Here is a 72,089-nt window from a genome sequence, read left to right as displayed (position 1 = left end):
GCCGCTCTGATCTTAACTAGGTCATCAAAAGTAGGGCTGAACGATTTTGGAAAATAATCTAATTGCGATTTTTTTTCTTAATATTGCGATTTTTTTTCCTAGTTTAATTTATCATGTGTTTTACAATATATACAAACAAATCAATTTGTTTCCTCGCCGTGTGGATTAGTTGCTAAAAGACCCACAGCATCTAAATTCGAAGCAGTAATGATTGCGTTCTGCCTACAATATATTTCAATCAAAATTGCAATTTTGACTTTTCTCCGCACTAACCACAAACAACAAAAATGGCCTCTAAATAAAGATGTCTGTAAACAAGGACTATTTTAAATATGAACTTTTAATGTTTCTATTGATCAGAATATTATTCAAGAGAACAGCTTTTAATTTAATTGGACATCAAACCTTGTTGAACATAAAGTCCAACCAACAAGCAAGTCTATGTATTAAACTGATTGAGTTCTACTTAATGCCATGTATGATTATACAAACTCTAAAACAAGTAATACAATTAGATTATCTCACTGCTGCAACTGTCTTCCCTTCCATGTGGAGGCAAACCCACTTCAAACATTTTACTGACACCTAATGGACGTGTCTAATTCCCTAACCGTTACGTAGTCAAAAATTGCAGACCTCTGTGATTTGGAAATTGCGTTTTTTTAAAATCACGATTATATTGAAAATGCAGTTAATTGTTCAGCCCTAATCAAAAGGTTTCAATTTAACTTCAAATGTAGAAAAACATTCATACAAATGTTATTATATAGAGGGGCTACTGTGGTGCCTGTTCAACAATAGTAAAACCCTCCAGTGAGCTGCATCTAAAATGTTGTTTTATTTTGTTGCTCTTACTTGTACTTACATAGATTTAAAATGCTAAATGCATTAAAAACATGTTTACGTTACATGAAGTTAAGGTGAGCTTTGACTCTTCTAGTTCAAAGAGCGGTACAGGTGACCCTTCGTATGACACAGTGCCGATGAAGCAGCTCTCAGCTTCTAAAAGGTTGATGACCCTTGATGCCGAGATTCGTAGATTAAACCACAATGAAACAAAAATAAGCCCGCTGTCCCCGCTTCCACAGAGCGTAAAGGGGGAAAAATGGCCCCTGTGTTGCTACTGAACAAGCCGGCAGCAGGCGGGGCCCCGCGGAGAATTCTGGGGCCAAGGCTCTTGCACAGGGACCCAGAGTGAAAGACTGTGGGATTTGAACCGGGAACTTGCAGCTGTCCTACGATGCAAGCGTCCTGCTCTAACCTCGAGGCCAACAATCCCCTTTGCTTATTTTGGCAATCTGAATAAAGCAGAAGTCTGGACCAAAGTCCTACAGAGACCAGAATAAGAGATGTTTTCCCATAATGCCCCTCAACAAAACAGCAGATCAGTCCAAACGCCCCACACCAGCTGGACAGCAGAGGGGGCTGGTGATGTGGGCTTGGTTTGCAGACGCGTTGCAGTCCTTCAGCTGACCACAAACTACTCAGTATGCTAAAATGTTCTTGAGTCCAAAGTGAGTCCATCTGTCCAGCGGCTGAAGCTCGGTCCAAACCGGGTCACGGGTAAAAAGTTCTTAAAATTTGTGTATTTGCTCTTGATCTGAGCAGGTAAATGAGATTATCTGCCAATGGAATAAGATTTTTGCACTTAAAATAGGAACAATTCATCTCCATCATCTTATTTCAAGTGCATTATATTTAATTATCTTATTGTAGGGGTCAAAATACTCATTCCATTGGCAAATAATCTTATTTACCTGCTCAAATCAATGATAAATACACTAACTTTAAGAACATTTTACTTATTTTTAGATCCGTTTTTGCAGTGTGTGCAACTAATTTGGCTTTTAATTAGTAAAAATCAAGTATTGCTTTTATAAACGCATGTTCTGCCAACGTCTAATAACATCACCTCAAAAACGAAAGCGTTGTCCTGACTTGGAATTAGTAGTTTAAGAAATACATACATACTGGGAGGCGGCAGGTTGCGTCACTATTTCTGATGTCAGAAGCCGAAAGGGGACAAACTTCCCAATCTGTCGTCTATATGAAGATGCGCTGTCTACAACCGTAGATCTTTCCATTTGCTGTTTTCTGTTGAAATGCAGGACAATCTATATTCTTTGCCCAGCGATAGGGAGGATAAAGTAACCGAGAAAAGAAAAAGTAGTAATAACCGGAAGAAATGAGAGTCTATATCAGCACAGCTATGATCACCAGGTGGAGATAATTCATCAGGGAGCGGGGATTTAATACGAATGCTGACGTTGCAGCTTTCTGCTGGACAGGTAAGTTAATTCAATATAACAGTGAAGTTTATCGTGCCGTTATGCTAGAAACAGGGCAGCATGGTCCAGCAGCTACTCTGTCCTCCCGGCAGAGACGGCTAGTTTGTTTGTCGCCCTCTCAGAGAGTTTAGGCCCGTTTACACTACACTTTTTTAACCGAGCCGAGACGACCGTTTACACACCACGCTATCCCGGTTCCTTGGTTGCTCCTCGCCTCCTAGTGATGATCTGCGGTACTGCTGCTCTCTGGGATTGAAGGCGGGACCGAACAAAACAAAACGGCAATACCCGTAACATTCAGGATGTTATGGTTAGACAGAGTCGGCTTTTGGGACGTGGGTAAAACAAACGAACGTCTAATAAGGATTTACAGACGCAGGAAACAACGACAGACACTGAGGTTTATCACGCTGCTAAGCAGAATCATCTCTGGAAACCGTGTGGCACGGTAAGGAAGCTAGTATTATTATGAATGTCTGAAATTTGTCTGAATGGAGTGTGAATCGGGACGTGCAGCCAGACACGGCGGAAAAAACGCAGACAGCTGACTAGGATGACGCGGTCTGCTCATGCGCTCTTTATCAGATAACCGGGCCAGAAAAAAAAAAACAGTCCGAGACCTACTCAGGAACTGGTCTCCAGTTACCGCGGTCCGGTTATGTTTAGCGCGGTTCAGTTCAGTCTGCTGACCATTTACACACAAGAGTTATCTTGGTTACGGTGACTCTAGAAAAAAACAAGCCCAAAGTTGCTCATGATAAACGGACTTGGCAACAGCGTCGAAAAGCATTTCACGTGATGACCGTAGCTATTAGCTATTAGCTGCTATTAGCAGCAGATAATACATGAATGACATGTTGACACTATCACATTTTCTTTTTTATGGGTTTTTTGTAGCACTAGTGGCAATTTTTTTTACAAAGCTGTCAGGAAAGGGGATCTGAGAGAGGGGAGAAGACATGCGGTAAAGGACCTCAGGCCAGAATCGAACCCGGGACTAATGCCTCCGTACACGGGTCGTGCTCACTACCCCTTCGCCATCGGAGCACGGCCACGTTGTCACAGTTTTGACTCTCCGCAGCTTCTGTAGAAGTCATTACGCGCTTAGCGGCGAGGTCGTTTGTCGTTCATTTAGTGCACCACCAGGTGGCGCCTCAGCGTGAAAACCTTACACACGAGCTTTAAATAATAGCGTGGAATCAGTTAGGTGGACTTATTTTGCCATGAGTGTTAGATTTGAATAATTTCAGGTTTTGATGGAGGCCAAAGCCACTTTATTGTGTTCTCATAAAACTGTGCAGCTTAAAGAAAGTGCGTCTTCATTATCAGACGACCTTAGAAAGGTCCTCCTGCTTGGTACTGACCTGAAGTGTGAACTCTTCCTTTGTAGAAGAATTCGGTCACCTTTTTCATGGCTTGTGGATTGTAGATTATGTTTAACGGACTTGTGTTCACTTCCAGCCTTCTCTCGAACTTGCACCTCACAGGGTTGCGCTCATAAATCATCTCGAACACAGGAGATGTCCACTCTGCATCGCATTCTGATAAGACAACCGATGCACAGGAGGCATTATATCTCTCAGAACTGGTTGTTTTAAAGGCAAGACGTTAAACTTTCAGACCAAAAAAAAAAAAACGGGCATAATGACGTATAAACTCTGAAAACAAGAATACTTACCAGTGGCAGTGCTGTGCTGACTCATGGACTGATTAAGGGCAACAACAACTTTGTCCTACAACAAGAGGAGATTGGTAGAACCACTGCGATCATCAACCCACATTTAAGGTGAAATTATACAAAAAGCTGGTCCTTTATGAGCTGCGGCTCGATGAAGGTGTGTTCCCTCCTCTACTCAGCCGGGGCTTACCATTTTGGGAGACACCAGGAATGGGAACATGGTGCCCTGCGTGGTCAGGTCTCTCAGGAACAGACTGCCCAGTTTAACAGAGAGTAAGGACGACTCCGAGCGAGGAAGAGATTCCACCATCACCTTCACTCCTGAGCGATGGTAAAGACAAGAAATGTATGTAAATTATCGAATGTTGTTTACAAATCTGCTCTGATGGAAAAACGGAGATAAACGTTTTTCAGTGAGCAGGCTGCCCATTTTTTCCCCATTATTAACCTTTCTTCTTTAACAAAAAAACCTTTTTTATGATTAATTTGGTGATAAAATATGTATTCACTAATATATGTTATTCTAGTTAAATCAATAGAAATAAAAGAAATATGAATAAGAAACAGCCAATGTGAATAAAATTTACTGTTAAAGAATCTGATGTTTCAGTGTGGGAAAAATAGTCTCCTCAGAATCAGATTATTTTTTAAGTCGTTGAATTTGTAACACTGAATTTTTATCCTGTACAATTATGCGAGTATGTGATTTTTCTTTACCTTAAATTCGCCAGCAAAAGTGCTGACCTGGTGATTCAAGCAAAATCAAGCAGCACAAGCCAATCAAATTACAGATTTTTTCAGACTATAACAACTCGCATTTGTTTAGAAATTTACATCACAAAATCAAAGACGAAACACTGACATTTAATCTGGCGAGGCAACTTATTAAATTTTACAATTGCATCCACAACTGGCTGAATAACGTGAAACATACCTGAGAGGTTGAATGGGGAAAATTAGCACAACAAGCTAGCAACTCCAACTAGCAAGCTAGGTTCTCACCAGCGCATTTCAGCGTAACGGCTGAAATTAGACCATAACCTTAACGGCAGTGTTGGGTAAGTTATTTTAAAAATGTAATCCGTTACAGTTACAAGTTACTTTGTTTAAAATGTAATTGTAGTGTAACTTTTTCGATTACTTTTAAAAAGTAATGTAACTAATTACTTTTGATTACTTTTTGATTACTTTAAGGTTTTAATGAGTATTGACCCATGTTCAACATTTATTTTTGAGAACTGAATGTGAACCTTAAAAAAAGCGGAATTGGGAATTTACACTTGCATGACTCTATTCCTGTATATCCATCAGTAGTTAAAGGACAAGAGTCAGCAAATGCAAATTCTGCCCTGTAAAACAATAACAGCACAATTGTTGCTGTATGATCTGAAGCCCCATTTGGAGCTTTTAAACAGGATTTTAAAAACTTTGATAATTTGCTGCTGTAATATTATAGATTTTTTTGAATAAAAAGGTAGCAGATGTGCATAATCAAAAATAACAGAAATACAATTATAGAGCATTCAGTATTGTAAGAAAGCCCACAGTTTCTGGATGAATACATTATTGTATGAGTTAAGTTCTGTTCCGTTTTCTGCCTTTTTGGTTGTAAAACTGAAATGTCCCATGCTCCTGAATCCACCATAGCTTTCCGACGCTCACGAACGCAACACTGTGAACGCTGAGCTGTGTAGACGCGCGTTAGATTTTCCGCTTAAGACAAAGTTTTGCAGTTTCACAACACACGTCGGCTCTCACGGTTTATTGTTGTGTGTGAATAACAAGAGGTGACTGTCAACAAGCTTGAAGGCTGTCATTTGTGATGCGCTGCTTGAGCTGAAATAAAACCGTGAAACGTCCACTCACTTGCTGTTCTTTCAGAAGGCTCCACCAGCACAGGATGGATCATCAGAGTGATAGAGAGGAGCCGTAGCGGGAAACGGCCATACAGGGCGCGAAGCAATAAAAATATCATTACATATTTCGCAAAGGTTTTTCTTTATATTTAAAAAAAAATGTAACTAAATTTGTAATTCTTAATATTTTCGGAAGTAACTGTAACTGAATTACAGTTACTCTTTTTTTGTAATTAAATTACGTAACGTCGTTACATGTAATCCGTTACTCCCCAACACTGCTTAACGGTGCTACATATTAAAACTAAAAGTACGACACGGATGTTTGAGAGCAACATAGAAAGGTCAGTAAAGCTCCCGAACACGCATCTAGCTTGTGTTAGCTTCACAGACAGCCCAGTGATGGGGTTCTGTCGCGGTCTTGGCTAACCTATCCGAGCTGCAACACACAAAGCTCTGCTACGTGAATGCAGGCTGAAATAACAAAACAACAAACATGTGTTCAGTCTTTGTGTTTATAAGTTAATGTTTTAATTAATTGTAGTACGGGAGCAACATATAGTCTTCACAAGCCTAGAGAGCCCTCTTCTGGCTATAGATGGAAATGTTTACTCCTTGTTCATGTTTGTTAACGAATTAAAATTTAACGTTATATTTGGTATATATGTCGCACCCGACTTTAAGTTGCAGCAGCAGCCAAACTATTTAAAGAAAGTGTGACTTATAGTCTGAAAAATACGGTAAATTGATTTGTTTTGAATTAACAGTTAGCCACAAACCAGCTAACCGTTAAGAGACTGGTGCCACAAATACACTGGTGTGTCACATGATCAAATGAGCGTGATTTGATTGGCTAACAGTGGCTTCACTCAATCTAGTGCTGATTGCTTTGGCTTGAGTCACCAGAATGTCAACACATTTGCAGGTGAATTTCTGCAGCTGATTTTTTTGCAGGTGACATTTTTGCTGGCAACTTTAGAGTAAAAAAAAAATCTCATATATAATTTCACCAGATAAGTCAAAAATTAAATGCCAAAAAATATTTCTGATTCTAATGAGACTATATTTCTTCCGTATTTCAAATTTTCTGTATACACCACGAAACTTTTAAAGAGATCTATTACATTTCCAAAGCACAAAACAATAAAAATGTTTTGTTTTTATTACAACCCTGTTTGCTTCTTATCGCAAACAAAATTCTTAACTCCTGCTTAATTGTTTCCAAACACAGTCAGTTTGTACAACCTTTACAAATCCTTTTACAACCAAGTAGAGTTACTACGGGAGTTCACCAGGGGCCAGTCCCTGGCCCACTACGGTTTATAATCGATCAACTCTCCCTAGGTTAAAAAAATTTGTTATTTACCATATTTTTTGGACTATAAGGCGTACTTAAAATCCTTAAATTTTCTCAAAAAACTATAATCTGGTGTGCCTTATGTATGATTACCTTATTGTTGTGCTTACTAAAATGTAGGTACGACTCTGGTTAGCAATGAAGCCGCTCCGCTCAATGGATCCTCGGGGCATTACGGTACACTGTGTCACTACCTGAAATAAAACTTTATCGCAGAGTCTCCGGTTTCCATCTTTGTACCTGAGAATTCCAGCTGGATGACTCCACTTTCGTGCATCGTGTTGGCCCTCCGTTCCTCGTGAAACAGAGTGACTCCACCCTTCTCCAATAGGAACTCCAGTCGGGCAAACATGTGATCTCGTCTGGTGAACGTGTTCAGAGTGTGGGAGTCCTCCAGTGGATCGAATAAGTCCTCTGTCTCTGCTGGAATGGCATTAGGAAATTAAAGATTTATTACAACGTAACATCAAGCAGGTCATTATTCGACAAGTACAACGCTGTCATTGAGGTCAAAAATTGGACAACAGATGAGCGCCGAAACCATTCTCCACCTAGAATATCCCAGGATGATGGACTTGGCAGGAGTTCCTCAGGTGTGTCCAGATCCTGTGTATTTCCATACCAGCCCCCCCAACCGGGGAACCAAGACTGCAGGTACTGAATCATTCTGGAGCTTCCACTTTTAGGAACTGATGTGTTAGGTGGACCAGGCTGAGGGCTGCTGCTTGGCTCTCGAATATTCTTCAAGAGGCCCAGAATGAAAAAGATAAAAACAACATTTAAAACTGGGAATAATGAGTCACATATAACACAGAAATGAGAAAACAGATTTCAGAGTGAACATCTTTACAGTTTCCTGGGATTTTGGCAGTGAATACCAGTTGGGCTATCTTGACTGTGTTTTTATCCTTAAATGCTTTTAAGTTGAAAGGGAAAGAATTTGAAACGGCCTCAATTATCTGTAATTGTTTTACTTGATGTATTTTTTTATGTACCTGTGATTTAATTTAATGTTTCTCTGTTCAATATGTAACTTTGCTGCCTCTTGACCAGGAATCCCTTTAAAAAGGGGGTTTTAAATCTCGTTGGGATTTTTTACTGGTTAAATAAAGGTTCAATAAAAAAATTTAAATATCTTTTTCTACCACATTTCTTACCTCTACTCAACTTTACATTAAAATGGTTGAATACAGGACTCTGAAAAGCCATCTTCTTGACCCTTTGCTTTGACCCTTTGTGAAAACGACCTCCGAGAGGAAAGTTTCAATGATTGCCGGCTGAAGAGCTTCCCAAAAAAAAGTAATCTTCCCCATGGACAGAATATCTGCATCATGATTTTTGTTTCACAAATAATGTTTTATTGATTTTATGTCTTCTTTTAATTTTCTAAAAAATGAATTATGGGTTGTAAATCAAAATCAATTAAATACTGAAAATGAGACCTTGCATCTCAATGAGAACACCTGTATAAATAAAGGTTAAATAAATAAATAAATGGATGAAATATATGACTCTGTTTTTTATTGATCTATAAATGAAGTTTGTTTTAAGGGAATTACTGAAACACAAACCTTTTGATGATATTCTAGTTCAGTCAGATGCACTAGCATATTTGCTAACCCGCTACGATCATCTTAACTTACCTCTGCGATCTCGTCCTCCTTTCGAAACCGGTCATGGACGACTTCTCTGAGAATCTGCAGCTCCTCCAGCGTCTGCTCCTCTTCAACCCGTTCTAGTTCAACCTGAATAACAAAATACATGAAAATACCTGATATACCTATATATAAACAGTTCACCATTGTTCAAGAAATCAATTAAAGGGATCCATGATTAGTTGAACATGTTGGCCCTAAATATGTTGTCATTTTCCTATTACCATACTTTTCAGACTATAAGATGCACTCAAAATCCTTAAATTGTCTCAAAAATGGATGTTGCACCTTATAATCTGGTGCTCCTTATATATCAGGGCAGTCAAAAGTAGCCGGTCAACGGCGGCAAATCGCCGTCTATAGCAGCTCCTGCCGCCGCCTACTTTTCCCCGATTATAGATCCCAAAAATCAGCTTAGCGTCTGTCTACACTGAGAGCAACATCAACGAGTGATTGGGTTCCTTGTTCCAACCGAGATGCTACTTTTTCGATCAAAACACAGACCGGTGTTATGCCGAAAAGTGCAATAAAACCGTGAGAGCCGACGTGAGTTTTGAAACTGCAAAGCTTTTTAAGCGGAAGATCAAACGTGCACAGCACCGCGTTCATAGACCAGTGTGATGCATTCACGAGCGTCAGAAAGCTATGGTGCATTCAGGAGCATGGGACATTTCAAACTTACAAGGAAAGAGGCATAAAACGGAATAGAACTTAACTCATACAATAATCTATTTATCCAGAAACAGCGTGGGCTTTCTTACAATACTGAATGCTCTATAATTGTATTTCTGATATTTTTTGATTATGCACATCTGTTAGCTTTTTATTCTGAAAAATCTATAATATTACATATAATAAAATATAATATTACAGCAACAAATTATCAAAGTTTTTCAGGGGCTGCATTTTGTGTTCGTCTCTAGAATCCTCGTCGATGATATGATATTGTGTGTGTGATGAGTGCAAGTGAAATTAAACTGAGATAAGAGATTTCGAAAAGAGCGATATGACTGAAATAAATTCAACATGTGATATGACTGAACTTTCGGGGCATGTTTTGGGATTCCCAGACAATTTCTCTGAAAAAATTATCCTTTTAAGTCTGTCCTCACAGCTTAGCTTCATTAAACCCCTAAAAAAAATAGCGTAAGGAAGTTTTTTAATGCCCAATTTAAAAGCCAGAGTAGAAAACGTAAAACATTTGTGGTGGTTTTGACCAACAATCATAGACCGATGTTAATAATCTGTAATCCTACCCATTTAGTGAGTCGTTTCGATGATAGAGTTTAGCTAATAGTGACATTTAAGGGATCAGTAATTATGCAAATTTGCTCCAGTTGAACAACAAATGTATTTGCTTTAAGGATTAAATTCTTTTTTAACTTCTGTTGGTAACTAAAAATGTTCCCATAACAACAGAAACATATATCTGTTATGTAAACTATGTGCCATTCCACGGCCGTGTGCTGTTCTTGTGTCTGGATGGTGACGTTATACCTCCTCGTCGGGACTCAGTAAAGCGCCTTTCAGCCTCTGGAAGTAGAGGCCAGTGTAGGTCTGCGCATCCCGGGCTCGCTGCAGTGCAAAGCCCCAGCTTCCTCGCCTGCGCTGCTCCCTGATGTCGCTCAGGTTAGCCTGAATGGCAAAGATCCACCATGTCCGGCAGCTGAAGGCAAAACAACAGGGGAAATGAAATCTTATTAAAAGGTTTTAAGAGCAGAAAGGAGAAAAACGAGAAGGGGAGCTAAAAGTGAGTAAAAACATTTTGAAAAGAGTGTATTTGCCCTTGATTGTAGCAGGTAAATAAGATTATCTGCCAATGGAATAAGATTGTTTGCACTTAAAATAGGAACAGCAAATCTTCATAATTTTATTTCAAGTGCAGTATATCTAATTATCTTATTTTAGGGGTCGAAGCACTGCCAGATAATCTTATTTACCTGCTCAAATCAAGACATATTACACTCCTTTCAAGACGATTTTACTCATGTTTGGTTCCTTTTTTTCACCCTACTTACTTCCCAGAAATTGGGACTTTGGGTCTCCATGTTCTGTACAGCATCCCTCTCTCTTTGCGGTCCACTTCTTTGAGGAAGGCCATTATCTGCTGGTACTGAACCTGTCAGAAGAGAAACACACAAAAGTAAAACCCCCGCCAAGAAAAAGCCCCGTCTATCCAAACAAACCAGGATCGCACGCACGCTTTCAAGCCTCTGACATCAGAAGAACCCAAACATTCAGGCAGCGGCCAATCTTTTAAAGAAACAAAGAGGACCGACCGTGTTTCTGCCAGACCTGTGAAAGACGTAAAGACATGGGCTCCAGCTGGACCTGGCCTTCGATCCGAGGGTTGTGTCGGGACCTCAGAGGCTCCCTGGAGGTGTTTCTTCTGAGCAGCACGGAGGCACGCACCGGCTCAAATATGTACTGGTGCTCGCGGCTCTGCATGCACCGAGTCATTGCATCCTGCAGGATCAGGAAGCGGTCAGACAGGCTTTCTGATCTGATTACACAGACACCTTTACACCTTTATGGCAGCATTTCAACAGAAACGACTCTGCTTTAATGTCTAAATTAGGAGGTGAGTTTGATCTGTGCTTTACAGAAAGAAACTCCTTTCATCCACATGAAGAAGCTCTGACCCAGTGGTCTCAAACTGCAGGCCTCGAGGGCCAGAGTCCTCCAACTTATAGCGTCTCTGCTTCAACACGCCAGACTCTAATACCAGCTCATTAGCTCTGGAGAGCAGGACTGGAGGCTAGTGAGGCACTGTAGCCATTTCATTCAGGTGTGTAGGGCAGGTTGTAGAGCACCAGCCCTCCAGGATCTGAGTTTGAGACCATTACTGTACTTTTTGGACCATAAGGCGCACTGGATTAAAAGGCGCATTAAATATTGTAAAATACACTGCCTACACTGCCTGTTTCTAACATAAGGCCAAAATAAACGTAACTTTTATATTAAATTAACTTACTAGGTTTATTATTGCTAGCTCATACTCCAGGCTGCCTTACATGAATACACTTCTAGTTTAGACATTACAGTCAGGCAGTCTTGTAGACAGTTCATGGGTCCTATCAGGTAGTGACACAGTGTACCGTAATGCTCCTAATATCCATTGATCGGAGCGGCTTTGTTGCTAACAAAAGTGGTACTTACACATTTTAACAGATTTATGAGCGCATTGTACCACATGAAATCAGTCAGTAATCACAGTGGTGATCATAGATAAGGCGCACCTTCAATTTTTGAGAAAATTTAAGGATTTAAAGTGCGCCGTATAGTCCGAAAAAGATGGTAGTCTGACATCTTTGCATCTGTGCTGTTTACTTTAGGTAAGAATCATTTACAAATGTGTCCCAGAAATATCAGGGCATTTACCCTGTTGCCGAACAGAGTGGGGCGGCACGGCGATCTTTGCACCACTTAAAGGAGCCGTAAATCAATAAAGCTCAATATGTAACCAACCTGAATCTGGCTTGCAGGCAGCTTTCCCAGCATTTCACACTCTGTATCCCAGTAAACGCTGAAGTCTTCAATCTCCAGCTGCTTTTGTCTGAACGGCTTCTGGACCTGAGAGACCAAAATCAAAGCCTTATTCAATCACGATTTAGCAGAATGAGCTTCATTTAAAACCAACAGTTAATCAAGAACTATATGCAAAATTAACAAAACAGAGTCTTTCTTCACCACATTTTTTTTGCCATTTTTTAACCCTTTTCAAACTTTTAAGGTTTAACATTAAAAAATCTAAAACTATATTCTGTTGATCAAAACTGATAATCAGTCCTACCTCTGGCAGTCTAGTTGCATGCTGCCACTGCACAACTGTGAAACCCTACTTTACCATTTATGCTGTGTATACTTTAATTAGAGACACATTGCATGTATAAAACAATCACCTAAATTACTACTGATGTTTATTTAAGTCTATTTTTAACTTTATTCTATTTTAGCAGGTCTTCTCTTCTACTTTTAGACATGTTTTCTTCTGGAACCTTGTCATCAAGCTGTATTCAGAAATTCATTTCTGATTCTGATTTTTATTTTTTATTTTTAAAGTTGTTCAGCGGTACGTTTTCATATATTTAATCCCTTATATAAGCAAAAGCCCTGAGAGAAAAGAAATGCTTTATCTAAAACCGTTTACGTGTGTTGAGAGCGAGCACCTACCGACTCTTTCTGAGGATTTTGAGCCGACACGCTGTTGATGCAAACTCCAAACGAAAATGGCTTCCCTGGGATTGAAAAGTCGTCCTCGAATCTAAGGTGCACATTTTGGATCTTCAGCTAAACACGAAAGGCAGAAAGAAAACAACAGAAATCACTGGTCAGGCTGCAGTTCTCGATTAAACGGTGTTGCTACTCCAGAGTACATGCACTCTGTAGTTTATCCCAGATGGTTTATAGCAAGCAGAACGGCTCACCTCAATGTTTTCAACGATCCTGGTGACGACTGAGGCGGTGACGGAGTACCAGTACGACTCTCCTCTCTGTTCACACTCGCTCTGCAGGAGCCACACATACATCCGTGTCAACAAACAGGAGCTAAAAGGACGGGTTTGCTCAAAAACAACAAAAGGAAAAGTCACAAAGAGCCACGGAGTCGGGCCGCGTTCTTTATAACGTAAACTGTTGGTTATGTTCCAGACATATTTGTCCCTGGAGTTAAATAACTTTAATCTGCTCTGTCAAACTGCAGTGCAGCTCCCTTATTTGTGATAAAATGAGAAAGCGTCCACGCGGCATAAGGACATCACGCATGCTGTAACATGCTTCACAGTGATGGATATGCTGCTATTGTCTGCAGTTGAAAAACCTGACTTCAAAACAATTACTCGCCACTCTTGATCCGCGATATGACGTTAAGGGATGCAAGTTTTTCTCCAACAGCGCTCCCTAAATTGTGCAACTAATGCAGGGAATCAGTGCAAAATGAGCTGCAGTCTGCGTCTTCCCACGTCACAACCTCGGACCTCAGCCCTGCGTCAGCCGCTCAATTATGAAACCTAAGAAGTAACTAATAGGTGTACTATTCCCACCTAAATAGGCTATTTTATTTATTTATTTTGTATATTTATTTTGGTCATTTTACTGGAGGCACTTTAGTTTATTCTTTGTCAGTATTTAATAACATAACTCAGGTCTCTTAAGTTATTTTTCTTTAAAAAAAAAAAATTCTGTTATGGTTCAAAAAGTTGGTTAAATAAAGATTTAATTGGAATTCTGTGATTGTGTTCTTTAATAAAATCAAATCATTTAGCAATATCATAAAATGTCCAGGCAGAGCTGCACATAAAATATGGTTTTAAATATTTTCAATAATTATCAATATCGATCAATTTGTATTTTTTTTTTAAATCAATAAGCTTTTTTTATATATCGTCCAGCCCTAGCTCAGGGTACAGACAGTGGACTCAACTACGGAAAACAAGTCCAGTTGCTTTGTTTTTTACCTTTTTTGGAATTTGTCATATACCTGTGAAGAAACCTCCATCTGGTGGGATATACATGTAACACAAGTGTTTTATTTTAGCTCATTTCATGACTGAGCCACTACAAATCGCATCACAGGATGAGAAAAAAGGAAGCTCATATCCTGTAAGCTGATAAAGATCATGATCCCCCAAGGTGAGAAAGACAACTATAGAAAAAAAGAAGACCATACGACTATGCCGCCTCTGTGGAAAAATTGCACTCACCTTGAATTTATCTTCAAGGGCCTTGAGGAGGCATTTTTTGCGCTCCCTTGCTTCCTCGTTTTCCTTCTCCGCATCGTACTCCTGCAGCTGTGCGGGGCCAATGATCAGGTTGAGCTGGGACATGGAGATGACCCACGAGTCACTATAAGGTCTGTAGAAAGGGATCTGGAGAGTGATCTTCCCAATAAATCCTGGAAAAGGAAAACATGATATGTAGCTTACAAAGCAGCCGTTTAAAGGAGTTTAAAGGTGAAAAGCTGAAACGACGTACACATTGTCTTAAATTTTTTAAATTCTGAATCAGTCTGTCAACCTTAAGTTGTTTGTGTGATTGATAAATATGAATATCACGTGTGGGGCTTCATTCTGGAGACACTCTTACTTCCTCCACTAACCTCAGATTACTATCTGAGCCTATCTTGTACTACGCTGATGACACATTTCTTTATATTTATGTCACCACATGACCACAGGCCCGCCAAGTCACTGAGTGAATGAATGAATAAAATTTAACAGGATGAGTCCGAACCGCTTCCAGTTTAACGCAGAAAAGAAAGAAGTCAGTTAGACGAGGACTCCTCTCAACTCAATCAGGCTAAAAACGAAGGAGCGGGTTGGAAACCTAATACGAATAAGAGAATTAAAACAGGCAGCTGCAGATCTTCTAATGCGAGACATTAGAAGATCTGCTAATGTCTAAAAGAGATAATCTTCTAAACGAGACATAAACAAGGAGTGACTGCATTTAGCCTCTATGCTCTTCAGCTCTGGAACAAAGGCTCTAAAAACCTAAGAGATGCTGAAACTGTTGACTCATTCAAATCAGAACTGAAAGCATTATTATTATTATTATTATTATTATTATTATTATTATTATTATTATTATTATTATTATTATTAATAATAATAATAATAATAATAATAATAATAATAATAATAATAATAATAATAATAATAATAATAATAATAATAATAATAATAAATAAATAAATAAATATATATATATATATATATATATATATATATATATATATATATATATATATATATATATATATATATATATATATATATATATATATAAAAAATATAAGCCCATTAACTCTTCCTCTTATCAGCCAACTTGGTGATTACATATAAACTTTGCAAGGTCATCAATCAGTGTAAACTCACCCGCTTTGACTTCAAACGGGAGGTCAAACTCTCTGAGAGCATCTTTCCTCAGTGGGAGGTTTTCCAGTTCCACTGCACCTGAGGAATGTGAAGGAAAAACAACAAATAAATACATTTTTACGTCTCCTGTACGCGCCAATAGAATTCCAAAGGGTAGTTTTAATTCATATTTAAAAGCCATTGAGATGTGACAGTCGGTGACGTCGACACAGACTTTGTGTTGGATTCCATGCGGTTGCTTTGAATTGTTCTTCCAGAGAGCTGCTCAGCATTTTTCTTCTGCTTATTGATTCCAATATTGAAAATTAAACACTTAATCATGGAGTACCACTCCTCATACTAGGGCTGGACGATATAGAAAACAAGGCATATCGATCAAGTAGAAATTATATTGATCGATAATTATCAACAAATTCAAAACATATTGAATTCAAACTCAACCCTTTATTCAACTGTTTTATCAAAACTGCTAGTTTAAAAAAAAAAAGAAAAAAGAACATGTGCTCTCTGAACTCTTTAAAGGGGGCGAAGCTTGGTTACTAGTTCTGCGTTGTGATTGGTTGGGAGGATGTAATGACTGTAATATTACCCTACATGATAGGCTAGAATGCAAAAGGAAGTAAAACTGTTATTCTATTGAAGTTTTTATTGACCTTTTCTTTTCTCTATCATCTACATACGTCTATCGATCGATATATGTTGATACTGAATTATCGTCCAGCCCTACCTCATACAGCAGACTTCTCTATCAGAAATGTTGGAGCTAAAACAACGACCTGTCCTGGCGCTCCACTGGGGATGTGTCTGAAGCGTTTCAATTAGCTACCCAGTTCTTGGCGCTTCGCAGGCTTTCCTTCCACCCGGACAGGACAGAAGCTGCAGGTTTAAAATATCAAACAACGCCGAGGGGATCAGAGAAAGAATAGTTACCTTTAAGAAGTGCAATGGAGAGCTGATCTGTGTTCAGATTGCTGACATATTTTCCCAGGTAGTTGTTCAGCACCCAGGCTACGAGCCCCTCCAACATCCTGAAGGCTCAGGGACGATGATGATGATGACGATGATGATGCAGGAGCCGGGGCAGCTCTGGAGGGGAATGATGCTGACGGCTTCGCCTCACAGAGGAGGCGCTTGGTGTCTAAGAAACACAAGACAGACGTCTCAGTCTTAGATGGAGTACGGTCACACCAACAGCAATCACGATCTTCTCTCTCCACAGCTCTGCTGGGCTGGAGACGAGAGCCACACTTTACATTATAGCCACAAATAAACAACAGATATGAATCTTGTGGCAGTGCTGAAAATAATATAAAATAAATAAATAAGCATTCAACCTTTCCACTACATTCACACATGCTGCTCAATGACCGCAGAGAGAAGTGTCCCCTCTGTCGGACTATAAAAGGGAAATGTTCATTTTATTTATTCCCCTTTACTCTGATGCACCTAAAGAAAATTTGGTGCAATTTACCTTCTTAGAAAATAATAACAATAATAATACATTTTATTTAAAAGGCGTCTTTCTGGACACTCAAGGTCACAGTACAAAAGGATAGAAACACAATGTTAGAAACAAAGTCAAAACACAGAATAAAAACCATTAAAAAAAAAAACATAAAAAAAAAATACAAAGTAAGAGTTCACCAGCGGGAAAGTTAAACCCCAATAAAAATACAGCTGTTGTGTAAAGGCCTCAGAGTTTTGCAAGGACAGTTTATTCATTAATCGCCGTTTACAGACGACAACTTCCCAAAACTATGACTGAATAACACACGATGAACATAAACATTCAACAGAAAGCCTTTGTTTTAAACAGTCAGTCAGGTCGAAAGACGAAAGGCTGGTCCGTGGGATAAACTACAAGGTTCTGAGCCTCTGAACGAAGATCAGATCGGTAATCTGGGGCCTGGATGTTTACTGTTCTGTATGCAGGTGTGAGAATTTTAAAATGAATCCTGAACCTGATTTGGTAGCAGATGTAAAAAGAATAAAACGGGGTCCATAGGAGCTCGCTTCCTGGAACGAGTCAGGAGTCTGGCCACAACAAAAAACGCGACAACGAAAAACACAAAGATTATGGATCATTGTTTGAGGGACCATATAAAAGGGAAGTTTTCCTCTCCACTGTCGCTTCATGCATGCTCAGTATGAGGGATTGCTGCAAAGCCATCAACAATGCAGACGACTGTCCACTGTGGCTCTACGCTCTTTCAGGAGGAGTGAATGCTGCTTGGAGAGACTTGATGCAACCTGCTGGGTTTCCTTAGAGAGGAAACTTTCTCACCAACCTGGAGGATCTGATGGTGTCTGACTTTAAAATTTAGTTAATTTGTCTCAGTTTCCACATGCTCCTACAGCGAAACTGACAGGAAGGGGACTGAGATTTTACACGGGAGTCAAAGCGAATCCAACATTACACCAAGGTTTTGAATTCTGGACTTCGGTGTTGGACAGAAAGAAGCACCAGCCTGACTGATTTTTGTATGTAGTTCAGGAGGAGCTATACACACACACGTTTAGGTCTCTTTGGTGCTGAAAACAAGGTCATTGCCGGGCAGCGAGTCGCTTATCCGAGATCAACAGCGGCCAAGGTTGGACAGCCTACCCAGCTGATGATGCAGAGACGCATACAGCTGAATATAATCTGCATCAAAGCGATAACAAATGTGCTTTTTAAAGCTGAAAGGATGCCAGCTAAATGGGGCAGATAAAAAGGAAACAACAATGGGCCCAGAACAGAGCCCTGTGGGACACACAGGGTTAGAGAGCTGATCTGTCTTTGCCATAAGATAAAATAAGATAAGATAAGATAAGATAGTCTTTATTGATCTCACAATGGAGAAATTCACTCGTCACATCGGCTCATACAAGAAGGTGCAGAGTAGGGAAGGTGCATTCAGTTATATACAGTGAATCTTCATATCTACAGTGGATCAAAAGAATACCAAAAAAAAAAAAAATACAAAAAGGAAATAACAGAGAATAAAGACGAATAGAGCCAGAGATAGCAGCTAAACCCCCTCAGCCCCATCAGCAACAAGTAACCTACACTCAGATCATATTATTCCCTGCATCCGAAACTTTGTTCACCACTCAGGATACAGACAGCGAAACAATTATTAACTGTTTATTCGCGCTAACAGCCTCTCACGGTCAACAGTGACCCTTAAAAGCGAGATCTCTGACCCTTTCCGTGGGGAAACGAGCGTGTTTTCAGCTCTGGGCTTGACTAAAAGTGTCGACTTACCGCGGCGGACGACACTTGACCTATCGACCCAGCTCCACGGCGTCCATGTTCGGGAGACACGGCTGAGTTGTCGGGTGACGTCTTATCAAAAACAACCCAGCTCAGGAGCCAGTTAGCTGCTATCCAGCCGCATAGTGTCAACTCCCGTCAACACCGCGGTGTGTGTCGGCGCCGCAAGGACCCGCACGCCGTGACATCAGCTTGAATATCCAGAAAAAAAACCAAAAACAGCCAGAAAACAACTCAGCGTGGCCGTGCGCCGCTGGAAAGGACAGAAGGTTGTGGATCCAGTTAGCTAGCGGCTAAAGTTAGCATTCATGTTGAGTGGGGGGCTTTAAAAAGCAAGAAGAGGCCGCCTTCAACGAGCCAAAGTCCGCGGAACTATCAGCACCGCGGCTCCTTCTCCGAAAATCACCAGAAAATACCCGCCGACGGCACCGTTTAAAACTTCTCACAGGGCTGACACACCACCGAAAGTAACATCACCCGAGCAGCCTTCAACTGGCGAGGTTTGCTTCCGGTCACGTGATGCAAACAAGCCGGTCCACTGGTGGTGCATTCAATGTCGATGGGAAACGAGCAACAAACGTGTAAAAGTAAAGATGTGAAAGCGAAATTCCCTGGTGGAATATTTTGAGAGGGAAATTGTAAGGTATCTTACACGCTGTTTTAGAATATAAGTTAATTTGCATAGTTAGAAACGCTAATGTAGTCGTTTAAGAAACGCATTAATTTATTACTAAAATTGCCATTTTTTTCCCCATTTATTTTGCCACACAGTAAAACAACAAACTAAACATCGTCCAAAATAAAATATTGCACATTTTTTAAACTAGATATGTGATTTTTGGTACTAAGCCTTTTATGTATTCTGTGAAAAAAAAAGAAGAAAAGTTAAGTTTTAACTTGTGCTTTCACTTTAGGAGATGATGTCTCCCGGGTGACCAGTGAGAATTTGAGCTTCAATCAAAACAGATTTATACTTTTCCGCAACAGTTTTGTCTTTTCCTTCCATGATGCATAGATTGTTTGAATTGTATTTAATCGAAAGCGATCTCAATGATTTCCGTCTAAGCCACATTTAAAAGGCCATTTTTCAAAGCATAAACCATGAATAAAACATTTTCCTTTTTCTTGGAAGTGTTTAATTATTTAGATTTTGTGGCCACAAAATTAAACAAGATATGCTTGACTCGTTTTCCAAAGCTCAGGACCAGCAGCCTGTTTTTTTTTTCTTTCTTTGTGAAAAGGATTTGTGGAGATCCGCCAATTTCTAACACAATCTGTACTTCCATTCATGCATTTTCTATGGCCTCTTAATCCCATTCAGGATCATAAGGGCCCCCAATCTCCAGCGAATGAATGAGCGAGAGGCAGGTTCCCAGTCAATCACAGATGACAGATGAGCATGTGAATACATACCTTTAGAGCGGCCAGTGAACCTAAAATGCATGTTTTTGCATGGTGAGAAACATTCAGGAGCAGGATAGGAGAAAAAGGAGCATAACTAAACAGGAAGAACAGGAAGAGCAATACATTGTTAAACAAAACAAAAAAAATCCAAGCAAAGGATAACCCCTGGAAATGTTTAATTTCCTCATGCAGGATGGTTAGTTATCAGTTCTGGTCTTTATTTTCCCTCTGTGGAAAACGAGAAAATATCCAGTGAGCAGCAGTTGTGTTAATGAAACACCCATGAGGTCAGAGATCAGAGGAAAATAGGCAGACTGGCTTGTCTGCCCATTTTGTTTCCAACAAATTGGAAAACTGTGGCTTGCTCCGATGATTCTTGATTTCCGCTTGACTTTCAGAACTTGGTGTGGAAACCATGGATCCATCCTGGCTTGTACCAACGGTTCAGTATTATCTTGGTACACTTTGGGCAACTTGGTGTGAACTGATGATTCCTTAAATGCCACAGCCTACCTGAGCAACATCGCTGCTCATTCCTTAATGACGCCAGTGTACCCGTCCTCTGACTGTTGCCTCCAGCAGCATAACAGACCCTGTGCCACACCTAAAATCATCTCAAACTAATATCTTTAAGGTGACTGTAAGTTCACTGTATTTCAACAAGCTCCACCGTCACCTGTTCTCTAGTGGAGGCCCTTTGGGATGCGATGGATCAGGAGATTCACATCTGTAATATGCAGCTGCTTATTGACACAATGCAACAAAGAGTTCATGCAGTTCTGAAGGCGTGACGGGTCCAACCTTGAACTAACGAGGTGTACGTAATAGAGGTTGGTTAATGTAGAGCCACTGGGAAATGACCAGTTTCTCCTTTTGGCTCGCCATCCTTCTTCCCTTTACTGACTCGCACAGCATCACATCCCAGTGATTTGTGAAGCTTTTGCCCCCCTGAGCTCTTGTCTCCCATTACAGACAGTATTTTTTAATTGGAAGCCACATTACGTGTGATTCAACTATGCTTTTAGTATTTTTTTGTGCTTTTCATATAATAGAACAGATTACTGGGTCAATGTGAGCTTCTGTGCTTTCTGTGTCTCTGCTCTGTCTTCTCTAAGCCCCAGTGGGTCGAGGCAGATGAGCGTTCACACTGAGCCTGTTTCTGGTTCTGCTGGAGGTTCTCCTCCCTGTTAAAGGGGAGTTTTCCTCTCCACTGTCGCTTCATGCATGCTCAGTATGAGGGATTGCTGCAAAGTCATCAACAATGCAGACGACTGTCCACTGTGGCTCTACGCTCTTTCAGGAGGAGTGAATGCTGCTTGGAGAGACTTGATGCAACCTGCTGGGTTTCCTTAGAGAGGAAACTTTTTTATAATCTGATTGAATTTGACTTTGGAAAGACCCTTGAGATGACATGTTTCATGAATTGGCGCTATATAAATAAAATTGAATTGAATTGAATAGTGACAGGAAGATCAAGAGAAAGAGGCTTTGACAAGAAGGACCAGTGTTTCCCCTGGAGTTCAGCCTGGGGAGCAGGCTCATTAGTTAGGGGAACTCCCCACGGCTCAAACAAACAGCGTGAGACCCCCCCCTGATGTGAAGCCGCCACCTGCAGCAGTCGCTGCTGTGAGCGATCGGTGCCTTAAGAATGAGGCCTTTCAGCTCTAGTCCTATGCTGCTGACACCGGCTTTAGGGACATGCAGAAAAAGGATTTTATTTGTTTCAGGAGCTCTAACGGTTTCCCCAAAGCTCTTGGAGTTAAGATAAAGTATTTAAATGTTTCAATCTGCAACTTCACCACTGCACCTATTTACACTGTAAAAAGGGAACTCAAAGTAAAAAGATTTCTCTTGAAATGAGTGTATTTGTCCTTGATTTGAGTAGGCAAGTTTAAATGATCTGCCAATGGAATAAGATTTTTGGACTTAAAATTGGAACAATTCATCTCCATCATCGTATTTCAAGAACAATATATCTAATTATCACTTTTTAGGGGTCAAAATACTTATTCATGGCAGATAATCTTATTTACCAGCTCAAATTAAGGGCAAAAACACAAATTACCCAATTTCTAACATTCAATAGCATTTGTCATGAAGAGAATCATTACACACATTTGAATGTGTTTACCTTCTTTTATTTTGTTTCATTTTTATTTTTTATTTTTTACAAAATAAAACCAGTATTACAAAGACTTAAAATCAATTCCTCATTCACAGGAGTGCCATCAAATATACATTTATGCAACATAAGAAAAAGAAGAAGAAAGGTACAGGTGAGGAGGTCACAGTGATAGGATCATTTGGCTTCTGGTGACACCGTGTCGTCTATCATCCAGGTGCTTTGGACCAAAAGGGTCCCGGGAAGAAAATAAATCTGCAGAAAGAAAACTGTGGCGTAAAGGGAGCAGCTAAGGCCTTAAGCTTTAATACAATGTTGTTGTTTTTTTGTTATCATTTTATAAAGAAATAGAACAGAAACAGAAACCAACTGTTCTATTGTATCTGGGATTTTGAAAGCCATCGGATTATTTCTGTTTCAGAATTTTGTTAAAACGGATCATTTCTCAGTGTTTGCTTCAAATTGTGTCTATTTTATATCACTGAGGACGCTTTTTCAGAGAGTGAGACAAAGGTCGATATTTAAAAGAGCTGGAGCAGGAGGACTAATGCAAATTAATGTAAGTGCAAAAGCTCTGGGAAAATCTTATCTGAATACACATAAGACTACCAGTTAAAAATAACAAAGTAACTTGTTAAAAACAACTCACAGCATATTTTTTTCCCTTTTTTACAGCGACAGAGACCAGTGCACATAGCACAGATTAGTGCACTTATGCTTAGCTGTTTTTTGTTTAACCAATTTCTCTCTGCAATCTGCAGGAGTGCTGGATGCATTCTGATGATTATTTCAACTAATATGTATATCATAGAGCTCCTTTCCAAAAAAAACAACAACCTGCTCTAACTATTTTCATATTTGCTAATGAGATGCAGCCTTTTATATTCCCATCCCCAATCAAACAGGGGCTGATTTTCTCAGCTTGTCATTTTTAAACATCATTTAAACATCATCAGACTTGGTACTGCCCAACGATCAATACAATCCTGATAAATTATTTAATATCAGTTAAAGCTTTAGCATTGTGTTAGCATAATTAATAACTAATTACCAATATAAAATTAGACTAAACTACCATTGCTGTTTAATTCTTTTCACACAGTTTCTTACTAACTTGTGAAAGTCCAAAGCGATTTAGGGGTCTGGTAATTTTGTCTTTTCAACGATACTTCTGGGAAACAGCCACCGCCATGTGGGAGGATATATGTGAAAATGGGGAAATACAGGAACACAGAACATGGCAAGTATTCAAAGCAGAAAAAGGATGAATGAAGGTAATTTTACAAACAAAAGCAAACATTTGTCGATGGGGCATATCTGTACTAAAAGTAAAAAAACAAACAAAAAAAAAACCTGAAAAGGTAGGAATTTTATTTTATTATTATATTTACCTCCCTGATGGTTGTTATTTACAGAAACTCACTAGGAAATATAAAGTTTAACAGAAACCTAGACAGGACGTTTGCAAGATGATTCTGTTTGGAAAGCATCAGGAGTTAGTTTATTTAGTTGGAAACAATTAAATGTGTCACTTTTTAGGCAAAATTAAGCTCTCATGTTTTGTATGTAGAGAGTAGCACTAAAATGCAGGCAAGAACTTGAGCTAAGCTTGGCGCACCTTTAATACTGAAAACTTGCAGATTGTGCACAAAGATAACAGGAAATGGTACACGGTCGAAGGCAATGGAGGAACCAACAAAGAACAATGACAACCAATGAGTTGATATACTGAGGTAAGAGTGGAGAATGACACTGAATGCAGATGAAATAACCAGGGAATAAGGAACACACCTACAGTCTGAGGAAAGGTGAAAAATTAACACAGAGGAAGCAAAACAAGACCCAGAAACTACAAACCAAGGGAAAAAAAGACTAACACTAACCCTTGAGGATCAAATTAAATTAAACATGGAAAATAATATGGCAAGACCTTTCAACATAATAAAAACTTGGAAGTGACCAAAACCTAAATGAAAACCACAACCTCAGAGAATCATAACATAAGCAGGATTTACTGGGGTTTGGTTTCCGCTGAGTCTGCACCTTTCTGTTTTATTTTTCTGCCAACAGGAGCTGGAGCAAATGGCTCTGTAATCTGTGTTTTTGCTTTTTTACTTGATTAAGGGACATAATTTTAAATTGTGCAAAGTGCAACGCTTAAATAGTCAAGGAAAAGTAAAATATAGGGTTTAAAAAGTACAGGAAAACACTACTTTGAAACGGTATCACAAGTAAATATTGAAGAGGGAGGTAAGTTGCCCTTCGCGGATTGCTCTTTATATCAACTTGAATGTCTCACTGTCTCTGAGAAAGAACATAAATGGTAATAAAGTAATTACAATAACAATTGTGATGTCTATTGTGTTTTTACAGTGCCTTCATAAAAATCTGCTGAACACGTTGAGCCTGATTACTGCAAATCTGAAATAAAAACAAAAACATCAACAGGAAGAACCAGGCGTCTTTCTCCTCTAAACAAGCAGGGACACACACACACACACACACACACACACACACACACACACACACACACACACACACACACACACACACACACAGTGTGAGCGACTACCTTCTCTAAACGCACAGAAGTTAATGTTAAGTGAGGTCGCTTCTGTTTTTATGTCTGTGAAGGATCAAAAAAGACACAAAAAGAACTCGCTTCTGGCTAGAATTACATTGGCTTGACAATAATTTAAAAAATAAATGAAAAAAACGATAAAAATAAACGCAAATAGGAGCCCAGACATGGCAGCCTGCGTGCGTTCCATCCAGGCTGATGATTATCATCTTGAACCACACACCCATGGATTAAATCATTAAATCATGACAGGGGAAGATGCCGCGATTAAAGACCCACATTATAAGACTTTGATTAATTACAGCTTACAGACAAACAAACAGAAAGAAAAAGTGGAACCATACTTTGTAAAAAAAACACAGATTGAAAGAACTAGATTTCACAGCAAAAACACGGCCTATTAAATCACATCAGTCCTGCGTGATCGGGAGCATCTATGACACCAGGAATGTGTACAACAGAGTAAACGTGTGTGCAGTACAGAACAGTGAGTTTGTGCGCATCTTGTATAACATACATACAGGATCTTTGTTACAACACCGACACACACAATGCTGCATGAGAAAATACGTGTTCAGAAAAGTCTGCCCATTTTTCTTTAAGTTAAAAAAAAAAAAGCTTATAAACATCTGAAACCTGCTTGGAGGGATTCAAAGCAAGAGATCTGGAAGAACCTTCCTGAAACAGTCTGGCAGAACGACAGAGAACATGCTGCGTCCGGCGTGGAAAACATATACAACGCTTAGATCAGCTTCCAACAGAGACATGCACCCAGAACTTATTGTACAAGTAGAATAATTTGATTCAAAACTGACTTCAAAAGCTTGTTAGATTTCATATCTGCTGGAAAACACGTTGATTCGGGCGTTCTTGCGGACACATTACAGAACTTGGGACGTTGTACCACTAAAGAATTGATCACATTCTTATCGTTTACAAAGGCATTTACAACAAGAACGTACAGTAGGTCACACACAACCTCACAAATGAGCAAAGAAACGTACAGAGGAACGATTCGATCAAAATAGAAAAGTTGACACTTTCGATCAGAGAGCACTGTTTCTTATTTTCACACTCAGGTTGGAGCTGAAACGCAAAATTTGCACTCACACTACAACTTGCTTGCTAATTTGCTCAATTTTATTTAAAAAACTTCTTTGCTCTGCCACTTTATTCCTGTCTGAGTTTGGTTCTTTGCATTCCAACTTTCTCTGCGTATTAGCTGGGTGTGTTTGTGCACGTTGTAGTAGCTGCGTTGCTTTTATTCTGCGATTTTTTTAAGGAGCTTCAACTTCTCCTTTTTGTGGATCAAAGTTGCTTTTTTTGGACAGTTTTCTCAGCTGGTGTTGGATGCTGCGCTATAAGACAGACCACTACAGGAGATCCTTCCTTTCTGCAGCTGTCAGTATCTAGAGACCCGATAACTTGAGTTACAACAGCATTTAAAGGTGCATAGGCATGTTATTTCGCTTAAAAAAAAAAAAAAAAAAAAAAAAATATATATATATATATATATATATATATATATATATATATAATATATATATATATATATATATATATATATATATATATATATATATATATATATATATACGTAAGTAGCTCACTCTGGTTGCATACAACCTTTTTAAGAAAGATTATCACGTCCTGCAGCAGGGGTTAAACCAAGGAAATGGCTAATGGCTATTAACATCTCCAGGCGAAGTAATATAAACAATGGAGAAAGGTCCAAGATCAAGTGAACAAAACGCAAAAAAAATATGATTCCAAAAGGGAAAAGCCTGGAATGTTGCTGGGAATCCAGTCTGAACGTTGGTGTTCACTGAAGCGGACGCTAAACCTGCCGAGGCTCAGTTGAGTTGACTGATGGGAGTAAATGTTCTGATATGAAGCTCTTAAACGTGGCTGTAGATCGGTTCATTTAATTAATAACTGTTCACGCTCGGTCCGGCATTATTTACAATAGATTTGTTAATTAAGCAAACCGGAATTATGATAATTCTGCAATACTGCCACTAGATGGCACCACTTATGTTTATATCTGAGGCCGGTGCTGGGGGCCATTTTTATCCACCAAAAGGACCATCAAGACATTATCAGGATGGATTGCTCGGTGTATATAAACTTATTTTATCATGATTAAACGTTTTTTGGTCTTTTTAAAGCGAATTACCATCCCATTTAGGATTTATTTGAAATTACTTTTTGTCTAAATTTATATTTTTAACAGTGTGGGACGCCCAACACACAAGTGTTTATATATGTTTTTAAACTTTTGGCTTTCGTATGACTTCTTGCTGGTCTGCAATTGGTTGCTCAAAGATTATCCTTGGGGTGCAACGCTCTGCACCTGTGGCCAATCAGCACTTTTTTGTGTCCTCCTTCAGCCAATTAAAATTAATTCAATGTACCTAACCTGTTAATCAAAGTCACACTGCTGGAGGCTCAGATGTGCAGGCAGGTAATGTGATTCACATATTATGTAAATAAAAAAGTCAGTGAAGCGAACTAAAATACTGTAATTTATTTATTAAATAATATTTACACAAGGCTTTCGCTGGAGGATAAAGAAAGCCAATAACAGAACTAGGACTGGACCAAGCAGACATAAAAATCCAGCAGCAGGTAAGTGACCATGGACGGATTTATGTTGTGCTGTGATACCCAGCCGCCGCTGTTATCTGAGTGTGAAAATAAGAATTACTCCTCTGATGCAGAAGATGCAGGCTTTTTATTGGCAGGATATGCATTCCATACATTTTGTGCAAATTCAACAGGAGGCAGAGGGTTAGAGCTCCAAATATCTGAGACCCGAAAAGATATTGAATAAAAGAGGTCACATGAACCAGGAAACATCCGATACTGTGAGGTATATCTACAACACGGCCTACTTTCATTTGTAATGAAGGGTGGACAAATTTCAGCTTTTGAATTTTTTTTCAATTTTATGAAGGGTTCCAGAGAAGTTCCCTTTTTTTGCTGAAATTATGAAGAAAGTTTGTTGTTCTTATAAATCTAGTCAACAGCTGCATGTTTCTTATGTTTCCTGTTTGGAGAAAAAAAAAAGGATTTTGTGTGTATTTTTCTTCCAAACTTAACTAAACTTTAGGGAGATATATAAGGAACTGGATTTAAAACAAGAATTGAGGACATGAGACAAAATAACCCACAATGAACTGGCAAACTATTTGTTTGCAGTTCTGGCTCAAATGACGAGGGATGACAGGTGTTCTCGAGGTTATGGGTTAGGACGTCTGTGAGTCAAAGCTTATTCCCAGTTGTGCCGTTAGCATAGCAAGCAGAGTTTACAGGCTGCTTTGGACCACACACTCTGGCCTGCAGCAACACCATCCATTTATTGCATTACGCAAGATTTCAGTGGTGAGTACCGATCGCGTAATGTGTCTACGTAGACCACCATGAAGTCTACATTTCTGAAGAAAGTCAAACTTTACAAAACAAACTAGTCTCCACCTGCTAATTTGATTTCTCATCCATGTAGGCCAACTTCTACAGAACCAGTTGTACAGGAGGCGTTTTGGTGTTAACTGAACAGCACAGAAGACCCGTCTGACCTCTGCAAAGTGAGAAGAACGCCAAGGCCCTAAAGTCAGGTGGTCATAATGTTATCACAAGAGCAAGGTTGTCATAACAGAGTTTTTCAGAATGATCAGATATGAATGAGGCAGGAGTATGTGAGAGGGCTGCATTTAAATCATACATATGCAAATAAAACTATTGTGTGCAAATCCAGCACAACTCCTTGTCCGGCTGTAAGGGAAGATGGTAGGTGTGGATCCGTGCAAGAACAGCTTTTCATAGGCATGAACACTCTTTTTTTTTTTTATAAAGCTCGTGGTTAGGGCTGGCTTAGTTTTGCTGCTAAAAAAACACTTTTTCTACACCTTCCCTTTGATATCTCCTGGTCAACAACTTTGTGTGTGTTTATTTCACTTGACAGGATAACAGTATCCCTGTCATTCCCACCAGCAGCTGATCAAGGCAGATGGCTCTCTCATGCAGAATCTGATTCTGTTGGAGGAGTCTTCCTGTTAAAAACGACTCATTCCTCTCCACTGTTGCCCTGTGCATGTTCAGGAGGAGCGAAGAGTTGACCTAAGTAACAGTTTTATAAGATCGGGGGTCAGAAACCTTTTCAATTCAGAGGAATCATTTTTGCCCCTGCTGCAAGAAGATAAAAATCGTCTCAAGCGGCAAAAAATAGATGGTTTTTACAAATATGCATTAAATTAAATGTTTAATTTCGAAAGCTATGAAAGTTAAATTAAAATGTATTTAGATTTACGAACAAAATGAATCATCTAACTTTGAAAAAGAAAATAAATATTTAGCTAAATGAGGTCAGCTGAGTGAGCCCTTTCCCTAAATATGGAAAATAAATAAAGATATGTAGCCTACTCAAAAATATGGAGCACGGAGTCTGAAGATAAAATACTTCACCTTTAAAATCCTTTCACCATTGCTGCCTGTCTGTTGCATATTATATTACATGCAGACATTGTATAAAAAGAAACAAAAGAATAACTAAAACCACCCTTTCTTATTGCAGTTATTATTAAATATGTTTCCATAAGAGTCACAGTTAAGGGGCCAAGGATCAACATGTGGCTCTGTTGTTGCAGGCTGCAGACTCCAGCCTAGTATAAACATTTTAGTTTCTCACCTAAATCTATTTATTGGAACCCATTTGAATGGGAAGGGATGCAAATAAGACTGCCTTGACCCACAATCAATGGATTAAGTTAAGAGGGAAGCTGAACTGAAGTAAACTTCTCTGTTGGGAGTTGTGTGAAATGAAATGTCTACGAGGAAAATAAAACCTTAAAGCCATTCAGCTGTTGCAGTGTAGTCATCTATTGTTTCAAAATGGGATTACTTTCTGGGGCTTATTCAGGCAAGTGTGTCTAAGAGTAAAGAACCGTGTCCAAATTTAAACCATTTATGTGTTCCTGCAGCATTTAAGTTTCAAAAAGTAAATAAATAAATTAACAGTTTGCGTCCCAAAAACTTAAAACTGCCCCCACTCACTATGGTTTACCAACAGCTAGGGACTTTGTCTCTGAACCGTCTGACACAATCCAATTCAACATGTTAAAGAAGTCAGGAAAAAGGTAAAGAGAGGAGCCAAAAGACAAATGTTTGTCACTCCAGATGTTCCCTACAGCTGATTGTCAGCGTGGTGTTTAAGGCCTCTAAGTCTGCTTGCTATCAAAAGCACCAAATGTGAGGTCTGACGTGATTATTTCAGGGATTACACCCGTACAAAAAGAGCCAACACTGACAACAACGTTGCTGGATTGACCTGTCATGGAGGAAAAGGTCCCATCTGTCATTTACAGCGTGAAATCGTCCTTTTTACAAAATAAAACTTAGACAGACTTTCTTCTTGCTCAGCAAACAGTGTATCATCTCACGGCTTCCTTTAAAAAGTTGCTGTGTTGGTTAAACCACAACTCTAAGCCCCTGAATCGACTGTTACCTGAACACACAGCAGCTGCCACAACAAATGTCCGACGTTTCTGTGCTGCAGACTGATGGAACCGTCTGGGTAGAGTCTGTAGGGAGGTACGGTGAGGTCGCAGTTTGGACGAACGTTTTCGGCTCTCCTCAGAAGTTCAGGAGGATCCAGTGCTGGAGGCTGCTGGCCTCCTACAGTAAACAAAGCCCGGGTAGACGGGTCCGTAAAAAATCACTCCTACACCTCCACTGAGGTAATCTGGTTCATCTGTGCCCTCATGGACTGGATGCTGTTCAGGATCTTCTTCTGGTGGCCAGCCAGCATCACTCCTATCCTGACGATGTCCCTGAAGACGAAAGCATTTGTCAGTTCTGCTGCAGAGGGCCACAACAGTGACTCTGAGTAAAAGAGGGTTTGCTTATATACTTGGCTACTTTGGTAAAAAAGCATCGATACGTCAGATAAACTAAGAAACTTAGAACAAAACTTCACAACGAGGGCCGGAACATGTTCCCTGGGTTCTACACTGCAAAAATAGAACTAAAAATAAGAAATTTGTTCTTGAAATTAGAATATTTTTCCTTGATTTGAGCAGGTAAAAAAGATTATTTGCCAATGGAATAAGATATTTGCACTTAAAATAAGAATAATTCATCTTAGTCGTTTTATTTCAAGTGCAGGATATCTAATTATCTTATTTTAGGGGTAAAAATACTCATTCCATTGACAAATAATCTTATTTACCTGCTCAGATCAAAGGCAAACACATTCATTCAAGAACATTTTACTTATTTTTAGTTCTCTATTTGCAGTGTAGACCTCAAATAACACATTTTAGGGCAAATACAGCAGCTAATAGTATCTCCTTCAGTCTTAAAGAAACAGCTGTCTGAATGTATTATATGTTTGGGCTGCAGACTGTAAGAAGTCTGCAACGTCATTAAATTAATGTATATTTTAATTACATTTAGGGAACCTGTAATAATACTGAAACCACGATGAACTTGCACACATTTATCTTTGTTTTCATATCTTTATGCACATACATATATAGCTTCATAAATACATACCTTTATGAAACTATAAAAGTATGTTCTACATGAGATTCAACCTTTAAGTAATAGTAATATCATCTTTATTGTCAATGAAACGAAATTTGTTCTCTGCTTTTAACCCATCACCCTTGGGCAGCAGAACACCCTTTCACGATTTACAGTTGATCTAAAGAATTACGGCGCAGACACAACCTGCTTAATTCTGTGCTTATATTTGACCTATTGTTAAAGTTATTTTATATATGCTGCATAAATAAAATTATCAAAAATGTGACAATGTATATAATATATGGGAGGTAACCAGCGTACTCCATGGTCATTTGCGAAACCACATCAAAGCTGTTGAAGTCTTCGTTGGCAAAGTTCTCCTTGTACTGGCCCATCTTAATGGCCTCCAGCCACTCATCCACTGTGCTGAAAGAAGTGAAGTCTGGGGTGCTACGGTCGAGCAGAGGTAAGTGAACACTGGTGGAAAGACAAACAACACACAGGAAGAGAACAATGATTAGAGACCTATTCAGAGTCGGTCACTGTATGAAGGTAGAGGAGTCTGCCCGCCTACCATGACGACAGTGGCGTTGTGGTTTTGAGGCTGTTGGGATTGCGAATCATCTTATCAAGGGTGCTGACAATTTGACTGAATTTAGGCCGACTGTTGCGGTCTTTCTGCCAGCAGTCAAGCATCAGCTGATGCAACGCACTCGGGCAGTCCATTGGAGCTGGCAACCTGTAGTCCTGCTCTATGGCATTGATTACCTACAAAAAAAATAAATCAGACTTTGCTGTAAAAACAGTTCAGTGCATAATTACTCGTATTAATTACAAACAGCATTAAAGAAACAGGTGAAATTGCACTAAAGTTTCATTACTGATGTCTGAAAATAACATCGCAGATGCAATGATGTAAAATGTCCACAGAAACCATTACATTTGTTTTTAATCACCACCGTATTTTGTAAACCACAATTCTGTAATACAGTTTTCCGTTCTAATAGTGTCTCAGTTTTTTTATATATGTCTCAGTGAATAAGTCAGACAGAGAAGAGAAATCCGCTGACTGCTGATTTTTCCAGAATTTTTTTCCATTAGCGTTTTGGTTAGAGAGTGCGGAGTAGCAACCCAAGCCTGAAAGAAACACTTGATTACCACTTAAGACGAGATTGTAAGAAGAGCGTACAGCAACGTCTTTGCTCACATCAGAACCCCCACGGTCGTAGTCGAAAGCAGGAGCAAAGGTGGTGAGAATGACCTGACAATGATATTTTAGTACTTCCAGGTGCAGACTAACAAAGCAGGTGATTGCTAACCAACCAGACATCACGGGTTGAAAAAGAAAAGGCAAAAAGGTAGAAATCCGAGGGGACATTGAGAAAAACTAAGACTCAAAGAAGAAATGGACAGGTTGTGGAAGGTCAAGACCACAGTGGCGCCAGTTGATCATGAACAACCTGGGAATTGGAGCCCATAAACTAGGAGAGTTGCTTTAGAAGATTCAAGACACAAGCTCCAAGATCTTGTCCAGCAAATGATTGTAACAAACCATCAGACAGCCAGACTTCATATAGAGGATCCCAGCTTTCATTCTGTATGAGGTTGATCAAAACAAAGACGGAACAAAAGACTTAACATGTTTATGATTTTCAAGCAGATTTTAATGAGTTTCAACCATTTCATTTACTTGGGAGGAAGTGACCAATTGGATCAGATCGGAGTAAAGAATTGCCATCTTATCAGCTTGAGTTTTAAATAGCTGGTTTCATCGCTGTTCTTAAATTAATTCCCCAAACACCTCTGTTATTGTGGCTCATTTATTTTATACTGGTCAGAAATTGTTGCTTTTGAGCTGGACCAGAGTACAGACTGGGACTTGAGAGGCGTGATGACTAGAAGGTTTTAACGATAACAAAAAGGCAAAAAGGTACAAGATGACATGAGGAGAACAGAACATGGAGCGTGGGGAGAAAACCAGGAAACGAAATGGAAGAGTTATGAGCATGGAAATGGAGTACAGAACAGAACAACAGAAGCATCCGACAGGGAACAATGAGAACCGATGAGCATATACTGAGGGACAAGTGGAGAATGACAGAGAGCGGATGAGTAAATTAGGAGAAAATGAGAAGCAGCAGGGAGACTAAGGAAGAGAGACTACTTAACATGAACAGTGCTGAATGGAGAGACACAAGGACAAAAGACAAGAATAAACCAAGGAACTAAACACAAAAGCATAGCAAGACTAAAATAAAACCAATGAACAACAAGGAAATATTAAAAACATACAAACCTAAGAAAACCAAAACTCCCACACCTCTATATTGTGACAATAATTTGGTTCTTAGGTATGCTGTCAGCACACAAAAAAAGGCTCTCAAGAGCTTGCGAAGCATGTTGCAGGCTCATCAAATTGTTAGACAATTCTGAAAGCCTTGTTTGATCAGACTATAAAACCCAACAGCAGTAAATAATCCAACACTTTAAATTTATTACCAGTTTATGAAAGTGCTGTGTTGATCTTAAGCAGGGCTTTACTTACATCTTGATTACTCATGTCCCAGTAGGGCCTTTCACCGTATGACATCACCTCCCACATGACTATGCCATAGCTCCAGCAGTCACTGGAGGAGGTGAACTTCCTGTACTGAATGGCCTCAGGAGCCGTCCACCGGATGGGAATCTTTCCTCCCTGACAGGGGAAAAGGCATAGGCATTGCATTGAGGGTGCGTGGACGTTTCGGCGCTCTGGGGCGATTTGCAAAAAAATCTATAAATCTCACAGCAGTGAGGGTTACATTTTCAGAATCCAGACAAGAATACCTACGTTTTTATGTATAATTTATGTGGACAGAGTGAGATTTGAGCGCGTAAAAAATAAGTTGTTCGGAGACGTAGAATTTATTAGAAAAGCTAAGAGGGTAAAATCTAGCTGAGCCGCCTAGCAACACATGCATTTTTTTTTTTTTTAGGAGAGTAAAGGAAGAACAAGAAGAGAAAAAAAGAAAGAGAAGAGGTGAAAGAAAGAAGAGATAAAAGGAAGAGAATGATAAAACATCCTCTGTCTGCTCCATCACGTGGAAAGAGACGCAAAAAGAACAGCACAACCAACAGACATAAAGCAACAGATACAATCGAGTGACACCTTGATACCATTGCTAAATCATATGTATTATTATTTAAGCTGACATGTGTAATGTGATACCTGAAAAATAAATAAATAAATAAATAAATTATAGGCTTTCTGTATATAAGTGAACATTTAATACCTGGGACCCAGCACCTGTGGGAGTTTGTGAGAGTGCATTAGTTTAGGTGAAAATTATACAGAAGGAAATAGCTCGATAGTGGTATGCATTTCTAAAAAAATTACAAAAATGCAAAAGGATTTTAAAGGAGGGATTATATAATAAAATGGCAAAATTTATGAAAAAGCTGAACTAGTTGAAGATAGCTAAAGGATAGGTGAAGATTGTAAAATTTGAATGAAGTTTCTAGCTGAAAGTAGGCCTTAAACCTTGTCTTGTTTTATACGATTTAAAATATTAAACGCTACTTTAGAAAGTAATTATCCACCAGCTGCAAATGTCAGATCAGAGGTGCTTACTTTCTTTAGTAAGGACTCACCAAAGAGCTGGTGTAGGTTGGGTCGGACGTGTCATCCTCCAGGAAACGTGACAGGCCAAAGTCAGACACTTTACACACCAGGTTGCTGTTGACCAGGATGTTCCTGGCCGCCAGGTCTCGATGAACGTAGTTCATCTCACAAAGGTATTTCATTCCTGCTGCGATGCCACGTAGCATCCCCACCAGCTGGATCACCGTGAACTGCCCATCATTTTGCTTTTGAGAAGAAACAAAAAAAATTTATGGTATTTAATGCATGTATTTATCTAGGTGTTTCATTGCTGTCATCAAGCCATATTGTCTTACAGGGTTTATTGCTCCTTTTTTCTATATGAAGAGCCAGCATTTTGATTTCAAAATAACCCAAAGGTACTTTTTAAAACTCGGACAGTAAATTTATTTGAGCTGTTTAACAAGTTTTATGTTATGTTTCTAGTTTCACAGTCTAATTAGTCATCATGTGCAAAACAGAGCACAGTGTAACGTTGCTGAGGTAGATATAACACTACTCCACAGCGTTTGGGTATAGTAGCCTATATCTTTATATCTGCTTATTGTAGAAGGTGACGAGGTTGCATTACCCTGAGAAAGGAGTCAAGGGATCCGTTCTCCATAAACTCTGTGATAATCATCACAGGGCTGCTCTTGGTCACCACCCCCTCCAGATGGATGATGTTGGGATGGTCAAACTGGCCCATGATGGATGCCTCACTCAGGAAGTCCCGTCTCTGGCGCTCAGTGTAGCCTGCCTTCAGCGTCTTAATGGCCACCAGCATCTCACGTTTCCCAGGCTGCCGGAGGTTTCCACTGCATACCTCCCCAAACTCACCTATCAGAAAGACGAGTTGGCAGTGAGGAAAGAAAAAAAAATTGCATTATATTTTACTGCAGTTGGAGGTACAGCATCTAAATATCAACTATTTTCAAATTTCAACTAAACTAGACATAACCGAGGCAAACCAAGACTAAATAAGCAAAGCTAAGCTTAGCTAAGCTGTCCCGGCTGTGTAACAGTGGAGATGAGCTTTACCCTGTGGAACTACAGAATTGGACATTGACAAATTGAATAGAAGGGATACTGAGGGATTGCTGCAAAGTTGTAAAATTTAAAAGTTAAGCAGTCTTACCTAAATAATAATAAAATCGTTAACATTTTCTTTCTAATTCATTATTTCCTTACCTGCACCGATAACTTGCTCTATCTTGACACAGGAAGTGTCGATCTCTTTGGCAAACTCTCTTACGGCTTCGTTGGGATCTTCATACGTGAAGGGATCAATGTAGATTTTCACTCCTGGTGAAACTTCAACAGAGAGAAATAGAGCAGCAGCAGAGATGCATTCAAGAACTCGACGGAAGGAGAAACATCAAGTCTTTTTCAAGTACTACCAAAACTAAGCCCCTTCTCACAAAAAAAGATGGCTATTAATCGATATAGTTGGCAGATGAAAGAAAAGACTGAAATAGTTACTTACTGTGGCCGCTGGTGTAGTGTTGGAGTTTGTCGGAGTACTCTGATTCTGGTCGGTCTGAACCCCTCCTGATGTGGACAACCAAAGAGATCTTTAATATCAAAAAGTCTACAGTAAAAACAATGTGTGGGTGTGTATTTTATGTGTTTATATAGCATGTAATCGGATAACAGACACGGAATATATTATTTAAAACAGTGCCTCGGGTGGTAGCACTGTTGCCTTGCAGCAAGAAGGTCCTCGGTTCTTCTTGGTTCTCCGTATGCATGCATGGATTCTCTCTGGGTGCTTTGTCTTCCTCCCACAGTCCAAAAACGTGACTATTGGATTAATTGGTCTCTCTAAATTGCCGTTAGGTGTAATTGTGTGTGTGTGTGCATGGTTGTCTGTTCTGCCTGCCTCTGTCATGGACCCTGCCTCTCGCCCAATGACCACTGGAGATAGGCACCAGTACCCCCCTCCCCCCTAATGACCCGCAAGTTTAAGTGGTTCTAGACAATGGATGTTAGAATAATCTGCAAGTGAAAGACGTAATACAAAAAAACCTAGAAAGGTTGATATAAATGGATTCTATCACAAGCTTCTTCAGGCTGACAACTGCATCTTGGTACACCCCAAAGCTGAAATCCTTGTGTCAATTCTTTAGATTACTGTAAACAAAAGGGACTAAAATCGTCATCCTTTTTTTTAAAAATCATTGCATTTGAAGAAAAACATGCAGCCATCACCACTTTGGCTCAATATGACTGCATATGAATGTTTCAGCTGAAAGAACAATTTTTATAGATCATAGTAAGATGTTTAGTGGCCGTAAAAAAGCTTCTGCATGTCCATGTTCAAAAACTTTGAAAGGTAAACGGATGCCCTTTAGGCCAATCCAGGGACAAGAAGATGTCTAATAAATAAAATAATAAAATACAGATGCATGCGATCCCTGAAATGAGCCTCAGTAGTACTCTAACTTATTTTTGACTACATTAACTCTTTAAACAGTAACGGACTCAGCTGCCCTGATTTATTTCCCTGTATTATGAATTAACGCCTTACCTGCGACAAACAATTATGACAACAGTCATAGCGATGATAAAGACGACTCCTGCTGCAGATGACCCAATGATGAGAGGTAGCTTCTCCTGGATACTGGAGTTATATTCTTCTAAAGAACCAAAAACAGACAAAAGACAGAGCAAAACTTACTTAAAGCAGCTCTGTGTGGCCTGGAGGTCTTTGAGCCTTTCATTGTTTGCCTTTGAGCATTCAGGGATCAAATTTTAATCAAAACTTATCTAAACAACTTGAACTGACCTTGGAACCACGTTCCACATTTTAAACCCCACAGGGTGTTATGGTATAAATAACCAATGCATCTGGACCATTTTACAACTCTTAATGATGGAATAAACATTTACTGGGAGAGGGGAACAGCAGTTTTCTGGTGCACATCTTGTCATTCTGACTATTTACATGAAGCTGCTGCCCCAGGCGAGTCTATTATTTAGCCCAGAACTCATAAATGCTTAATCTCTCTTCTTTCTTGAAACTCTGTCAGAACCTTGCTTCAGTTTACTTCACAGCCCTTTTTTATCACACCAAAGTCCATATGACTGTGTTACTAATCTGCAAAATGGAGCTCAATGTTCCCATGGAGACCATAGAGAAATAAATAAATGATTCTTTGGGCGCTGGCATAATTCAGCCTACCTTCTCACTAGCGGGTCCATGCAACCTCCACACACAGATATGTGCTGGCTGACTGAAGCTGGAAGGTTATTCGTAGCCAACAAGAAGAGGTAAGAGGTCTTACCAGTAGTAATAGTTTGGAAGTACATTTTGCCGCTAAAGCTTCCAAATCCGGCGACAGTCCGAGCTCGGACCTGGAAGACGTAGATAGTCCCAGGCTTTAGGCCTCGTATGACCGCTGTGTTGGTCTGACTCCTTATTATAGAGGAGTTCCATTCGGCCAAGTTCTGAAACACAGACACCAGGAAACAATTCAGCTGGAGCTGCAGCATCAACATGGCTTTGTTCAGGACCCAAAATCCCTCTACGAGTCTTCAATGGAAAGAGTGACCCACGCTGCACTGATGTACCTTTTCATAATACTGCAGTTCATAGTCCAGGATAACACCATTAGGCTGATCCGGGTGAGACCAGGACAGAGTTATGCTGTTGGGAGTTCTGTTAACTTGGTGGATGATGGACACAGCTGATGGTGCTGAAAAGAAACCAAAATGATGTCAAATTAGGAAAAAAATCTGACAAATCCACAGCAACATCAATGGAGAGTTTGAGACTTAAAATCCTCAAACGCTTGGTCTTAATAATTTTCAGCCAAAGTAGTCAGACCAACTTACTCGTATTTTTTGGACTAAAAGGTGCACGTAAAATCCTTAAATGTTCTCAAAAATTAATAATGTGCCTTATTATCTGGCACACCTTATCTATGATCACCATTGTGCTTAGTGACCAATTATATGTGGTACAATGCGCTCAAAAATCTGTTAAAATGTGTAAGTATGACTGGTTTGCAACAAAGCTGCTCTGCTCAATGGATATTAGGAGCATTACGGTACACTGTGTCACTACCTGATAGGACCCCTGAGCTGTCTACCAGACTGCCTGACTGTAATGTCTAACCTAGAAGTGCATTCATGTAAGGCAGCCTGGAGTACGTGCTAGCAACAATAAACCTAGTAAGTTAATTCAATATAAAAGTTACGTTTATTTTGTCCTTATGTTAGAAACAGGGCAGTGTAGTCCTACTATGTCCTCCCGATAGAGACGGATAGCTCTCCATCTCAGGAGAGAGCGGTGTAAGGTGACCAGATTTAATGTCTCTAATGAAAACTGGGGACGTCTATGATGTTGTTAAGTACAGAATCTCTGCCTGGGGGTTGGTTTGTTTTCTCTGAACTGCAGCGCCAACATGGCGAAGAAGGTGCATTCGGCAAAGCTCTACTACGTTGGGACAGCGGCAGGACCGGGTAAATAACTCTTGTTGCGCTAAACTTTTTAACTCCATCATGATACACTGAAATCGGGAACATTTCTGGGGGCAGCTTTTGCCGGGGACAGGGCCTGTCCCCAGAAATCGGGGACATCCGGTCACCCTACCGAAGGGAAGGAGTGATATTTAGTTCACCTTATAGTCCGGTGCTGCTTATGGTCTGAAAAACACGGTATTTCTGTTTCATCAAACAAAGCCATCATTGTGCCCGGATCACATGATTGTGTATCTAGCTTTCACACAAAGTTCATAAATAAACTTATAAATATGATGGTGTAGTATATGTCAGATGTCCCCAAACAGCAAGCCAAAGGCCAATAACCCGTTCTGGGTTGTTTGGTATCATGCTGCTGAGTAAGAACATTTGGAAGTTTTTTTTTACAATCAGACCGTGAGAGAATAATTTTATTTAGAAGATATTGACCTTGCCTGCAGGCTGAATTCTCGCGGTATTTGTGCGTTCACAAACACACAAGACTCCACCTTGTTCTGCTCCATCTTTAACCACTTTGTGTCTGAACCAAAAAACGGTTCGGGCCAATCACGCAGCAGTATTGAGGTTTAAGGCGGGACATACCAGTGCGACAAAAGCAAGAGCGGTTGAGTCCACAGCTGAACCAACATAAACACGGCAGAGCAGGAGGACGCTCTGTCTGGTCAGAATCCACGTTTTCATCTTTGATAGAAGAATAGCAACAAATGCCTTAACCTGTGTAACCTGCTTGGTTTATCATGCTGCCTGCTGCTGGCAATTTTAATTTGATATCATGATTGGCTAAAACCAACTTTTAGTAGGCGGGCACCAGGTGTTGCTTCACCCAATCAGCTCAGAGAGTTCTGCTGAATGTCCCTCCTTTCCCCAAATGGATTTGATAGGAGTGGTCCCAGATTGATAATGAGCAGCACTATAGAGTGCTACACATTACCAATCTGGCTGACCAGGTTAGGAAGATATGTGTGTCTGCAGAGATGGAGGACAGAGTGTGTGGCCCAGTCTAAAGGTAAATTTATGCTTTTATGTTTGTGACGGCTATTTCTGCATAACATTATACCCTAACCCCCCTTATTAATGAACCCAAGGGTTTTCTTTTTAAAGAACACAAATAATAATGTTTGGTCCTTCATGGGTTAAAGATATCGGATGGATGCTCACTAACCAGCCTGGTTGGTGGTGATGTTGGCAGAAGTGTACTGTGGTGAATATGGACTCTGGTCAGACACTCCATTGACGGCTTGAATTTCAAAGGTGTACTGAGTGTGAGCCAGCAGGTCGCTGATGTGGACGCTGGTGTCCGTCAGGCCGAGCTGCCGCGGCACAAACTGGACGTTGTCTCCGCAGCGGGTGCAGCTGCCCCGCCTGCTGTCGCAGCTTTTGCAGATGATGTTGAAGACGACGTCTTCTCGACCTCCGCTCTCCAGCGGCGGGCTCCACTCCAGCTTCACAGAGGTTTCGTTCACCATTGAGATGACCCGTTGTGGTGCTGAAGGAACAGCTGGATAGATGGATAAACAAGAGGAAAAAAGAAAGCTGGTGATGAAACCGTTACATCAGCTGAACATCCCTACTTTATAAACTCTTGAGAATAAATGAAAACTGATTTTTTTTTTGTCAAGAAGGGAGAAGAAGAAAATGTAGAATCACTTGTTCTAGGTGTAAAGATGTTCTGTCATTCATGGTAAACACTAAATCATGTGTTGGCAAAGCAACCCACACTGCAAAAAGGGAACTAAAAGTAAGTAAAATCCTCTTGAAATGAATAAATTTTCCTTGATTTGAGCAGGTAAATAAGACTATTTGCCAATGGAATAAGATTTTTGCACTTAAAATAAGAACAACTCGTCTCCATCATCTTATTTCAAGTGCAGGGTTATCTAATTATCTTATTTTAGGGGTAAACATACTGGTAAATAGTTTTATTTAGCTGCTCAAATCAAAGGAAAATATACTAATTTTAAGAAAATTTTACCTACTTTTAGTTCCCTTTTTGCAGTGCATATCATCAGCCACCACCACTGTGCTTAACAGTTGGTGAGGTGTTTGTGTAGAAATGCTGTTTGGTTTATCCAACTTTATAACTTTGGTCTCACCTTTCCAAAAGACACTGATCCAGGAATCTTGGATGTTCATTCAGATGCAGCTCTGGAAATCTAAGTCATGCTGCCATATTCTTTTTAGAGATAAGAGGCTTTGTCCTTCAACAATCCCTGTCATGAAATGCAACATTAAAAATGCATTCCCATTTATGCTATTCTATTTTGTAATTTTTATGGCTATGGCTGTAATTTACTCATGTTCATGTTTGCTGTAATGCCTGAATTTCAATGCTTGGATCAAAAAAAGAAAATAGATTTCATTCCTCTGAGCAGAGGTAAATTTGCTGGATCACTATCAGATTTAAGCTCAGTTTTAACTTTTAAGTTTTAGCTTTGATAATGCTGCTTTCTGCAGTTACTTTAGTTCATTTATAAAGTCTTAAGATCTGAATTTCTGCAGTATTTGGATCTTTCACCAACATGCAGGACAATGCCAAAGCAGACATCAATATGTTGGGACAGAAAGCTGGAACCAATATGCCTCAAAAGCTGGAAATGCCCAGTTAAATGAAAAGCGAACGGACTGAGTCAGTATTATGAATCAGTGCCTGCGAGCAAACTGGAAGAAATCCAGCAAAGGAAATGGGAAAGCCAAACGTAATTTATTATGAATAAAGCAATTGGGTTATCTCAGGTGAAGTTGTCATGTTTCAGATAAAAGTTATGACACTGATGAATTAACAGCATGTTCTGCTGTATAATAAAGTCAATTCAGGACAAATACGCATATTTTTTATGAAACGGAAATCCTTTAGTGCCTGTAATTTCGAGTATTTGCCCAAAAACTGCACATACTGTGTGTACCCTGGATATAATGACTTTTACTCAAATGAACTCAAATAAATGCTAAATCAAACATTATTGTACTTACTTATGACATCAGATTTGTAATCTGTTATTCAGAAGTCTACTAACCTCTATACAATCTAAGAGGAAGTGGCTGAGACGCTGTTTAAAGGAACTAACCAAACAGTGTGATGCTCGTTTATTTAAAAACCGGCTGCATTGTGGCAGAACTGGTACCGGGGACTATTCTGTGTTTACGTACTGGTACAAGGCATCTGGGGCGGGTCAGAGTCAGCGCGGTAGTAGCCGTTACGACAGATGCAGTTAGTTGCTCCGTCGCTGATGGTTCGGCTGTTTATAGGACACTGCAGGCATTTGTCATCTCCCTGTGCAGCTTTGAAGAAGCCTGATACACACGCTGGAGAAAAAAAAAAATTAAACAAGAGAATTGAGAACTTCAAGGCTAGAGAGCAAAAGGAGCACGCTATCACAAGATGCACTTTGTGTTATTTCTGCCTATTGTTAGCTAAACGCCACAACCGTACGCACAGGTGCTGGGTACATTTTGAAAATTATATTTTCGTATCATTCATTCACTGCATTTTCTCCAAAAAAAAAAGGCAAACGGCTTGCTTGTGATTGCCGGGATGTCTCCGTCTCACAAAGGTCAGCTCATTAGAATGACAGTTACGGAGACCCCGGCAGATGCTGTCACTTTTCATAGCCACGACATGTTAGAACACGAGATGCACATAACAAGGCAAAAGACACAGAAGAAAGCGAGCAACGATTGGCACCTTAATATTTGTTTTAAATCATAATCCAACCGTAAATGCTGTAACCTCTACATTAACCGGCACCCCTGAAAACGATAAAAGGAATAAAGTCTGATTTTACTGCAGCAAAGTAATCCTACACTGAATAATAGTGGAACATGTAACCTTTGGGTACATTTATGACCCTTTTTTATCGATATTATGTCAGTGCGGCACGGCACAGTTCTACACAGTTATTAGGGTTTTCCTTCAGAAACGGTTCCATGGTAAATGCCCCTTTTCTGCTTCCAATCAAGCCAAGTCAGGCTGAAAATGCAATGTTAAAAGACTGTTGGTCATTGACTGGGTAAGGGCTGGCTCTCTTTTTCACTTTGAGTCTGATGAAAAGCCACAAACTGAGCAGCATGTTCAGCATTTCTACCAAGTCCTCCAGTTTTGCGTCGTGTTTTTGTCCCACTCAGACATTACCGTGCTATGATGACCCCACCCAATAGGCCCATTTCTCAATTCTTAAAAATTGAAAAGTTTCATGATTTGAGGGTTAGGACCTGGAAAAAAAACTCAGACAGGAACTCTGGAGCAGCATGAAGGTAACTCACAGGACATGAAATACGAAGAGCAAGACAAAGCACAAGCAGAGAAATGGGGAGAGTAACGGGAAGTAATGGGGCGTCTGAGGAGAGGATCCAGCAGGGAAGAATGACCAACCGCAAACTTAAATACTGAGGGACGTGAGGAGAAAGACATTGGAAGCCGACGTGATAATCAGAGGTTACTGAGGATTAGCTGAGGCAGAAGCTAAGCAGAGACTCAAAGAACTATCAGCCAAGGGGAAAGACAACAAGAGCTCTAAGAGAAATAAAATCCTAATGTACAAAGAACAGAACACATCAATAAACTGCAAAATTAGCAACAGAATATGGCAAGACCTGATAGAATAATGAAAAACAAAGAGGAAATACTCAATATCCAAACACCAGGAGATAAAAATACAAGAGAATTCTTTAAAGCAGATTTAAAGCTGTGAATCTTTACAAGTCACTGCAAGAAAGATAGCCAATGACCTAAATTTGTCCAAAATCTACAGTCTGAGCAACAATTTATCAAATTTAACAACTGGAAGCGGGATGAGGACCTGATGGTAAGGTCACTAATCTCCAAACCTCACATGCCGTGCAGAAGGAGGGCCCTCTAAATCTGATTTATCTGAACGGCCCTGTTTTGGACATCGCAGTGGACAAACACTCAGCTGACAGTTGATGTTGGAAATTAAGTTCCTTTTTCAGGTTGTATAGTTGAAATTTGAATTAAAAAGCAAAAGAATGTTGAAATATAGAAAAACCAATTAGATTAAATTTACTGTGGCTCCAAACAGTGTCCAATGTCTAGTTTATGTAACATAATAAAATCTGACTATGATATATTATTTTAAAACATTTTACACAGTTAGTGTCACAAATATGTTGTACAATTCAACAGACCAACAAGTGTGTCAGGAGGAGAAAAAAGCTGCAAAAATCTGGTTGGATAAATGTTTACAGCCTTAAACTAAAACTTTATTTTCAGTTTCAGCATTCAGTCTTTGCAAATTCATTCTTGTAATCAATTATTCTAAAACTGGATATGTTCAAGTTTAGCGGTCCTCATTTGATTTGTTTATAATATTTCACTATTTGCATTATTTAGTTAAAGCTATAGTTTGCAGAGTTGACAAAGGCATCAATGTGATCCTTGGTTCATTCACACTTTTCCTTTCCACTGGCGCTATATGCATCCCATAGTGTTACACAATATCATGATAGAGTCCAGACCATCCTCAATATTTGAACAGATTATTGGACAACAGTGACGTTCCAAAAACTGGGCATTTCTCCAAAACTGACAAAATGTCAGAGGCCACCAAGAGACTGACAGCACCCTAAAGGAACTGAAGGGAGTTCTGCCAAACTGACAATCTCATGTATTCACTATGTCTGGACTAAAAGGGTAAGGTTGCAAGAGAGAAGCCTTTTCTTTTGGTGGAAACAACAAAGGATGGCTAATATCTCTAGAAATTTTAACAATTGGTCATAAATCCAAAAGGTCTCGTTGGTGCAAAAGCAGCGCTGAATGCCATCGAAAGAACGTGTTCATCATTGTTAATAAAGTTATAAACTGTACTGTAATGTGTTTTCACCCAAGACTTCATGTGGCTGAGAAGCATTTTTATTGTTCGGGGTCAAAATGGACACATCAAACTCAACAAAATAGTCACTTTATCAGAGGATGAGAGTAGCTTTGCTGTTCTCTCAGATTTTAATTTCTTCAACAAAAAAAAATAAAAAATTCATGTTATACTTTTTCCATTTTTTTTTACAGATTTTATATTTTCAAATTAAATGTTTTCAAATGTCTTTTTCCCAGATGAGTTTTACAAATTGCATTCTTTTCAAATTACGTTTTACAGATCTTGTTCTCTTCACTTCTCGCTCTTGAAGCACATTGACCAATAAAAACGCTGCTAACGTCCCCGCTGACCAATAGAAACGTTTCTTCGCTCCTCACTCCAGAGGAAAGCCCGCCCCCACAAGAGAAGAGAATGTGATCCGTAAAATGCAGTTTGAAAAGAACACTATTCGTAAAACTCAACCTGAAAAAGAGAATTTTGAAAAAATAAAATGTGAAAATATTAAATATGTAAAAATAAAACAAGAAAAAAATAAACATTAATTAAAAAAATGTTTAAAAAAATGTATCTAAGAACACGGCAAAGTTACTCTCAAAACCTTTTTTGATTACAAAGTTCTTCAAAGTTTCATTTCTGCATTGCATTTTTTAATTTCCAATTACGAAAAACATAACAATGTTCTTTGCTTGCAATAATAATGGAAGAAAATTCACTGCATAACTTTTTAGATCCATAGCATAATCTTAAGAAAATGTCCACATCAGTGTAACACGGTTGCAGCTGAAGAAAAGAAGCAATGGCTTTCTTACCTTGGCAAACTGTGCCATTCTCCAGCGCCTCGTACCCAGCTTTACACATGCAGCGCCCAATGGGAACCATCCACTCTCCATCCCCATTGCAGTACAGCTTGATGGGCACGTCCACCTCCTCCCCGTTAGGGACACAAACTCCTCTGGCCGCCACCAGGGAGGTGCTCTCTGCTCCTGACAAAGTCTCGGGAAACACGGCCCCGTTCTGGATCACTCGAGGACATTTCCTGTAGAAGACCTTGACGGCTATAATAGACATGCAGGCTCCATAATCCTGGAAAGCCAAGTAGAATCCCTTGCGTGAAACGGGCCCAAAGCTCCGAACCTCCCTGTTGATCTTCATTACGCGTCCACCAAGCTCAACCTGGGAGAAGCTTTCGTCGGCAGCTATTGTGTCCACTTTCACCCAGGGGTTCTCCATCCAGGGAGGGAAAACTTTTGTGGCCACGTCAGAGTCGGACTCGTAGTAATAAAGGTTGAAGGTCTCCTTGCAGGAACCGGGAACGTTGGGTACTGAACTGCAGTCCCGCACCGAAAACTTCATCTGGACATGGATGCGCTGAGCGCCTCGCCGATGGATGTACCGTGTGCGTATCCAGTTGTTCTGGCTGTTGTTAAAAACGTTGCATACCTGGTATGTTCGAATGGTGTTCATGTTTTCGTCATAGCCACTCACTTCTTCCCACTGAAACGTAACAAAAACCGATATTAAAAGACATATAAAAGTAGGGCTGCACAATTAATGGCATTTTCAATATGATTGTGATTTAAAAAAAACACAATTTCCAATTTTTGGCTATGTAACAATTATAGAATCAGACACGTCCATTAGGTGTCAGTAAAATGTTTGAAGTGGGTTTGCCTCCACATAGAAGGGAAGACAGTTGCAGCAGTGAGATAATCTAACTTTATTACTTGATTTAGAGTTTATACAATCATAAATAGCATTAAGTACAGGTCAATCAGTTTAATACATAGACTTGCTTGTTGGTTGAACTTTATGTTCAACAAGGATTGATGTCCAAATCAATTAAAAGCTGTTCTCTTGAATAATATTCTGATTAATAGAAACAATAAAAGTACTCGTTTTAAATAGTCCTTGTTTACAAACGTCTTTATTTAGAGGCCATTTTTGTTGCTTGTGGTTAATGCAGAGAAAAGTCAAAATTGCAATTTTAGTTGAAATATGTTGCAGGCAGAACGCAATCATTTCTGCTCTGAGTTTAGATGCTGCGTGTCTTTTAGCACCTAATCCGCACAGCGAGGAAACAAAATGATTTGTTGTTTGTATATGTTTAAAAAGACATGATAAATTAAATCGCAATTAGATTATTTTCCAAAATCGTTCAGCCCTATATAAAAGTTAAATAAAATATATTGGGACTGCGACAGCTCAGCACTGCCTGGTTTGGCTACTCAACGAAACAACTTCAACGGCCCCAAAATGATCTGTGTGTACGAGTTTAACATTTTAAAATCCTTTTATGTCTCTGATCGCATGTAGTAAATTAGCGCTTCCCCTCCCACACCTGTTGCTGCATTCTGCGGGTCAGCTAGAAAGAACGAAGATAAATCTACAGAACGAGTTTTCTCTTTTAATATAAAAAAGTCAAACCCAGGATGGCAGCGCCATGGACTGTTTACTTTAAACATTTGGGTTTATGAGACAGTAGCCATAGTTTGGACACCAAAGGAAGCTCCACCCATTCCTCTCTTTTAAAGTAAACTTTCTCTCAAATCAATAATAAATGTTGGCAGCCAGCAGTAAAAATGGCCATGGCTCTCTGCACCAGCAGCCAATCAGTGCTTTTTGTGTCACTCTTCATCCAATCAGATTAATTCCTGTCAATCAAACATAAGAATGCAAATCCTTCTGCTCCACAACAGAAGGATGGGAGAGAATGGCGCAGTGGAAGAAAATCCTTTCATTTATTTACGAAACAATAATATCACAAGGCTTTTGGGTGAGGAGAAATAAATGGATCTGGGAATTTAGACCAGACTTAGGCGAAGGAATCCAAAGGCACAAGCTTTTCCATTAAGGCTTTTGTTTTTGATTAATAAATAATGGCAGCATGGAATCTGTTTCATTTTTCTGTACGCTTGAGGTTCGGCTTCAATCGTTTTAAATTTGCATTATGCCCAGATGCACACAACCCTAGAAATGAAACTGGATATAGTTCTTTTCAATGTCTGCATTCAGACATTCAGTAAATATCAAGGGATGTGACGCTTCTTTATTGTCAGTGTAAATATGCACACATCAAATTCTGCTTTCTAACCACAGAGGCTATCATGTTTCTGTGTTTCAGTTTGTTTTGCTCACCCCTTGCGACGGGTAAACGCTCCAACCGAGTTCTGCTGTTGCTGTCGTTGAATCCATCAGAACTTCTGCAGAAAAGCAGAAACAAAGGAAAGACTGTCAGAGAATTCAACCACTGAACAAAGTTTTCATGCTCTTTTAATTATTTTACTGCACAGAAGAGGAAAAACAAAAATATGTATTATCACAGTGCAAGTAATTTGATCGAGTGATCAAGGATCATCTATAAGAAGAAAGAATTTCCCTACAATGATATTTAGTATTATTGTGTATCGAGCAGCAATTAAGAATGTTGTAAAAACTTCATGTGAAAGCTGCATTTATTAAAGTGATGTAATCAGTGCAATATGAACATCTGTGTGTTTTTAATATATTTGGACACATTTTAACAAAAATGGAACTTTATAGTAATAAAACAATCAAAACTGAAGTAAATACTTTTTTGTGAAATATGGTAAAAAAGAAGAAATCTCTGGTGAGGGTTAAATTAGGAAACTTCCACATTTATTTCCACCGAAAACAACTGAAATCACAGACATGTGCATCAGACCCAGAACAGGTTAGAACTTTGTTACTCAGCATTTTGAAGGTTTGTCCTGTTTCAACCTCAGACTTTTAATTTGGTGCTTCTGACTGTTTTGGTAAGATTGAACATTATGGTGAGAGCGAGACACGTGTAAGGCCCTCAGAAAGAAGATTGTAGCAGGTGAGGAGCCAAATAATAACTTTATTTATAAGCGCTTTCATACAAAGCACTGAACAATTACAAGGAGATTAAAAGACAAATGAAAACAGTAAAGATAAAAACACAAATATAAAACAAACAGATATAATAGATAGAAACAGATAAACCAACAGAAGATAAAGTTTGCTATGAGTAGGACAGAGTAAACAAGTGGGCCTTTAACTTAACTTTAAAAACACCAACAGAACCTGCCTGCCTGATGTCCTGAGGTTGTTTCACAGGGAAGGGGCTCAAATCGAGAAGGCACGCTCGCCAGCAAATACATGGAAAAGAATCTCAGCATTTTTTAAGCATAAAATTTGCCTAATTTTTTCCATGTCTCTCAGATGATAAAAGGTAGTCTCAGTCACTTCCTTCAAACGAGGCTCAAAAGTGAGCACAGGGTCAAACCACACCCCCAACTTTTTATCACGTGGTCGTCAATCTTAAGGGTAAGATTTAGAAGCGAGTGTAGCCGTTTCTGAGGTCCAATTACCATAAAGTCTGTCTTGTCTGTGTTAAGAAGCAAGAAGTTATTAGACAACCAGCCCCTAATGGCTGACAGACAGACCTCTAATTGCAAGTCTGCAGTGTTGTCTCCAGTGAAGGGTATGTATCGCTGCAGAACGTCAGCATAGCTATGAAAGGTAACTTTAAATGAACACAAAAGGGGACCAAGAGGAAGAAGATAGAGAGAAAATAGCAGTGAAATAAAAACAGATTCTTGAGGGACTCCATGCCTCACAGCACAAGACTCAGGATCTCATCTTTAAAACAAACATACAGAGATCTGTCAGGCAGATTATACATAGAGGTTGTTACATGTACAGGTGCTGCCACACAAGCAAGTTCACCCTGAGAGCAGATCACAAGATGCTAAAATAAAAAAAATAAAAAACCCGAAGGCAGGATCCCTCCACTGTTTTATATTCTCAGGAAAAATCACTGTCTTTGGACAGATGAGTCTAAAGTTGCATTATGGGGACAGCAGAACAGAGGACATGTCTGGCAAATGCAAGATTCCAAGAGAATAACCTCCGACCAGCTGTGAGGCATGGAGGTGGAAGTGTCATGGTTGAGGATGATTTGCAACAGCGAGATCCGACCTGCTTCCTATTACAAAATCCACCATCTACTGTATATCAGGGGATGAAAAGGAACAGAACGCAGAGAGCTTCATGGATTAGATCTGTTGAGTTTTAAAAACAAAATCTGTCCATATTAATGGCAGACAGAGCACAAACTACAGGGCTTGGCTGCACAAGGACTCCCTCTCCTTTCCAGGCTTTCAATGTGCTAAAGCATCACCAACAAACCAAAGAGAATGCAATGATCATAGAGCACCGACATGTTTTATAAAATTGATGAGGAGTGACAAAACTACAATGATTGGCTTAAAAAGTGAGAGGGGTGGAGCTGATTGGTTACTACAGAGATGTAGAGAGGAGTCTCTGGGTCGTAGATATGAAATACAACTTCATCTCTGAAAATTAGGTTATATAATCTGGATTGCAGCTGGTCAGCCTGTGCTGCCCTTCAGATAAATGTTGACGTCAACAACTTTATCAATGAAAAGAAAGATTATGGTTCCTGAAAATTTATCCTAATGGTAACATATATGGAAGAAAAAGAATAGGTCCAAGAATGGAGCCTTGGGGAAGCCCAGAACTCAAAGGAGCTGAAGATGAGGTGAATTCACCTAGCTGCACAGAAAAGCTCCAATCAGTCAAATAAGACTGGAACCATGACAGAGCAGATCCTGTAATGCCCACCCACTGCTCAAGTCGCGCTAAAAGAATCCCATGGTCCACAAAGGCAGCTGTTAGATCAAGGAGCACTAGCATAGCAGGATTTCCTGAGTCAACAGTCACCATTAAATCATTAAAAACTCTCAACAGTGCTGCCTCAGTGCTATGAAAAGGTTTGAAGCCAGATTGAAACTTCTCATATTTATCATTGGCCACTAAGAATGATTGAATCTGGATTAAAAAAAAAAACTTTCTCTAAAATTTTAGATAAAAACGGCAATTTAGAGATTGGCCTAAAGTTGGACAACACAGAGGGATCTAGATTTTTCTTTTTTAATCAGAGGTTGTACAACAGCATGTTTAAGAGCAGTTGGGACACATCCGGTACTAAGAGAGGAATTAACAAATAAAAGTATGACAGAGCCCACCGTAGTAAATACCTCTTTAAAGGCATACTTTGCAACATTTTTCAGTTAATTAATGTGTTCCATACCGTTTTGGATGATTAAATGAGTCATTTCAGGTCGAACAAAGGTTTTCTCGGCCGCCCTGGTGGTCTGTGGGGGAATTACCGCACTTGCCCTCGGCCCGCACACACAGGCTCAGAAGTCTCGTGCAAGACCGCGAGAGTCGGTCTTGCTTTACGGCGAGAACTCCATGTGTTTTTGCCCTGCCATTCACTATATGCACGCGCGAAAGCAACAACAAAGAACCGCGTGTTAACGACAAATAAACATGCAAGCATATTGAGTTTTTTTTATTATTATTATGATTTTTTTTTTTTATGTTGGCGAGGCGGCCGATAGCGCTGCGGGAAACCCTGATGTTCATACTTTCACTGTGTTAGTCATTGTTTGTACTACTGTTTTTTCGACTTTTAGTTGCGTTCGCCTGTCTGCTAAGCTCAAAACAACCGCGCCTGGCTTGACGGAGGAACCAAAACAGCTGAGCATCTTTACGACAGTGCACTTTTACTTTCGCCCTCTGGGGGGAGCCTCGCTGGAAAATCAACCCCGGTTGCATAGTATACCTTTAAAAAGACGAGAGGGGATGCTGTGCTGAGGGACAGTTTGTAGGTCGGAGATACTGAACTATACTGGCCAGTGAGGAGAGACACACAGGTTCAAACTGATCAAAAACAGCATTTAAAGGAGGAACGGTGAGGTCGAGGCTAGGGCCTACGGAAGAGAAGGCAGATGGCCTAAGAGCTGTTTCCTGTTTCACCTTGCCTTCGTTTGGACACCTCATCGGCTCTCTTCATCCAGGTTGCGACCTGGACTGTTCTGACTTTGATTTCTGCCCTGCCTGTAGACCCGTCTGTCTCTTGCTGCCGGCCTTCTCTGCGTACGACCCTAGTTTGTCTCACGGATTTAGCCTCCTGCATTCTGCTCCATCTGCTTCAGGGTTTGTCCTGCTTCGTATTACCTACCATCATCCGTTGGGAGCAACCTGCGTTCAGCCCTGTCTATAACCTGATACTTTCCTGACTGTCTCTGCCTGCACCTATTTATTTATTTTTTTAATAATAAACATTGTAAAACACAGCGCCGTGTCTGGTTCGAATATCGGGTTCTGTTTAGCCAGACAGGAGGCTGGAGAGGTGGAGTAAGATGAGTCTGCCATGATTGGATGTTAGCAGAACAAGAAGGCCTTTTTTTTCTGAACTCCATCAAACGCTGAACACCCCAGGCTGGATAAGAGCCAAAGACAAGAGCTCCTCTAACCTTTCAACGAAAGAGGGGATGAGCGAGAGGTTTAATTCAATACGAATCTGGATTCTGCCTCTGCAGCTTTGACGTTACAGACAGACACAGTGCTGATGGTCGAGGCTTGTTCTACTCTTTAACTGCTGGCTCTGTGCTGCTTATTGCATTAAACAAAATTAGCACAGAATGTTTGGTGAGATTTTTTTCTGGCTAAGATCATCAAATATTGCCTTTTACATCAATTCTGTCTTCCAGGATATCCTTTAATAATTTTTGGGGTACTTGGACACTTCATTTACAAAACAATAATTTTTTGTAAGTAACCTTGTTACTTTAAAAAAAAAATTTACTTAGAAAAATGAAATCACCTCAAAATAAAATAATTAGCTAGGACTTAAAAATGAATGTCAGGGTTTAGTTGGTGCTGAGTGATGCTAAAATGTGAGCAGCACTGTTGCAACCAAGTGGCCCATTTTTCCGGGTGATCGCTTCCTGTTAGTGTCAGCAGCGATTAATGAGGGGTTGGGAGCGAGTGGCGAGCCAGGTGTTAGGGCCACAGTTAGGCAGGAACAAAGAGGCCACTAGCACTGACCCGCAACAGATTTAAAAGGAATCTATTCACACTCATGGTTGACGTTACATTTTCCAAACTCGGAACTGAATTAAAATTCCCATGAACTAGTTCATGTTTAGTTTTATAATAAATAAAAACTAGCCTTTGTGGTTTCTTCTTTTCTATTGAAACCACATGTAATCTCCTTTAACAGGGCCGAATTCAAATTAATATTGATCTCATTCAGATAGTTTTTATTTAAAACAAGGATTAAACAGAACTTATTAAAGCAGGTTTTTTTTTTTTTTACTTTGGCCACTTTAAAGGCAGGCATTAGGAGTTTTGCGCTCTCTTCCAGCATGATCTGAAACCTGGGCTCATAAAGGAAATGGAGAATCTTAAAGTTGACATACAAACCGGATAGAAATGCAGCAAAGTTTTTGTCTGACTCTCTTATCTGTGCTGTGCCAGCAGGTTAATGTTAGAATGCTTTCCGTGTCTGGAGCACACTACTGCTGGGTGGTTGCACAGCCTGGCGTGCAGACACAACTCATTACATGCCTTTACGCATCCATTTGCCTCAGCTGAGGAGCAAATCCAAAATCATGCATGTTTGGCTAAATGGAGTTTCCAAATTGCATTAAGGTGAGTATGTGTAGCATACATCTATTTGTTGGCCCTGGGAGATAATGGTGGTCCTGAGTGCACCCCACCACAATAAAGATTAAAAATGCCATTTTGAGTTTTTTTTCTTCCATAATCCCAACTGTGAGGGATAGAGCGAGAAACTAGAGAGAAATAGCCCAGCTTTAAAAACATAAAATAACGAAAGGACAAATATTTTAAAGGGAATGGGATCGAGACTCAGCCAAAAATGCATCATAGCTTTGGCTTTGTGCCTCAAGAGATGCACTAAGGCAGAGTTTCTTAACCCTGGTCCTCAGGGCCCATTTTTTTCATGTTTTAGATGCACATCCAGCACACCTGATTCAAATGATTGCATTACTTGGTCCTGCTGGAGGTTCTCCTCGCTGTTAAAGTGTAGTTTTCTTCTCCACTGTCGCTTCATGCATGCTCAGTATGAGGGATTGCTGCAAAGCCATCAACAATGCAGACGACTGTCCACTGTGGCTCTACGCTCTTTCAGGAGGAGTGAATGCTGCTTGGAGAGACTTGATGCAACCTGCTGGGTTTCCTTAGAGAGGAAACTTTCTGACCAACCTGTCTGGAGGAAACACCTAAAGCATGCAGGACAGTGGGCCAGGAGGACCAGGATTGAGAAAACCTGCTCTGGGGAATCATAAGGAAGGATAATGGATAGCACAGGCATTTAAAGGTAATCTCTGTGGCAGTGTAATAATGGAGTATGGAACCTCCCAAAGCAGAAAGTTAACCCTACTGGAGAAATGTGTAAGAGATAGAGGTATTACATACTAGCAATGCCATGGCTTGAATATCTAAGGGGTGAACACAACATTCTCCAACAACAGGTATTAGCATATATAATGCTGTGTACACTGTACAGGCTCCATTCTGTTAGAGCACCTGAAAAACTGGGTCAGCCTTTCTGGTACAACTAGTTTAAATCCTACTTAAAGGACAGGGACTTTTTTGAGTCAATAGTTGACTTTACATCAGAGATGACAAATATCACATGTGGGGTTTCTCAAGAGTCCATCCTCGGGCCCCTCCTATTCAACATCTACACGCTCCCTCTAAAAAACACACACAAAACCCCATCAGGTACCTTAACTATGCAGACGACACACAGCTCTACGCCACCATGCCACCAGGTGACTATGAACCCATTCAAGCACTGAATAAATGCTTAGAAGAAATCAATGCATGGATGTGCCAGTTCTACAATCCATACTGGCTCCCTGTATCTCAGAGAATAGACTTTAAAATACTTCTGTTAGTCTATGAATCCCTGAACGGCTTAGCACCAAAATACATTGCAGACTTGTTGTCAGAGTATCAACCCTCCAGACCACACATGTCTTCTAGCTGAAACAGCACACGTTACCGAGAAATTCATTGGTGAAGATCTTAAAGTGGTTGATCAAACGCCATAAATTCCTAATTTTGAAAGAAGCCCTGCGGGGAACATCCAACATCCATATGATAGCATGAATCAATGAATTTATTTCAGACAGACATAGAAAAGAAGGTCCAGCATTATAGCAGCCTAAAAGCGTATGAACAAAATGTGTCCTGGAAGGGTATTGACAGGATAATAAGGCCAGAGCAGCCATGCAAACTATTGGTTGATGTTGCTAAAGATTCAAAGACCACACTTACAAACTTATGCAACACCTAATTAACTACAACTCAAAATCATGCATTGGTTTCACTCATTAGGTGTACTCAATCCCCCAGTCTCACATAATCCCAAAATCTGAACCTAAAAAAACTCTGATAAGAAGAGTTCATAAGGCTGTCTGATGTCTGATGCATCTACAAAGTTCCATCTGTGCTTGGTTACCATCCGTCATTACTCTGACTACCTGCTGGACTATTGAGCAATTCAATTAACCTGCTAATGATGCTGCCCTTAAAGCTATAGTTGTTAATCCTGTTCAGACACACTTTTTATTAATACTGGGTGAAATGGTCCTTCCATCCTGACAGTATTTAATACATTATATATTCCTAAAAAGGAGGTTATAAATTAGATCTCTTGGAAAGCTGCAAGCTTGTAAAAATGTATCCGGTTAGCTTAACGGTTAGCTGAGCGGATAGCTTAGCAGTTAGCTTCGGTGTCATTGTAGCTCTGGTGCTCTCCCCGTAGACTTTAAACATGCCTGACAGTCACAAGAAGCAAACCGTGTTCATGTTTATGAGAAGAAGAGGAAGGCCACAGTAGAAAGAGATAAGTACAGAGTTGATTTGGGAGACTTTTTTTACGTGATATCCCTACGGAGCGGAAGGGCAGGTAAGACGGTCTTGAGCAGTTATCCAAAAAGAGACTTAGGGAAACTTCCAGAACAATCGCAGACTGTAGCTTTAATGCACGGCACAATGTGTGGAGAGAACTAAACACGGCATCAGTACATCTTACCAGAGCAACACCTCATACCAACTGTCAGGCATTCTGTGGGAGGGCTGAAGATTTGGTAGCCAAAGGCACCTTGTAGTTTTTTTAGTCGACCATAAACTCTGCGGTATATTAAAATATTCCAGAGTCAGATGTGATCCATGTGTCTGGTATCAGAGCCATGGACCAGTCTTTGGTCATTAACTGGACAAATCTCAACCACAGCAGCTGATCTATGACAGAATGTCTCACAAAAAATAAATAAAAAATAAAAATCAAGGTAGTACAGCAGCTAAGCTCAGTTCCTATGGTTTAAAGTCTTTTTAATTAAATGCTAGAAAAAAGTTGGTAAATAGTAAATGACCTGTACTTGCAGTGTTTCACATTACATTCATTTAAGTGAGCTACATTGTAGCCACAGCTGCCCTGGGGGAGACTGACCGAGCGAGGCTGCCAGACAATCGGTGCCACCTCTGACCACCAATAGCAGGCAAGGCGGGTGAAGAGTCTTGCCCAAGGACACAACGACTGAGACAGACAGAGCTGGGGTTCCAACCAGCAACTTACCGATTACAGGACGAACTTGTAGCTCCTGAGCCACTGTCGGCCCTTTCTTTTTCTGAATATCTTGACTTTAAAACTGTGATTTCTGATTTTAACCGCTCTTCTTTTTGCGCCTATTCATCAACATACCGACAAATAAAGAAATATTGTAACCACAACAGTCAAAGTATTCTCTCATTTTAACTGCAGCATCATAATAACGGTTAATTTTCAGTTTAAATAAAAGCAGTTAGATCATTATACACATTTTCAGCATGTTCTGAAATGTAAAACTACAGAAATAAAATATAGGGTACCGCTGCAAGTAAAACCAATGTTTTTTCACTAAACAGTAATAAATGAATACGTTTTAAAAGCAGTGACTCGAGACTAATTTTACATGACTGGATAACTGTTTGGGGCTGAATGAAATTGGGATAAGTCACACTCTTGATGAAAAATGCATAAATACGCGGGATCTAAATCTTTTGACAAATACACCCCCCTCCGACTGTCTGTTTGGAGACGTTTTCCCAGCGGAGCAGGACACGTGGAAACAGATCCGTCATGATCAGAGGGAAGGAGAGTTAAACACACTAGTGAGCGGGCGTTAATAATGAAAGGCGTCGCTGCAGCTCCACATTTAAAATGCATGTGGGCTCGGCACAGCTGGAGCTTCTGGTGAGAGATGGAGAGGGAAATGGGAACAGCCCGGGCCTGCAGAGATGGGGTGCATTAGTATCTGATGTCCTCCTTTCGTGACAACACTTTTATCATTCCCAGCAGCTCAAGCAGAATATACCGCTGAAAATCACCTGAAGGAACACGCAGGTCCCTTTGCTGTTTTACAATCTCAATTTTTCTTGGTGTTTTATATAAACTTGACGACTGGTCATGTGTCCAAACTGAAACCTAGTTTGCAGCACGACGCCTTGGCTTTGTAAAATGTTACTATGTCATCATAAACAATAGAAATACAAGCAATATAACTTTCTTTGGTCCCAGTGACTCCATCTGTCCCTGCAGTTCAGCTGCACGGATAACAGGGAGAGCTCTTGTGCTTCCATCCCTCTGCATGTTTCAGTGAAAGTAGGCCAAAGAGGAGGAGAGAGTGGGCCAACTAAGCCCAGCACACATAATCCGGCTAGGCCGCATCACATAATATATGTCATGATAGATCAAACCAACAGAGACGCATCACCAAAATTTACTTTGTTTCACGTCACGGCGGTGGTTGTTAAGCCTCCAGCTCATGCTTTCATGCTCAAGCCCAGTCATATGCTCCGTTGTGGTTAGTTTTGGAAAAGCATCTGTCTTGATCAGGAGATAAACATGCTAAATAATTCCTTTGTAACATCAGCTTTTAGCTTCTCATTGATCTCACTCAGTATTGATTAATTTATCTCTATATGGCCTGGATGAGGAGCCGTTCGTTAAAGTCCGGAAGCGATCAAATTTATTGCTTTGTGGCAATAAATCTGAGCCACTATATTAATAGGTGAGTGATAAATCTAGACAAATATGTTGTGATCCTTCCACAAAGCATGAATGCAAGAAATCACAGAGGATTTATGGCATTGCTCTTTAAATTATATTTATTTAAACAAAAATTGGCATGGTGAAAAAAAGAAAAATGGTATCCTTATTTAATATTCTGTGGCAGCACCGTCTGAGACAGTAACTGTCAACAAGTGATCCCTGTCTGTCCAATAATCAGTCTTGGACCATTTAAGAGTTGTTAATTTTTTTCCTAGCCATTCTTTGGCGCTTTTAGAAGAATGTTTTGGATCTTTATTTTTGCTGGAGGACCCATGAACAGAACTCAGGCTGAGGTTTCTGACACTAGCTGTACGTTTCATTGCAGGATGTCCAACTATTGATCTGATCCACCTGGGATTGCTCTCACTGTTGTGTCCACGCCCTAGGGGTTGGAAACAGTTCCCTGAATTTTATGTGGTCAGGAGATGATTGGAGTGTCTGACTTGGACTCAAGTGTCAGGGATCTGGGTGGTGTTGAGTTATTTTGGTGTTTGTCTTCCACTGGCCAGCGGACCTCCCTGGGAGATGGGGCTGAGCTCCTCAGCTGAAGCTTAAAAGGAGCTGGAGAGTCCAGTCTGTGTTGTTACCTCCTAAACTGTCCCCTGGATCCACCCTGGCCACAGCCTGTTTGTACCACTGCATTCAGTAAAGGAGTACAGAACCATCAGCACATGAACTAACAGACTCAAAGACAGCTTCTTCCCATGAGTTGTGAAGGCCATCACTCCCCTTCAGACTTTCACTTTCACTATTTACCACACTTCACTGCTCCAACTCTGAAAAAAAGTTTTTATTGTGTCGTTTTTACTCCTTTATGTCGTAAAAGCTGTGCTATCCTGAACTAAACTTTGTTCCTGTGGGTTTTTTTTTTTTTTGGCAATAAAGACAATTTTGATGCAGATTCTGAATCTGCTTGGAGAAAATCTGGTGTCAGTAACCTTTAATGTGGATATCGATAAGCTTCTTTCAGAGCTTACCTTCACTTTCTCTCGTCCACATTCAGAGTGGCCAGGTAACCTGGCCAGTCAGGTTTATAATGTGTAGCTGTCTACGTTCTGCACATTATCAATCCGGGTCTGCTCCCATCCAATCCGTCCGGGGAAAGGAGGGACGTTCAGCCGAACTTTCCGAGCTGACTCCTTGTGCCCTCCTACCAAAGGATGGTTCTAGCCAATCACGGAAATTATGTAAGCCGCAGGCGCCATGAGAAACCACAACAAGTTAGGCTTGTCAAGGTGCGCTTATTTGGACAGAGACACTCAGATTGTGTGATGGCAGCAGCTACGTGTGCGTCCTCCCCCGCTGCCATGTTGGTGTTGGTTCGGCTGTGGGCTCAGCAGCTCTTGCATTCGTCCCAGATGTATGTCCCGCCTTAAACTACAATACTGCAACGGGATTGGATGGATTCTTGTGTGTTTGTGTGTTTCCTTTAAATCATCTGAATGGCTAATTAAATGCTTGAAGTCTCTAAAGGGGTCCAAACAAGGCTGTCCAGTCTACTGAGACATAAAATGCTCCTAATTATTCAGCTTTTCAGAAAAAAAACGGATGCAAACAAATTTGTCCATATCTGTGGATGAAGAAACTGAAAAATAATCAAAAGGAAGTCTCTGCTGTCTGAACAACAGGCAGGGATGTTTTTTTTATGTAAAACAGCAATCTATCATTGCAATACCAACAAATAGATGCTACATCTGAGACCAAACATCCTTTGCAGAATGTCCTCTGTGGAGCAACAAGGCAGTTAGAAAGATCCCAAGTCTCCAAACATCTTTATGCATATTTGTGTCTGTTTGTCAGACATGCAGCCTGCTTATAAAAGGAATACGACACGTCGCACTTTTACACCAACATTAATTCTGCACTCCTGCTTTAACTTTTATTTAGGTAGAGGAATATTTTCCAGGAGAGGATGATAAAAGAGGTTTAAAATTGTGAAGCATAAACTGACATTGTCAGAATGCTGAACTTGATGACGAGCTTTATGGTTATTCTGCATATGTCTAGCGTTGAGTCTTCAGCTCCTTGCCCCAACAGAGAAGAAGCAAAAGGCCAACGGCTCCAAACATCGCAGCCCCTGATTCCTGGACAGTGTGTGAAAAAATAAACAGTGGGTCGTGGCCGTTCAAACTGAACCTGGTTCTGGTTCCTGCTACAGAGGAGTTTTCCTCTCCACTGTCGCTTCATGCATGCTCAGTATGAGGGATTGCTGCAAAACCATCAACACAACACAATGCCAACGACTGTCCCCTGTGGCTCCTTGGTTATCCAGGAGGAGTGAAAGCTGCAAGTCAATGACTCGATGCAATCCACTGGGTTTCCCTAGATAGAAAACCTTTAATCTGTCTGGATGATTCGGTAGAACTGAGGGTAAATTGTTTTGAGATGACATGTGCTGGGAACTGAATTTTGATTGATGATAACTTGACTTTTAAGGAAAAGTAATCAGTATATCTGAACAAATGTGTGTATTAGAGATTTTAATCACTTGCTAATATTTTACTGCAAAATAAAAATAGGTGGAAATTTCTTTTTTTTTTCTTTTTTCACCTGTAATGGACTACGGTGATGTGGTTTGTGTTAATGCTTCCCTTCACTGTCTCCAGATGCTAGACGGTAACTGAGATTCATTATTTACCCCCAGACTCATCACTGAATACTCTATGCTAACGTGAACTGGCTGTCCCTGAGTGGCCGTCGTCTCAGTCATTTATAAAACCATTTTAGACCCTCATCTTACCTGTCTTGTCTTTGAGCAAAGAAAAAAAAAAAAAGGATGCCACAATCTATAATCACTGGATTTTCTGCAGCTTTTTTCTCCCAAAGTTCGAACTAAAGTAGACATGAAATCATTCCAGTTTTCTGCTCCTAATACTCGAAATCAACCACCAACGGATCTTCTTCTGCTGCCTTGTTGGCCAGGTCTCTCTTGTAAAATAAATATTTTATCTTGATGGGATTAACCTTGTTAAATGAAGGCTAAATAGGGAAACAAAATGAGCAAGTGAAAACCAACGTCGGGGAAACGGCCAGCAGCCCCAACCAGCTTACTCCGTCTTCGGATGATTAAATATTCCAGGCTCGCATTGTCTCAATCGCTAATCTTCTGGACATTTTACAAGAGATTCTGTCTGGAACAGCCCTGCAGGTCTGGAGCACATGCTGCAGACGCTCTGCAACATTTGAGGACCTCCAAATCGTTTTAGACTTTTACATTAATGCCCTTGTTTTCTCTTGTTGCGGACTGGATTTGTGTATGTGATCATCAGTTAAAGATTGACTAAGCAGACACAACATGGACTAAAGCTACTGATCCCCTTGGGAAATCAAATATGCTTCAGTGAATATATGCGACAGCAAACCTTATGCATCAGTGGACAATGAGACTCCATGACATGTTGCCTGCAGTGTGTTTGAGCTTTGAAGTATTTACCAGGACGTCATCTATGTTTATCAAAACCTTTACACTTTGGTTGTTGTTTTTTTCCTTTTGCTCAGTGTTCCCATGTTCCAAATACACAACACAGAGTGAATAAGGAGCCCATGTAATGATGGAGAAATGAGTTTCTGTTTCAGTCATGTGCTTCAACTCTTTTGCTCTTCAAATGGATTATTTATCAGCACACAGAAAAAAAACAAGCCTCCAGGGTAAGACTGCTCTCTGTTGCATCATGATTCTGCACATTTGCATTCAGAGATTACTAAAAGTGTCACCAGAAGCGCATTATGTTGATTACACACACACATACACACACACACAGTGAACCAAAATGTTAAATGAATCGAACGGATCAGGAGCAGAAAAACAATCATTTAGCCCTACAGCAATAGCCAGCAACCACCACAGCAGACAGGAGCCAAGTTGCAGGACATACATGGATGCCCATGGGACAGAACAGCCCATAATAGCATGTTGTAAGGTACAGGTGGGCAGAGCGTACATGGATAACCATAAAGTAACAGAAATAAGGTGTGCAGGAACATCAGTGCTGGACATAGGAGGAAAGTCCCCAAAGTCAAACTGGGAGAAATCAGATGCACAAAGGATTCAGACTGACAGACTGAAAGCACGTGCAGAGACATTTTATTTCTAAAAGAAAATCCAGCAGGATATATTTAAGCTTTTGTAGACTCTCTTTTCTTGGCATTTTGCTGCAAAATTTGTAAATGAAATAAATCAATGCTGCATAACAATCAGTGGTGACTTACAGAATCTTCTGCAAAGCTGAGAACACAGAATACATTATTTTAGTATTTTCACTAAGTTGAAGCAGTACAGTAATACTATACTGTTACCAATATTAATATTAATATACCATGAGCAGATAATGTTAACAATGGCCTGAATTCTACCCTAATAAAAATTGAAAAGACAAATAAATAACATGGCATTCAGGATGGCATGAGGGCTAAGCGGAGGAGGGGGGAGGGCTTAGAGGGGGGAGGGCGGTGCCGCGTTCTCACAAGAACCCAAATAAATGCTCGTCAAATGCCATGACAGTTTTTAGGGGACTTGATGGCAAAGACGGTAATTCTTATTTTTAAATATTGATGAAAGAAGAAAAAGAAACTGAGTTCCAGCAGATTGGGCTATTTTTGTTATCCAGGAAAAAGGGCAGGGGTCTATCAGTGCATGTGTCTGCATTCAGGTGAGACAATCGATTCTAGGAACAATGTCACGGATTTTAGGGAAAAAGAGTTCAGCCCGAACAACTGAGAAACTGTTTATATGCAGAAACCCACACCCTAACCCATAACCTAGCCAGTAGCAGTACATGCCTAACTCTGCCTTCATCTAAACTCAGTCAAATCCTTACCCCTATCCCCTAATCCCAAAATAATCTTCCACTCTATTAGGACCAAGTTCGGATCTCACAAATACTGTCTGACTCTGCATCTCCTACAGATGACAATGACCATATCTAGAGTATTTCCCCTTGTAACAGCTAGATGGTGGGAGGATCTGCCAGTTCCCAGGTCTACCTTTAAAAAATCTTCTGAAGACTTATGTCCTCTGTACTTATGTCCTCTGAGAACACCACTGTCTTCATCCCTTTAAATGTCCAGCATGACCGACATGCTTTCCCTTCCCTTTCTTGCTGAACTTTCCCAGTATTTGTGAGTTCACAAACACAGGAGAACCCATCTTGTCCCGCCTCTGCCGTCCGAGCAGCAACCTAGCCCAAGACGCCCTGTCACGCTGCATTATTATGATTTAAGGCGGGACGTGTCCTGCCCACAGCTGAAACAACATAAACATGGCAGCGCAGGAGGACGCAGGCGTAGCTGCTGCTCTCACATCTGTTTTCTCAGGATCTACGATTTCATCTTTGAAAGAAGAACAGCATTTTTTGATGGGAGAGATGTGTGTACTTAAAAAAGTAATTCAAGGTTGAGTCCGATACACTGTTGTGCTGTCTACTGTTGATGGAAAGGCAGAGCGCCTCTTGGTTCCTAGCATTTTAAGTCTATAGCTGTGTCTCAATTTGCAGGCTGCGTCCTTCGAAGGACGCATTTTAAGGCCGGTTACGTCACAACGATGCGCGGAGGCTGTCCCGTTTGGCAAAAATTCTGAGGATGCTTAAAATGCAGCTTTCGAATGCGTCCTCCTTTTCCCCGAATTCTGAGGATGCACCACTACCATCCTTAGTGGCCTCGCCTGCCATAAGATTTCCCGAGGTGCTTTGCGCGCTTTTTTAGTGATCGTGAAAGTAGTGATTTAAGTCAGTTATTTACAGGGTTTGTACACATTTAACTATTCAATTAAAATTACTAAAGTTACAAACATAAGCTTATATCAAGTCTTACAAATAAATATAAAACTTTATATTTAAACATATTCGTCAATCTACTGACAAGCGTTTGTTTAATAACTGGTATATTTAAATGTTCACTTATATACAGAAAGGCTATAATTTATTTACTTTCTTTTACTTTTTTTTTTAGGTATCACATTACACATGTCAGCTTAAATAATAATACATATGATTTAGCAATGGTATCAAGGTGTTACACGATTGTATCTGTTGCTTTATGTCTGTTGGTTGTGCTGTTCTTTTTGTGTCTCTTTCCAGGTGATGGAGCAGACAGAGGAAGTTTTATCATTCTCTTCCTTTTATCTCTTCTTTCTTTCACCTCTTCTTTCTCTTTTTTTTTTCTCTTCTTGTTTTTCTTTTACTCTCCTACTTTCCCATTGTAGTGTCCATATAATTTGAAATTCTCCCTGCAGGAATCACAATAAAGCTATTTACACGCACAAATCAAGCGGAGCATTATGGCGAAAGCTGTTTGCTCCACTTGTGAAAGTAAAATCTGTCGAGCTCTATTTGGCATTAAGATATCAATTTTTATTGCCACATTGCTAGACAGGACACTGGGGAAAAAAAAATAAAAAATAAATAAAAAAAAATAATAACTGGTATATTATGATCAGTAGCAGGCCCCTGGGTGAAAATAATAGCAGGTAAATGTTACCTCTCTACTGCACTCTCCCAGTCTGAGAAAAATTCATCGCCGGTTTTGCTGCCGCCGAAGCCGTCTAAACCGACTGTCCTCCTCCAATAACAAGTAAATAAAAAAAATTAAAAAAAAATTCCATATCCATTTTTTCGTCATCTGGCGCTGTTTTTCCCGGGCTTGGGGTAGACATGATGACGTCGTGTCGCAACCAGGAAGTGCTTCAAAGGCTAGACCATTTACCAACTCAACCATTTACCAACGGTTGAGGATCCTCCGGAGCATCCTCCGATGGCTGGGTCCTCCTAAGGCTGTGTAGGCTGGGTCCTTCGAAGGACGCAGCCTACGAATTGAGACACAGCTTATGTCTAAGGCCACCTCCTACTACTCCACAAAAAACACCTATTTCAGCTGATAGTATCCAGGATCTCCATCCTTCTCCTAATAAAGACCATACGAAGCACCGTGGGAATTGTGCGGCACTTTCGGTACTGAAGAAGAAGGCCAGGTCTGCCCAGTCATCTCTCCTTCCAATCATTACTTGAATGATGCTAAAATCCCTCTGCTTGCAACATCAACGTATTCCCCAACCTGTGTATAACATTAGACTTTTTCTGGTCAAGATCAATGACCTCATCCTGGCCATTCGGTTACAAACAGCAACGACGCATGCTGAGGTTCACAACAAAACAACATCAACTGCAACAAGCAAAGCTACAGCTAGCGAAGCAAGCTAGCTGTTTGCCACGGCAACAGCCAATGGGGATCCTTAATAAAAATTACAAATTACAGCCCCTTAGTTCCAAACCCCAGAGCTTCTGTTTCATGACTTCGTCTCATGGTCCAATCAGTGTAAACAACAAAGACGATCGATAAGACGCAGACGTAGCTATGGAAGCTTCCAGCCTTCACTGGAAATGACTGTTTGCTAAACACACCACTCTTGGTTTTGCTTCTACAGGGACTGGATGACCGGTAAGAGTGGCTGTGGTGCCACATACTCCCGATGCATCCTAACTTGTTTTTCCCGTGTTCACAAATCACATTTGGATTAGACTACCTCCTGGAGCCAACGTTTAACAACCAAGCAGAGCTTCATTTCCAAAACCCTGGTACAAAGTAATTTTCCAATGGCTGGAACACCCTCTTAAGCCCTCCTGCCCTGGGACCAGCATATTAGTCTGGAACTCCACCAGCTTTGTCTGGTCCTCCATGGGACATAGAAGAAGGGTTTCCTGCTGAAAGCTTTTCAATCGTGTTGGCATCATCTGCAAAAGATAAGGAACTATTCATTCTTAGCCTGGACCTCAAAGTTTGATTAAGGAGTTCCTTAAAGTGGTCCTTCCACAGTTTGGCAAGCTTTCTCTTATGAGAGGCTGAATAACTTGCTAGAACATTTTGAGTCCTTCTCCATTGCCCTGTTTGGACTTGTTTCTAACATCTACCCCGGGGTAACCTGATGGATACGGAGAGCACTAAACACGGTAGTGAATGCTCTCACAATGGACGGTGAAAACCGTGGTTAACATTTATCTATTAATGTTGTAGCAGATTTCCTAGCACTGTTGCCGTACTGCAAGGAGGTCTCGAGTATGAATCCTGGCCTGGGGTCTTTCTGCATTGAGTTTAGAGATTCTCCTTGTGCATGTGCAGGTTCTCTCCTGGTACTCTGGCTTCTTCCCACAGTCCAAAAATAGGATTGTTTGGTAAAGTGGTTTCTCTAAACTGCCTTTACAAATGAGTCAGTGCGTGGTTGTTGGTGCTGTACGACACCAATGTCTTGTGATCACTTCTTGCCAAATGCTTGCAGTTTTCACCCCGCCCCCCCATGAAAACTGTGTCTGTTTTTGTTACTCTTCTTTCTCTTGTGTTAGTGTCTAATTCATAATTTAGATTTTTAGCTAAGTTAGAATTGGCAAACATAGTTCACAATCCTGACTGGCGACGCTTTAGAATCACACATCAGTTTGAGCAGAACTTGTTCACTTAAACTTCTGATATTAAACAGTTCTAAATAAATACAAACTGGGTTTATAAACTGAAAATGCACAAAAATGGCTCTCAAGACTAATCAATGCAATCACGTAATTGCATTGAGCCACAGCCTAATGAAAGAAATTAAATCCATAGAAGGATAAGAGATTAGGGTCAAAAATATTGATACTAAAACACTGTATCCTGAAATAATACTAAATTGTCATGGTACTGATACTAAATATTAAGCATACGAGGCAAACAAAGCAGGGAAAACCAAAGATCTTGACAAGCCTGTGTGCAAACAGTGCTTTAAAGGTTTGATTTGTTGTGCTGCTTGGTACTAACCTGTAATTCATGATGAGTTACAGGTTAGTACATTAAAGTTCCCGTTAATAATTTAATATGTTAAATGTATTACTGATGTTAGGGAGACTGCATTAATGTTGTGTGATTAGCTGTGGCTAGCATGCTACTAGGAATGTGTTATATTTGGGTTATTTATTAACTATTTATTTGCACACTTATCTAACTAGCGTTTGTGATTCTGCTGAGAAAGCACGTTCCATGTTGAGATTGAAAAAATTAATTTTTTTATGTTAATAAGATATTTTTTATGCCATTACTTATTTGTCTTTATTTATCCCCGTGGTATCAAAAATGGTATTGAGTATCGAATATTGTCCTGGGTATCCATATCGTGAAATTTTAGTATCGTGTCAACACTATAAGAGCTGACAAGCTAAAGTTGTTCAGTTATTAACACTGAATCTATTTGCTTTTATTGTTTGCTTGGTTGTTGTCTTTTTTCAAATCAGGCTGACTAAAAGCTAAACTAACCTGGTAAATTTAAACATGTAATAAATGTTTTAACTCCATCAGAGAACACCAACCAACTAACTTCAAGCACCAGAAAAAAAAAACGGTTCTAAAGCAAAGACTTGTGGTCCATATGGAACCATATATTTCCAAATTAACGTCAGTAATTTCATCAAAACAGAAAGAATTGGTGCTAAGCAAGCATTTGAAGTGGTTCAGCACAAGAAACCCGTCTGTAAAGATCCACCTGGTGTAACGTAAGACCAGTTTGTCCTGGAAAACCCTAGCAAGAGATGATGTACTCTAAAATCCTCTGTTAACTATTCCAAAGACGGAAGAGAGCATTAATAAATGAGCATTTCATCAAAAATAACCACTGCTTTCAAGATTTATTTAAAACATAAGTTTGGACACGATTTTTTTTAACCAAATAATTTATAATGTCCTACTTACAGGATTTCCTAAGCATTAAATTATGTCTCCTTCTTTACAGACAACTCATTTAACAAAAGAAACGTCACCTTGTGTAGGCCTATAGAACATATTTTATTGCTTTATTTTTTTACTTATAGGCAGCCCTGGATGCACTGAATAACCTTAATATTTTGTTCCTGCGCCTATTCTCATTAGGGCCATATTCCTGGATGCTAAAGAGAGTTACTTTATATGCTCAGTTAACAAGCTGGCAGGCCCCAAAGCTAAAAACCTAAAAATGTAGGCGGATAGGCTCCCATGTTGAAGTAAAATAAACTTGTATAAAACAATACAAATTAACGATACCAATAATAAAAATGCACAAGATGAAGCCAGAATAAATGCATTGATCCCCCCCCCAGCTTCAATTCCTTTAAATCTCTTTTAAAGACTAATCTTTTTAAACATATTGTCTCATCTTTTTAAAAAGATGAGACAAGTAAAAACAAAATTTATTTTGTTTTTACTGTTCTCATATTATGAATTTTACTTTAGATGTTGTAATTTATTGCTTATTTAGCGTTTTTATATCTTTTTCTTCTGTGGACCTGGTCTGTTTGGGTGCGTAAAGTCTCCTATAACTAAAGTTGGACGTTTCTCCCATGCAGGCGTCTTCCTGGTGTAAAAAGCAGATCCAACATTTTTAGTGCAGCTCTCTCCAGGCTCAGACAGGAGCTGCACAGACGCAGGCTTACCTTCAACAGCCCACACCGATGGCAGCATCCACAGAAAACAAACGACATCCATCATGAGAAGCGGTCCAGGCATCTGAGAGCAAAGTTAACAAAAGGAAGCAGAAGCAGGGGGAGGGAGGAAGAAAGCCATGCATCCGTCCAGCAGCCGTCCAGCAGCGGAACACCGGCCGTGAATTCATTCAGAGACATGGAGCGTTATCTCCGGCGTGATGAGCGACAGAAGGGATCATGGCTGGGATCGCTGCTGCTGCGCGGCGGCTTGGGAGCGACCAAGTGGAGGGGGCGGCGAGAGGAAAACAGGAATAAAACCGAACCAGGAACCGGACCCCCAGGAGCCTTTAATAATTAAACTGCTTGATTTTTCTTCACGTGTTTTTATTTTATTTTATTATCTTTCACCTGATATATATATATATATATATATATATATATATATATATATATATATATATATATATATATATATATATATATATATATATAGCTATAGATATATAGATATATAGATATATAGATAGATATAGATATATAGATATAGATAGATGTGTGTGTGTGTGTGTGTGTGTGTGTGTGTGTGTGTGTGTGTGTCTGTGTGTGTGTGTGTGTGTGATGGACTAATATGTTTTGCATTTCTTCTTAAATTTAGCAAATTGCTATTTACTCATTGTGCAGAACCGCCATATTTAACCGCCCTCTGCCAGATTAACAAATTAGAATTGTAAATAAAGTCTAGAAATAAACATAAATAAAGTGCAAGTGTAACAAAAAAACACCTAAATAAACATACAGCCTATGTTCTATAAGCCATGAAACTGTGAATTCACAGTAAAACATGCACACTCACCTTTTTTTTTTTGGTCCTCACTTTACTAGTAAAATGAGCAAAACATGCACAAAAACACATTCAGAAATGAATCAATATAAACAGGTACGCAGTAGGGGGAATATGTATATATATGTGTATATATATATATATATATATATATATATATATATATATATATATATATATATATATATATATATGTGTATATATATATATATATATATATATATATATATATATATATATATATATATATATATATATATATATATATATATATATTGCGGACTGGACCAGGCCGATATCAGCGCCAAGTGGGCCTACTCATGCTCGTACTTGTAAAAACAACGCGCTACTGTATACCAGGCAGGGATGCTAATACATCAAGAGGTTGTTTTGCTGACCCTCCAAAAGAAAAAGAAGGAGAAAAGATAACTGAAGCACTGCATGAATTCGTTGCCCTTGATGATCAGTCATTGTTAGTGGTCAATGATATTGTTAAGTCATTTACATACTCAGTATCGGTACTTGGAATCAGCAAGTGTCTAAACTGAAGTACTATATCGGGAAAGAACTGATATCGGGACATCCCTTTTATATATATATATATATATATATATATATATATATATATATATATATATATATATATATCTTATATATATATATATATATATATATATATATATATATATATATATATAGATATCTATATATATATATATCTATATATCTATCTTCTATCTATATATATCTATATATATATATATATATATATCTATATATATATATACACATAGATATGTATGTATGTCGATATGTATCTATCTATCGATCGTTTTATATAACAACAGAGTACTCTCGTTCGCAGCCTCATGGCGGCCAAACCTAAAGAGACTTTACAGATGATCTACATGAACCGTTTCATAACAGAAAACTGGAAGAAACTGAAGAGCATGAGTCAGACGAAAGATTTGGGAGTAAAGCTGACATTAGACTGGGAGAAGGAAAGGAAGAGACAGAGACAGAAAGAGAGAGAGAGAGACGGAGAGAGGACGGAAAGGAGGGAGGGAGGGAGAGCTCTGGGAGGAAATAGAGCAGAAGAATATGAGCTTGACAAAAAGGAATCCAGCCTGCCTCCAGATGAGTGAGGGCTCCAAAACAAGAGATTAAAGGAGCCCAGGGCTTGTTCCCATGGAAACCTTTGCCCATGGAGATGGCAGCGCGAACGCAGCAGATTGTAGGTCAGACGCGCCATCAGCGGTCCAATCAGATGTAAATCTGTCTTGACTTGAGGATCATAGAATCAGCAGCAAAGCCGGCCGCTCTCAGCTGCTGCTCTCACCGCTGGGCTTCTACTTCCAGGTGCAGAAAGAGCAAAGAGCTTCTTCTGGATCCGCTGAATTCAACAAAGGAAATAAATAAATAAATAAATGTAAGGTGTTGAATTTTTCTGAGTCCTCTAAATAATTACAGGAATTATAGGAGACAAAAAGCAATAATATGGTGTTATGATTTAAATATCTTCAGCTGAACTTGTCGAAAGTCGTGGCCTTAGATGATATTTTGTGATAGCACGGCAACTTGCTGATGGGGTCACAGATCATTCATTCTTTATGGCTAAAAGAAATGGTGTTTGATTTGCAAGCAAACTCCTTTTTATATCAGCTGCCATTAATTATTAAAATTACTCGTGTTTCTTTCACCACATTTCTGTTCTCTCATTTTGTGGTCTTGTTTCATCTTTAATCGGACATGATAGTTTCTGAGCAACAGACCTCAGACAGAACAGAAAGGCATCTGAACGGATCAGACTGCGGGTCAGAGACGACGCGACAGAAACACTGATTCTATTTGTGCTGGGTCACATAAAATATATGCAATACCAGTGTGTACGGAAAACACGAAAGAATTAAAAGGGCTGTGAAAAACTAAACAGAAAAAAACATTCCTCGCATTAAATAAGCAAAGGAAATATAGGAAAGGAAAAAATCAACGTAGAAGCACAGAGATTCAATTAAAGTCACTATATGGCGGCGATTCACAACACATGTAACCTTAAGGCTCTTTACAAAATCAAAATCAATCAAATCATACAAACAGAGAGAAATCAGAACTGTTAAAAATGCTAATAATATATATATATATATATATATAAATATGAGTTTTATATAGATATTTAAACCTCACCAATCAGTCCTCAATGGTTTAAGACATGTTGCCCTCACATCCCACATCATGGAGGTCCTGCAGAGACTCCTGTTGGCCCTCCTGAGCACGCAGACAATCAGCTATCAGGACCTCCTGCAGTTTACTTATTGCTGTGGAGTTGGA

At 39.8% G+C, this 72,089-nt stretch overlaps 2 protein-coding genes and 1 long non-coding RNA gene across 9 annotated transcripts in view; all 3 read right to left on the bottom strand.

Moving 5' to 3' along the window:
• Positions 1–19,475, bottom strand: part of vps13d (vacuolar protein sorting 13 homolog D) — an 86,647-nt gene extending 67,172 nt beyond the window's left edge. For 4 of the 6 annotated variants that reach the window (XM_036142212.1, XM_036142221.1, XM_036142199.1 and 1 more), the window contains exons 1-5: positions 7,731–7,916; positions 7,420–7,602; positions 4,157–4,287; positions 3,967–4,021; positions 3,653–3,829 (exon numbers count right to left, since the gene is read on the bottom strand). In XM_036142212.1, the coding sequence (XP_035998105.1) occupies positions 3,653–3,829; positions 3,967–4,021; positions 4,157–4,287; positions 7,420–7,602; positions 7,731–7,845 (661 nt within the window). In that variant the 5' untranslated portion in view covers positions 7,846–7,916. Of the gene's footprint in view, positions 1–3,652; positions 3,830–3,966; positions 4,022–4,156; positions 4,288–7,419; positions 7,603–7,730; positions 7,921–8,822; positions 8,925–10,331; positions 10,501–10,852; positions 10,954–11,129; positions 11,301–12,302; positions 12,408–13,007; positions 13,125–13,261; positions 13,343–14,536; positions 14,728–15,709; positions 15,788–16,639; positions 16,848–18,956 lie in introns of those variants that run through there. The other 2 variants (XM_036142228.1, XM_036142195.1) reach the window with 2 other exon arrangements.
• Positions 19,476–30,497: 11,022 nt separating this feature from the next.
• On the bottom strand, positions 30,498–69,064 carry ephb2a (eph receptor B2a). 2 transcript variants are annotated; one of them, XM_036142182.1, is made up of 16 exons: positions 68,930–69,064; positions 48,665–48,729; positions 46,339–47,023; positions 42,849–43,004; positions 40,864–41,199; positions 38,790–38,914; positions 38,504–38,666; positions 37,747–37,855; positions 36,703–36,767; positions 36,408–36,533; positions 35,809–36,056; positions 35,228–35,443; positions 34,143–34,292; positions 32,172–32,365; positions 31,919–32,074; positions 30,498–30,900 (listed from the first exon to the last, which is right to left on the bottom strand). In XM_036142182.1, exons 1-16 carry the CDS (start codon positions 69,000–69,002, stop codon positions 30,792–30,794), a joined length of 2,976 nt encoding a protein of 991 aa, XP_035998075.1. In that variant the 5' UTR covers positions 69,003–69,064; the 3' UTR covers positions 30,498–30,791. The 2 variants fall into 2 exon arrangements, with proteins under 2 accessions (XP_035998075.1, XP_012711054.2); XM_012855600.3 differs by having other exon boundaries at positions 36,408–36,530.
• LOC118564371 lies at positions 51,473–52,223 on the bottom strand. The gene is made up of 2 exons (XR_004931810.1): positions 52,164–52,223; positions 51,473–51,575 (listed from the first exon to the last, which is right to left on the bottom strand). It is a non-coding gene; the product is annotated as an uncharacterized LOC118564371 (long non-coding RNA).
• Positions 69,065–72,089: the final 3,025 nt, after the last annotated feature.

Source organism: Fundulus heteroclitus, chromosome 1 (assembly GCF_011125445.2).
Source record: "Fundulus heteroclitus isolate FHET01 chromosome 1, MU-UCD_Fhet_4.1, whole genome shotgun sequence".
Lineage (NCBI taxonomy): Eukaryota > Metazoa > Chordata > Actinopteri > Cyprinodontiformes > Fundulidae > Fundulus > Fundulus heteroclitus.
Note: the sequence above shows the minus strand (reverse complement) of the source record. Positions and strands in the feature narration are given on the sequence as shown.

Excerpts from the sequence above, each read along its gene's own strand:
- ephb2a (XM_036142182.1), bottom strand. The coding sequence starts at position 69,002 with ATGCCTGGACCGCTTCTCATGATGGATGTCGTTTGTTTTCTGTGGATG. Across the intron at positions 38,667-38,789 it reads AACTGCAGTATTATGAAAAG|AACTTGGCCGAATGGAACTC; the intron begins GTACATCAGTGC and ends TCTGTGTTTCAG. Across the intron at positions 35,444-35,808 it reads CCCTTGACTCCTTTCTCAGG|CAAAATGATGGGCAGTTCAC; the intron begins GTAATGCAACCT and ends TCTTCTCAAAAG.